The sequence below is a fragment of the Lycium ferocissimum genome, chromosome 11 (genome assembly GCF_029784015.1).
Source record: "Lycium ferocissimum isolate CSIRO_LF1 chromosome 11, AGI_CSIRO_Lferr_CH_V1, whole genome shotgun sequence".
Taxonomy (NCBI): Eukaryota; Viridiplantae; Streptophyta; class Magnoliopsida; order Solanales; family Solanaceae; genus Lycium; species Lycium ferocissimum.
This window is the reverse complement of record NC_081352.1, coordinates 44,689,227-44,761,315: the sequence shown is the minus strand read 5'-3', so window position 1 is coordinate 44,761,315 and position 72,089 is coordinate 44,689,227. Positions and strand designations below refer to the sequence as shown.

The 72,089-nt window shown below is 33.8% G+C and overlaps 4 protein-coding genes and 1 pseudogene across 5 annotated transcripts in view; 3 read left to right on the top strand and 2 right to left on the bottom strand.

Moving 5' to 3' along the window:
• Window positions 1-2,477, top strand: part of LOC132036691 (BTB/POZ domain-containing protein At3g22104) — a 3,674-nt gene extending 1,197 nt beyond the window's left edge. Inside the window, exons 1-3 of one of the 2 annotated variants that reach the window (XM_059427070.1) lie at window positions 132-217; window positions 406-1,521; window positions 1,908-2,477. In XM_059427070.1, coding sequence (XP_059283053.1) covers window positions 194-217; window positions 406-1,521; window positions 1,908-2,354 — 1,587 coding nt within the window. In that variant the 5' untranslated portion in view covers window positions 132-193 and the 3' untranslated portion in view covers window positions 2,355-2,477. Of the gene's footprint in view, window positions 1-131; window positions 218-405; window positions 1,522-1,907 lie in introns of those variants that run through there. The other variant, XM_059427069.1, reaches the window with a different exon arrangement.
• A 16,081-nt stretch (window positions 2,478-18,558) lies between these two features.
• On the top strand, window positions 18,559-20,462 carry LOC132036359 (xyloglucan endotransglucosylase protein 6). The gene is made up of 4 exons (XM_059426678.1): window positions 18,559-18,783; window positions 18,897-18,997; window positions 19,403-19,596; window positions 19,834-20,462. The coding sequence occupies exons 1-4, from the start codon at window positions 18,627-18,629 to the stop codon at window positions 20,267-20,269; spliced, it is 888 nt and encodes a 295-aa protein (XP_059282661.1). The 5' UTR covers window positions 18,559-18,626; the 3' UTR covers window positions 20,270-20,462.
• A 20,767-nt stretch (window positions 20,463-41,229) lies between these two features.
• On the top strand, window positions 41,230-42,672 carry LOC132037736 (fasciclin-like arabinogalactan protein 21). Its single transcript, XM_059428343.1, has one exon. It carries the CDS (start codon window positions 41,435-41,437, stop codon window positions 42,470-42,472), a length of 1,038 nt encoding a protein of 345 aa, XP_059284326.1. The 5' UTR covers window positions 41,230-41,434; the 3' UTR covers window positions 42,473-42,672.
• A 158-nt stretch (window positions 42,673-42,830) lies between these two features.
• On the bottom strand, window positions 42,831-47,726 carry LOC132036305 (disease resistance RPP13-like protein 4). Its single transcript, XM_059426613.1, has 3 exons — window positions 47,536-47,726; window positions 47,052-47,134; window positions 42,831-45,736 (listed from the first exon to the last, which is right to left on the bottom strand). Exon 3 carries the CDS (start codon window positions 45,727-45,729, stop codon window positions 43,078-43,080), a length of 2,652 nt encoding a protein of 883 aa, XP_059282596.1. The 5' UTR covers window positions 45,730-45,736; window positions 47,052-47,134; window positions 47,536-47,726; the 3' UTR covers window positions 42,831-43,077.
• Window positions 47,727-51,961: 4,235 nt separating this feature from the next.
• Window positions 51,962-56,557, bottom strand: LOC132038390 (disease resistance RPP13-like protein 4; annotated as a pseudogene).
• Between the last annotated feature and the right edge of the window lie 15,532 nt (window positions 56,558-72,089).

Below are 72,089 nucleotides of genomic sequence, written 5' to 3'. Positions count from 1 at the left end.
CAACTCATTACTGTGCTTTCCCTCTTTTGCTGGTACATCACACGCTTTTTCCTTCAACAATTTAATTCCGTATAACGACCTGTCATCATTCTTTTGGAACTTCTTTAGACTATTCAATTAAGTTTCTGTTTTGGTGGTTTTAATTTAATGCCCTTGCTAAGGTTCTTACATCCTAAATTATGAAAGTGATTGAATGATTAGTGGTTACCAAGCTAAGGTTATTAAATAACAAATGAGTGATAGGCCTATCATATGGTCCCTAAAGTAGCTGTTTCAGTTTTTATTATTTACCAGTAAAGATATAACATTCTTGTTAGATTTTATTTTCCTTGTTCCTTTAATTCTTATTTTGTTGAACATGCTAATTCTGTTATCTGATTGTGTTTTGTTATAAATTTTGTGCAGAAAGTTATCTGTTCCTATTCAGGAAGAATAAACAAATTGTTTGGCAAATCGAAACGAGGGACGAGATATCTAAAGGTGATATTTCATGACTTCCCTGGTGGAGCTGAGAGTTTTGAGCTCATTACAAGATTCTGTTACAACAAAGGGAAGATTCATGAGATAAATCCCATTAATGTTTCAACTCTATATTGTGCTGCCTCTTATATGGAAATGGAGAAATCTGTATCCGGGAACCAAAATCTATTCGAGCTAACCAAGAAATCACTCGAAGATATACGGTATTGGACTTGGTCAGAACTTCTTGATGCCCTAAAACTGTGTCAAAATTTGATGCCCGTGGCAAGCTCTTCGGGTTTAATTGATAAATACTTGGATTCTCTTATCGGGCGGGTTGCACCTTCGTGTGAAACGAGCCCTTGTCCGTCAACTTCTTCTGCTGACAGCTCTGGATTACGATTGTCTTGTGACTCAAAGAGTACAGAGAGCTTGAGAAATAGCGTATTTCGGGCAACATGGTGGTTTGAGGATCTTGCTGCTTTTGAGCCCTTCTTGATCGAAATTTTGGTAAAGCAAATGGTATCCAAAAACCTTGACCATGGGATTCTTAGTAAGTTCCTGTTCTATTACCAAAAATCAAGATTTGCAGCTGTCAAATCGATGGATGAGAAATGCAAGACCATGGAGACAGTTATTGAGATGCTTTATTTACTAGATTTAAGCTGCATTCCCTTCAAAACATTATTTGGATTGCTTCGAATTACTCTGAATTTAAAGATAAGCAAGTGCTCCAGGAACAAGTTAGAGAGCATGATTGGCTCCCAGTTGGATCAAGCGAATTTGGATAACCTGCTGCTCACGTCACCTGTTGGATCGAGCTATTTATATGACGTGAATTTAGTTCTTCGGTTATTGAAATCATTCATCAGCAAAGGGGCATGTTGTGTTCCGTTAACTCGATTAAGGAAAGTTGCTAGCTTGATGGACTTGTATATAGCAGAAGTAGCTCCCGATCCATGTCTAAAACCTTCCAAGTTCCTTGGCCTGGTCAAGTCGCTGCCCGAGTCTGCTAGGGACTCATATGATGCAATCTACCATGCTACTGTTATGTTTCTTGAGGTATGCCTTTCCCATTCTTCCTAAGAGGCCTTAAATTTTCTATGATCCTTAAAGAACAATAATTAAATTAGTGTAATTACTTGTTTCTTTGTATTTTGATGCTGATTTAAACTGATACAAACCTATAAATTCAGTACAAGTTCATGTTCAAGAATGAGGCATCATTTTTGGACCGCTCAAAAAAAAAAAAAAAAAAAAAATAGCCACAAAATGTATAGGTCTTGTATACAACAACAATATACATATAATCCACATGATCAGTATATTTGGTTAGTGAGCCATAACTAATTTTGGTCGATGGGCCAAAAAAAAAATCCCTATTATTTAGGCATTGTTCCGCAAATGAACTGGTTGGTCAAACGCTGATGATCGATGATAAATTGCAGGTCCATTCGGGGATATCTGAAGAGGAAAAGTTGAAAGTATGTAGTGGATTGAACTATGAGAAGTTGTCATCAGAGGCTTGTAGCCACCTTGCTCAGAACAAAAAATTCCCTTCAAAATCTGCTGGACAAGCTCTCATTTCTCAGCAAGTGAAGCTGAAGAGCCTGCTTCAAGAAACCAATCAATCCAGCCCTTACCTCGATTCGCCTTGTAGTTTCATGGAAACAGAAAATATGAGTACGGAAGATCAGCAGATTGTGCTATACGCGGGAAAGCTGGATCTTTCAACCGAGAATGAGAAGCTCAAAGAACATTTACAAGGTATGCAATGGAGAGTGCTAGAGTTGGAGAAAGTTTGCAGGAAAATGCAAAATCAGATGGCAAAGATGTTGAAATCAAGAGTATCAAGTCAAAACAATGCTAGATCTTTACCTAGACTATGTTCTTGAATCATTTTTGTTTGCTTTATTAATATTATTTACTTATTTTTTGAATGTGCATGTAAATAGAAAATGAAAAATTAGTGCTTTGTTTGAATAGCAAGGAGTACTACTACTACTTTTACCCCACCACTTACTTTTTTCTGGCTGCCAATAGTAGAATGATTGGGACTAATCAGTTGTTATGCAGAGTATAAAAATTTGGCTGTATATAAACAAAAACTGGAAAACTTAAAAAGCAGTGTGGTAGACCTGCAGAAACTGTTTGAGCATAGAGGTATAAAAAGGAATTAAGAACAAATGTAAAGCTGAGTTATTATTGTGGCAGTAATGAACTGATTATTCCCTGATATTTGTGCAAGAAGGGATGATAAGGTAAAGTCACTTTCCATATCATTCTCATGTTGAGACAATGGCATGATGCTAGTTGGAAAATTGTCTGCAAAACAAGTAGGAGAATCTCCTCCTATATAAAGATGAGAAGTTTCCATCAAACACCTGAATTGTCCATTGATATTCTTCTTCCCACATTGCAACCCCACTGTTTGGTAGAGGGCAGAGACAGGCAGCAAAAGGAATGTAAAAAGAGGGGTAAAAGAAAATAAAAATAAAAAGCATACTTTTCTGGACAAAGTGTGAAAATTGGCCGTGGATCTTTGTCTGATACTACAAGTGATCATGGTATCCCATGTAGACGCACTATCTCATAAATGTAAATTGATTTAGGTCGCCAGTAGAGTAAGTCCTATTGATCAACAGTAAATGAGTTCCCTTGATTAGCCGATTAATAATCGCTCAAATGGTGTCATTTGCCTTGCAAAGTCTAAGCATTTAACTCAAAACACAGGTTTATTTTACCTATGGCCACTGAACTTTATCTAATGTGAGAGTAAATTCATAAAATTAATTTTTTATTACATTAAAGTAACTGAATTTTATCCATTATAACATTAAAGTCGAACGTTTTTTGCCACAAAGTAACTAAAATTTTACCCCTTGTAACTGTAAAGTCCCTAAATTTATCCCAATGGCGAGTAAATTCTCCTTGATGGGAGTTATGTTGTTACAGCGGGAATAGTTTAGTGTTTACTGTTATAGTGGGTAAAATTTAGTTACTTTAATATAACTAATATCATTTTGTGGTTTTACTATATTGTAATGGATATAATTTAGTGACCACAAGTTAGAAACTATTAACAACTCACAGCTCTTTGTTAAGTTTATATACCGGATAAGAGATGTCCCCTCTATTTCAATTTATTTGTCTTACTTTCCTTTTTATTCCGTTTAAAAAAGGAATGTATGTTTCTTTTTGGAAACTCGTTAATTCCAACTTCACACGTGACATGTTTAATACCACAAGATCATTAAAGAACATTTTGGTACAAACTACATATCTTTAATTTAAAATCACAAAAATCTTCTTTACTTTCTTAAATTTTGTGCCAAGTCAAAATCGAACAAACAAATTGAAACAGAAGGAGTCAGAGGCGGATCTAGGATTTAAACTCGAGGGTTCAACCTTTTAAATTTTTTCGCATTGAACCATTATATCTTTAAAGTTATGGATTCATATCTACTATTTATTATAATTTTAGTAAAATTTTACACATAAATTTATACCCCGCATCGAAAGTTTGGGGTTCAATTGAACCCCAATTTATGGTGCCCCATCCGCCTCTGGAAGGAGTATTATATACAGTAAAAGTATATTAGTAACTCAACGCATGACCTTTTTTCCCTTTAACTCTTACCTAACTCAATTATTTTGCTTATTATAAATTTAGCCACACAAAAACTTAGAAGAATCTTACCTGCCAAGTGCCACGTAGTTATAATGAAGTCAACTTAGTAGTTGCCATGCAGATTAATTGAGGATTAATATTGTTAATAGTTGGCATAGGTGAAACCATATAAAATCTCTGTTAAACATCTTCTCTATGAAGTAGACTAGTCGAGTAACTTAAATTGGACATTTTATATTGTTAAAGTCTGAAATCCACTACATCGTTTATTAAATTTAATGTCTAGAGCTATGTGGAACGTAGCTTAACCAATAGAGTCGAATATTCTTACCGATAATTGTAATTTAATAACACATTATTCCCTACAGAACCGACCAACACTCCAACAAGGCTAGGCGTCAAAAAGTCGTTATTAAGAAGTAGCCAAACTGTCTTTAACCTGTTTTAAATTGACCTACCTTGGGAGATGAGCCTCACCTCTAATTTAATCTAAAAAGGAAACATTTGAGAGTTTGATACAAATAACATCAAATCAAAGATCAAATTAAATTAAATCTGATAGTTACTTGATCATTTTTGTATGGTTAAAAAAGAATGATTAAATTAAGCCCTGAGAAGAAATTGCTGAAACAAATTACTTTGATTTTCCTCCTTTGAACTCATCTTTGTTTGAATGTAAAAATTTGAGAAACAATATTTGGACAGAAATTTTTCACAACCTATATATATCAATGGTTGAATATAATATAAGAACCTTTCAATAGCTGCTTTTATACACAACGCTTGTAATCTCATTATAACCTTACGATTTCACAAGAAGCACGTAAAATTTTCTTTTGGTAATGGTTAACAGTGAGACTCTAAACCTCTTATTACTCTAATATAATGCCAAAGTGTGTGATAACTTATCTAAAAGCTTAACAAGTTAGAGATATCAACAAACTTTCAGTTACTTATATATGTCTTCACTTCATTACTAGTCCATTTAGAAAAGATGAAGGCATTTCTAAATTTGAAAATTTAACTTAAACTACTCATTTATTGTTAATCGAGAATTTTTAATTATCACACGAATGTTATGTCATATTCAAAATCACAAATTCAAAGTTCTTATTTTCTTTCTTAAACGCCATATTCGACCAAACTACACCAAATAAGCTGACACAAATCCAACATAATTTTCCCGAAGAAGAGGGCATAATGAAAGGTACATAACTGAAAAATAAAACTGGTGTTTTCCAATATTCCCGAGTGTTGCAACGTCGTACGTATTTCTTTGAGACCACAACTCCGTGTACGTTTTACCATAGATTAACTTAAATATTACGTTTTCTTGGACCACGTATTATTTTTCTTTAATTAAATATGTTAGCAGTATCAAAAGGATTTTTTTTTTTTTTTTTTTTTGAAAGAGAATTAAAACAAAGGAATTTGACATGGTGTGCTAAGTGTTAGACTTAATTGGCATATATTAGCCAAATTTTAATAAGTTGGCACAAAATGACCATTAAGATATATTACACTAATAATTTTATTTGATGGAATTTAAATGGCTATACATTTGTAATAGGCGATTAGATGTGGAAAGTTTTACTTTACTAGTAAGTGACCAAGTTTGCTTGCTGGGTTTGGTTAACAGACTCGGTTGGGCCGTGTATAGCCCAAGATGTGAAGTGTTCACTGGCAACTTCTTTGAAATTGCTCACACAAGTTCTTTCAAGACACCACAACAAAATTATTTGTTATGAGAGGCAAAAATTAACAATTACTTGATGTAGCTTCTTATAAGACCTATTTATTGATAATAACTACCCTTTTAGTTATTTATATTTAGTAACTAATTTATTTTTCTAATTTACCATTCATAGCTATATCAGTAACTATATACATACATGGTTAAACAAATCCCTTCATAATAGGCATGGACTATTATTAAAATTGGTTCCATAATTTTAGTTTCCCTTTCCTTCTTCAATCATGATTCTCCTTCTCTCTTCCCTTTCCTTCTTCAACCATGTTCCATTTCCTTCTTCCACTAAATCCTAAACCCTAACTTCTTCTCAATAACGGCTATCATTGTTAACTTCTTCTTTTCCACTAAACTCTAAACCCTTAATTATTTTTGTTTTTATTAATTAATATGTATGTAATTTGTGTATTTGAACCAGTGATGCATATGTTTGTATGTTTTTGTGTATTTGAACCAGTGATTAACTGTTTATTGAATACACATACACACATACATTCAATTTTGTATATGAATGTTTTATGCCTTTGGTGTATTTGAAACAGTGACATATTTTGTTGTATATAATTGTGTATTTGAAATAATGATCAACTGCCAATAAAATATGCAATCATTTAAATTCGTTTATGAATGTTTCTGTGTATTTGTGTATTTGAACAGTGATGCATATGTTTGCATGTTTTTGTGTATTTGAACCAATGAGTGACGTATTTTGTTTGTATGTATTTGTGTATTTGAAATAGTGATGAACTGCGAATCAAATACACAGTCATTTAAATTTGTTTATGAATGTTTGAATGTATTTGCGCATTTGGATTTTTCAATATAAACTTAAATACAATTGTTTTTAAGTGTTTTGAAGTTACAAATCATGTATTTTTCGAATTACCGGTTGAATGATCGTAGTATCTGTTTTTGTGTTTCCTTCTATTATTAATGTTTTTGAATTTTGAATTTAGTTACAAAAAAAAGGGAAGAGAGAAGGAAAATCATGTTTGGAGAAAGAAGGAAGCTAAAATTATGGAACAAAATTTGCCTTATCAAAAGAAGGGAAGAGAGAAAGATATTATTTTGTGTATTAATAAACACCACCGTTTATGCCTAAATTTAAGAGATCTGGTTATTATTTACAGATTAGTTATGTATTTGAAGACCTTCAAATACACGCGTCCAAATACATAAACTAATGAAATGGTAGCTACATATTGTAATATTGAAAATTTACCAAAATTAAAGACCAGCACAAATAGGGGCCTAGGGGAATGAGTGCCAATGACCCAACTTCTTTCAAAATCTATTGTGGGCCGAAGTTACATTCTACAAGTTGAAGGCCCGTATCAGCTTTGTTCAACATTTATTGTGGGTCAAGATTAGGCTCATTGTCAATTTTAGCGTGCGTGTAGCCCTGTCACTCTAGCTGTTGATCATGGTAAAAAAAAAAAAAAAAACTACGGAACAGTTTGCTTTGACATCATTATTTAACCCGTACGTGCTTTTTAATATTATTTTTTTTGGGTATATATACCACTTGACATACGCAGTGTCTGAAGTTAGACTTGACAAGTGTCTAAAGTTTCATATAAGCTCAGTCATTTTTTCTTGAAGTTTAGCTGGTTGGACTCCAGCCATTTTTGCCTGAATTTAACCATATTCTGTCAAAGTTCTTGCACTTATAGTTGAAATTCAAGCAAAAATGGCTGAACTTTAGTCACATATACCTCAACTTCTTCTATATGAAACTTTAAACATAATATTTGAAGTTAGACTTTTATTAAGACTAACTTCAGACAGTATATCTGAAATTGTCCAGAAGTGGTACACATGCAAAGAAAATACAAAGAGCGGATACAAATTAAATTGCGGCGTCAAAAATCAGGTATGCGTGCATTTTGCCCTTGATCATGTTTGACACTCTAGTCGTCCCCTGGTAACGCTGGCCTCTTTTGACTGAGCTGCTTTCTAATTTGGCCCAAACAGGGGATTGGGTCAAGACTTATCAGGCCCTTTACATGCCCAATACTCCCCATCTCCAATGCATCTCTTTCTAATTAAAATTTGTACATTTAAATTCACATCTCGATATATGGTGACTATACCATTCTTTGCGAAATGGTATATGCTCGAATGAATAAAATAAAGCGCATTCGAAATATTGGAGAACCATAACCACTAACCAGATGACAATTCGAATTTATTAGCATCTACATTTGGTAGTTAAAATTAGTTCCTTTTCTTTTGATTGAGCCTTTACCGTTTCACTTGTGATTTACGATGGAAAAATATTCATTTTTTTGTGCGGATTGCCCTTCAAAGGCATTGGTTTTAATTTTTGCCAGTAAAATTGTTGGTTTTTATTTTTTCTCCTTCGCCTAATACTATGAGGTTTGAGGTTTGAACTAAAATTTCGGTAAAAAAAAAAAATATATCGAAAAATGAGTTTCCATGACAAAATTAGACCTATTCGGGCAAAAGTTAAGCCTTAAGGCAGAGTTTTACAAAATTTCAATTGAGCAAAAAAAAAATTCTTAATGCGAAGCTCTACCTTAAATTAGTGTTTTGCCTTATGCCTAAAGGCAAAACTCTGCCATAAGTAGAGTTTGCGGTCAAACTCTACGATCGGTAAAGTTTGACTCAAATTTTGCTCATCGTAGAGTTTGTTGCAAACTCTACTTAAGGCAGAGTTTGAAACTCTGCATGAAGGTAGCAAAACTCTGTCTTGCGAATCCAAATTTTACCTTGCGAATTTATTTTAATTTTTGACTGAGCGAAAATTCAAACCCAGAATCAAGGAGTTTTTAGCAAAGGACAAAAATTAAAGACCACCTCGAATAAGGACAATCATGCAAATTGCCCAAAAATAATTATCTTTAACATGTATATCGTCAGCTGAATACTTGGATTTATATTGTGAAAATGGATTAGATGATTTTATACTGCTAAAATTATATTGTACGTATGATTGTTATAAGAAAGTTAGGGATGTTGTGACATTCACGTCTATGCTAAAAATAAAGTACTCTCACTTTTCCCCCTTAGATGATAAGTATTTTTTTTCTAAAAACTTACTATCATATTTAGAAACTTTTTAATTGCAACATTTCTTTTTATCCTTAGTGATACTCTATTTGATAAAATAAATAATAGTCTAACTCTACCCAAAGCTAGCTCAAGAAGTGAGATTTGACAAGATCATACATACAGATCAGATGATCCTTAACTCGGCAATGTGGGAACTCAACACTATTATGCGGATTGATAAGCCATGTTACCTTGTGTTTTTGTGTTTTGATGACTTGACAAACCCATTCGCGGAACCAGTTATGATGATAGAAAGACCAGGTCTCCTGAAATGTCATACAATCAACTCTACAAATTTGTAAAGATTCTTTGCCGTTTGTTAGCGACAAACGGAGCATGACAGCGAGTTGCTTTATGGGTTGTCACCTTCACTCTTCCTCTACATATTTAAATATCATGCTAAAGTGAAGTTTTGATTCTTGCAAAATCCATAAATTGTTCAGATCCAGAAGTGCAAGTGTCCACACATCAAGGTGTGCTCAAGAACAAAGCTTCAACAAATCAAAGGACCTGTTCTTTTACAACTGAAGCTGTGTTAAGTCCTAGAAGTGTTAAGTTTCTGTTCGTTTGTTCTTAAACTTGTAAACCAACTCTTTTCAAAAGGAAGCTGTTGTAGGTACTTTGAATTTTCAGTAGTTTTGTGTAAGTAGTTTACCTTCATTCTATTGAGTGGTACCCTTGGCTAGAGTTAGTCAATTTGTATTAATGTGTTTAGCTTGAGGTAGTCAAACGGTGTTGAACTCTCGAAAATTTGCTTGCGGAAGTGAATCTTCACGGCATTTGAGTGGTACACTAGGCTAGGGGCAGTCTAGGTGTATTAGTGGCTTAGCTAAAGATAGTCAAGAGTTCCTCGCAGTAGGGGTATTGTAAGGGTGGATGGGTTATGTGAGTTAATTCCTAGATTGCAAGAGTTGTAATCTGAAGTTGTTTCATGTAGTGAAGTTGAAATCCTACGAGGTAGGTCGTGGTTTTAATCCCTTGACCAAGGAGTTTTCCACGATAAAGTCTTGCATTATTTACTTTTTGCACTGCCTCAGAGAACTGGTAGACAACCAAGTCTCTCCATATCTTTGTTTGGTGGACGCATTGTTTTTAACACGGATGATGTTGCGTGTCTAAGAGATGCTCATTTGAAGCTGGAATAACGAATTGCCCACCTTATTACTCTGAAGAATATGGACTTTGTTGTTTTGCACGCCTACATAAAGAGACTGAGAAAGTGCCAACACTTAATCAAACGAAATCACTCTGAAGAATAGCGACTTGTTGTTTTACACGGCTTCATAAAGAGACTGCAAAAGTACCGATGCTTAATTGAATGGAAGAGCAATTAACTATATGCTTAACTCATGTGACACGAGTTAATATTTTACTAGGGGGGAAGTTGAAAGAAAAGAATAGAACATGTGCTATGCTCTCGCCCTATTCCCATCCGTGATGTTGAAACGGAGAAAAAATGTAATTCCACCACAAATTTTAATGATATTTCAAAATGTTATTTAATTCTTTGAATCAAGGGTTTTTCGGAAACAACCTCTCTGTTTCCACAAAGATAAGAATAAGGTTGGCCTACATCCTACCCTTCTCATATATCACTTTTAAGATCACAGTTGTCGTTGTTGCTGCTGCTGTTCTTGTTATTGTTTGTTACGTGGTTGTTGTTATATTTCGCCAATATATCAAAATCTTTGTTAAAGGAACAACAGTATTTCTGTGAAGATATTTTTAGGAGGAAAATTGGCAGGAGAATAAAGCATTGGATGGATTGGTGGTGGCACGCATAGCATTCAACAGCCTCACGTGTAATGTGTGGATATTTGGTTTTCCCTGACAATGCCGACGCCGCCCAATCAGTCCATGCCGTCTTTCTTATCACGTGCCTCTCATACATTTGGGACTTTTTATGTCATATCGATCACTAATTCGAGAGCCAATATTTCAAGTTCCAAAACTTTGATACACTATAAAATTGAGTTCAAGTACTCTCTCGTCTCAAATTATTTATCGTGGTTATTAAAAATAATTATATACTTAATGAATATATAAATATATACGGTTAGGTTCGGGATTTTTTCGGTTATTTTTTATGAAAATAAAATCTAACCTATTATTCAGGACGGTTATATCTATACATTGAAGACCTACGGGTTTCTTTGAATAAACCTATTGATAGGTTCAGTCGGTTATAGTCGATTTTCGAAAAACCATTGACGCCCCTAAGTAGTAGCATGCGGATTACTTTTGGAATATTGACCAAGAACAAAATACATATTTAATAATTGCAAAAGTTTAGTTCAGAATAATAAGCCAAACATAACTGCTATTCTTCCTAAAGATTTTACGAAATGCACTTCTAAGGAGCCGTTTGGACATGATTTCATCTCATCTATCTCATGAGATGAAATCATGTTTGACATGCAATTTGGATTTCTTAAGTTGCAGTTTTTTTTTTTATAAACATAAAATCCCACAAGTTGTGAAAACCATCAAAATTTTCTCAATTCTTATACAATCTTACCAAATAAGAAAATCATAGTTCATAATAAAATTAATACGCCACTAGAGGACCTTTCTAAAAAATACAACATCAATTGATCAAACTTTAGTTCAATAAAAAGGAAAATTTAACATAAATAGTAATGTAACTACTTTTTAATATAGTCCTCCCACATGGTACGAACAATATATCTACCAACTTATGGTTGGCATGATTGGTACATATATCTACCAACTTATGGGTCTTATTTTACAAAATATAAACGTATGGGTCAAATTTTACATTTATATTTTTTGAAATCATGATTTCAAATCCCAAATCATGTCTTTTTGGATGATTTGGGATTGTCCAAACGCCTACTAAAAAGGTACTTTTTAAGTACACAGATTTTGAAAGCTTGACCAAACATGTATATCTTAAGTATATTACTCCCTCCGTCCCATAATAAGTGTCACTTTAGCCAAAAACACGCATATTAAGAAATCAATAATACAATATGAGGTTTACCAAATTACCCCTATATAATAAAAATAAATCAATTTTACCTTTTGATAAGAGTATGCATAAGAAGTAAACCTTTTGACATTAGGAATCCAACAATACCAATTTACTATGTGACTTTTTCAATCATCATTTAGATATTACTTTATTGTCTAAGGGTAGAATTGAAAAAAACTAGTCAATTTATGTCTTAATTGGTTTCCTAAGGTAACACTTATTATGGAACAAAATAATTTGACTAAGGTGACACTTATTGTCACCACGGAGGGAGTATAACCTTCTGCATGACTATAAAGTTCCGTTTGTTTCAGAATGATGGTGATATTACAATGAAATTACAATTTCAATTGAAAAATAAAAATGAAGAAATAAAAATATCTTCGGCTGAGGCGCGGATATCTCGCTCTCTTTAAGGAGATTCAAGCCCATTGCAGCAAATCTCGGATCGTGATCTTTCGACTTGTCCCCTCCAGGATACAACGGCCCGATCACGTCGTATAACTCAACAAACTGCTGGACAAGATGTTGAGTCCAAAGCTCACTTAAAAGAACACCTTCCTTCAACTAGAAAAAACTCTCTCTTTTTAACTCACTTTTCATACACTATATTTTTCTCTATATCCACAAAGTAAGGATGACAAACTATTTATAGTTGAAAAATTCATCCTTGAATTAATTTGATATGAATAGGGTAGTAAAGTAGGTAGATAATGGAAGAATAATTATTTAGAGGTTACAAGAAGAATGTGCATGAATATTGAGTTAATGGAGAATAATGACTAGAAGGTTACAAATGAACTTGTGTCCACATTCATCCATTTACTCAAATGAGTAACTAGAGGAATAATGCTCCATACGTGGATGGTCAATGCAGCATAGTGGACAAAGAAGCAAATGACACTTTAATAATATTAAAATGCTCTAAATGTCCTTCACAGAAAATTAACATTTTTACTATGGCTAAATAAATCTTCTTACCTATAATGTTGAATATGTTTGAAATATATTACCAATAATATGTGATTTATAACTAAAACATGATTATTAAATTCAAGGACTTTAAGAGCCAGATTTTCAGGTTCTCACAAAAACTAGTGAGATGTTTATCATCAAGATAATTTATCTTTTTGAAATCGGATGAGTAATGCCAATTAAATTTACTATTATAAAAGTATTTTGAATTTTAATTTCCTTCTCCAAATTAAGAAAGAAACTTTCATATGAAACACTTACTTCTTTAATAGGTTCACAAATTATGAAGTTAAATTAATTGGATCACTAAATTTTCAGTAACGAATAAATATTAAAATAAAAAGTACCGGTAATGGGATGTCACGGACTCATGGTACTCCATTATTAACCCAAAATATACATACATCAAGAAAATTGAACAACTGGAGGGAGGGGTCCAATGATGGGATGGCATAGAATTATTACTACAATAACATTGTACAATTTACAGATATGTAGGCTGAAAGGTGCAAAATATCTGGTAAGTGAGAGTGGTTGGTCCTATACAAGTTACTTCTTGGGTTGTGTTTTTACTCTGTTTTGCACATATCGATAAGACATGTTTGACATTAACATGCGTGCCTTCTCTCTCACATTTCTCACGTCACTTGCCTTCCTCTCTACTCTTTTACCCATTCCACTTCTTGCTTCTCCCAACCCAATCCAATCCAAGTTCCAATCCATCACTTTGGCAATAAAAATTGATTCATCCGTCTCGAATTGTTGTGATTTTTAAAAATATTTATTTTAAATTATTTATCGTTTAGAAGTTTAAAATAAAATTTAACCATTTTTGTCTCAATTCACCCGTAGAAGTTACAGAATTGTTATTGAAGACTAGAAATCCTTAATTATTGAAGGGTAATATAGTTAAAAACTCCTCCTAATTATTGTTTCTTAATGATCGTGTAAAAGAGAATTATGACTGATTGAAGGAGAGAGTATTCACTTTTTTTTCGCAATAACTTTTCAATTTATTTCAAAATCAGTATATGCCTATGAAAATTCCAAATCCAACCTGAAGTTATATTTCAAATTTGGAAAATGACTTATACTTTGTTTTTTCAACGCACTTTTCACTTTTGAAGTTATATTTAAGTACATTCAAGCATGAACATTATTTCAAATATTCTTTATAAAAAGTATAACTAAACACAATTTCATCTTCGACTCCAATAAATTTCAAATAAAGTGAAATATATGATCAAACGCCTACTACGACTCTTAAAGTTTGTGCATCATAACCTTAAGGAATCGTTTGATTGTTGGTTGAAGTTATATAGGGTTTAGTTATTCATGCATTACTAAGTTATGTATTAGTTATTTTATCTTTATCATGCATAAAATGTGTATAAAATGACTCATAACTTTACATGTTCTAGTTATGCGGGATTATAAACTGGTAACCATAACTTTATATCGTATTTGGTGTGCTTAATTTTACTAAAATGCTATCAACCATGGTACTAGTTATTTCTATTTTAATACTTGAATAAATTCACTTCCTAACCAGCAATCAAACGACCTCTAATTAAAGGTTAAACTTATAGAGCTTAAAATATGAATTCCCATGTGTTTATAAGTTATTTACATCGTTCTTGTAAGTTACTTGACTTTATAAACTCCATCTATTTCATTTTATGTAACACTATTTTGTTTTTGTTTCTATTTTAAAATATTTTTTACATTTGCAAATAATTAAATATTAAATTTCTTACTTTATAATTAATGACATATATTTTATATGTAGACGTACAAATGTTATGACTCGTTTAAAATAATAAGTTCGTAAATATTTTTTAATCTTTATGTTCCAAACAGATTCACATAAAATGAAATAAACAGGAGAGTATGTAGAATTCTTTAACACCAACCATATTTTGTTCTGATCTTTCTCTATTTTTTTTTAGCATAAAATTAGATCAATTTCTGATTTTTTCTGAAGTACAATTTTAATTATGTAGAAATAATATAGAAGTAGCTATAAATGACAATAATTCATAGGTAAAGCAATTTGGTAAACTTCTCAACTCCACTTCAAATAACTCATAAATATAAAAACTCGAAATATTCAGTCCAATTATTTTCCGCTAGAAAATGACGAAGGCTTCATGCTGTCCTTAGGGTAAAGCGTTTGAATGGTAATTAGGTTACACTGAAAAAGTAGTGTACCTTTTACAATGAAAACAAGTTAAGCCTTTGCAATAAATCAGAAACCCATACACAAGACTGTCTTAAAGAATAGTGAGTAGTGTGGCATTTTGCCAGCAACTTTGAAGTTGACGTATCCTTTGAAGCTACTTACTATAAGTCATGCAGAGGATTAGTTATGTTTAAGAATTGAATGGGGTCTATAAATTATTATTGATTTAAAGAGCTAATTTGAAGATATTGTTGATCCAACATGTTCAAATGCCACTTTTTTTCCCTTGCCGTCGCATTCGTTTATAGCTTTACGTTGTATACTAAATACAATAAGCCCGATTTAATTAGCAGATCGTTCTCTTGCAAGTGCTAGAAGAGCAACACGGCTTTGGAATGTGAAGAAGTTATTGCTGCCCAGCTTTGTAATTTCGAACCGGACCAACTTTGGACCGCAAAAAACCGGAGCATGGGGGACATTAGACTCGTTTATTAAAGCAAACATTTTCATTTGTTAAAAAAAAAAAAAAATGTCGTTTAACCTAGCATTTGAATGAGAGAACTCAATCCCATAAATTTTGAGTCTTCTTGTTTGGATAAAAACTTATTTGCATCAAATATTTATTTAAACCAATAGATGCGCAATTTGGTTATATAAGGCGACTCAATCTTTGATTGAGAGTTCGAGGCATGTCAAAAAAGAAAAAAAGAAAAGAAAAAGAACTGATGATCAATGTGAGTTTTGGATATTTTCCTTCTCCAAACACATGGCTTCATTCATCACAATAGTATGTTCTTCTTCCGGTCAACTTGTTTGTCCATTTTCTCTTTATATCACTTGATGCCAATAAGTTAAATGAAAAAAGCAGTTATATCAACTCAGTGCTCCTCTAGCCGAGAGAAATGAATTTTTGGTCTTTTATAATTTTATGACCTTTTTATAATTTTTTTTTATTTTTTATATATAAGAAATTTAAAAAAAATACATAAGAAATTTGAAAAAGACATTTTCTTCTATTACAATGGTAAGAGGTCAAAAGATCTAATTTTCTCACTCCTTTATCCAAAACCCAAAAACAAAAAAAGGATTAAAATCATTCTCTTGTTTCAATGAATAGACTAGTTCAATTATGAAGATTTGACATGTCACCGATCAAACAGTAGAATCGTTCTTTTACTACTTTCATTCAGTGAACAAAGCAATTCAATTATGAAAAATTCAATTTTACCAAAAAAGTAGAAAATTAATTGATTGTAGCATGTGCAAGGTAATTTTCTCTAATATTACATTCTTTGGGGGGTTTAATTGAAAATTAATACTATTACTGATAGTACTACTTATTGGAAGACAACTGTTTGTCAGCAAATTGAAGTAAATAATACATTCAAAAAGAGGATATTATGGGATCTGTCTGAAGCAGATCTCACCTGCTACATTCCACTTTATATTTTTGTAATTGTAATACTCTGAATAACCTCTATATTTAATTTGTAAATCCTAGTAGAAAACATTTTAGTAATGTCTGTTTTAATACTCCTAATACTCTACTTGGATCCAGTTGCAGAATATTTCTTTGCTTTGTAATATGGCACACATGTTGAGGATCTAAAATAAAGTGTGCCCTAAAAGAATGGTAACTTCAAAATCAAATAGGTAGCTTTAAATAAGCAAAAGCATAGTATAAAGAAAAGATGTTACAGTATGATGAGTGCGCCCGGCAAAAGTTGCAGCTGGCATTGCCATCATATATCACTATAGTAATTCCAAAAACAAATGCAAAGAATAAAAGTGACAAACACCCCCCAAGGCCCCCACATTCCTCACAGCTAGTTTCTTCACTTTCATCACTCATCAGGTATCATTTGATATTGAAATGTGTAGTAATTAATTAATTAATTCGAATTTAGAAAGTAAAATAATTTTGTAATGACATTAAGTATTCGGTGAATGATTTTTTCACATGACTACAATCAATTTTACAATTTATTTCCCACTCAAATGCATTTTGCTTAACTACTTTTAACATATTTGAGATTTAAGATGTACTGTAACTTAATGGCTGCAATTGTGTTTTCAGTTCCACCACATTTTCCCTTCCACTCATTGTTATTCATAGGCCAACCTAAAAAATAAAATTTATCCGTCCCCCATGATTTACTAAAAGGAAAGAAATAAAATTTCTAACACGTTTTGACTTCCCCTTATATCTAGGATTGCTATTAGTAGCATTTTTTTTTCTTCAGTAACCTAGTTCATACTGTTAACAATGACTATCTATTTGGAGGAAGTTACCAGTTAGTATAATACTAGTATGAGCAGATGTAGAGGGTAAATTAGGCGATCATTCGAAAGCGGTAACTTTAGCTCGAATTATGCATATGAATTTTTAAAAAAATAAATTGAACCTATAAACCAAATGAATTGAATAGAATCTTGAACTCAAACCGATAAAGTTTAAATTTTATTTTTTCCTCTTAGTAGGCATTTGGTCATGCGATTTGAAACCATAAGATGAAATCAGCGTTTGGACATGCATTTCATCTCATGGTTTCAGAATTTTTAAGTATAAAACTTGACCCATAAGTTTATATTTTGTAAAAAATGACCCATAAGTTGTAGATATTTTTAACAATTACTCCCACCAACCATTTAATAACCTTTATTTATGTCTACCATGTGAGAGGATTATATTAAAGAGTAGTTACATTATTATTCATGATAAATTTTCTTTTATTGAACTAAAGTTTGATCAATTGATGTTTTATTTTTTAGAAATGCGCTTAGTAGCGTATTAATTTTGTTATAATCATGACACCGTTTTGGTTAGATTATCTTATAAGGAATGAGAATATTTTGATCGTTTTAATCTATGGATTTTTATGTTTATAAGAAAAAATACAACTTAAAAAATTCAAATTGTATATCCAAACATGATTTCAAATCATGTCCAAACGGCTCCTTAGTCGTAAATATAAGGATAATTATGAAGAAAAAAAATCGTGCTAAATTTCCTAATCATAATTTATGCGAAATAGTAACTTGACGCAGTTGTTTACTGTCCTTTCTTGCTTGTACAAATTAAAGGAGGAAGTGGCCTTTTTTCACTACACGCGAACCGAATACTTAGCTTTTGGAAAGGAAAAAGAATTTCCCTCTTTTTTAAACTACTGCTACTGACAATGACAACTGTACACTACAATGACCAGCTGTAATATTCCACGTTTCCATTTCTCATTGGTCAACATTAGTACCCATCCTTTTCTCAACAGTGACTACACCTATTGTACTGCTCCCCACTATGGGACCAACTTTAATCCAGCTAAGCTAATTAGTGCCAACGGCTATAATATTTTGAGTTTTTATATCTGACACATTGAGTATTGGGTCCAACGTGGACAGTGATGTGTACATAAATGCTTGTTGACGTGGCACTATGGCTTCTTGGGTAAGACTGACTCATTTGGCTATAAATTACACTCCATTTCCTTTGGTCCTCTTCACAATTCTTCTAAAAACATATAATCTGTTCTCTCTTTTCTCTAAAATAATTCTTGAAAAAATGGTGTCTTTCAGTTGGGTTTTCTTGGCTATTTCTGTAATGATGGTGGGTTTGGTTAGTTCTGCAAGATTTGAGGAACTATATCAACCTAGTTGGGCGATGGACCATTTGACAACTGAAGGAGAAATTCTCAGGATGAAACTGGACAATCAATCTGGTACTTTGAGATATTCTTTTTGTTCATGTTGTGTTATTGTGCATTCAAGAATACTATAATGTGATGTGTATCATTAGTTAAGTTTTACTTACCTGATTTTATGTAATTTTCAGGTACTGGGTTTCAATCAAAGAGCAAGTATTTGTTTGGGAAAGTTACTGTTCAGATTAAGCTTGTAGAGGGTGACTCTGCTGGAACTGTCACTGCTTTCTATGTAAGATATTAATTAACAATATCATTTATTAACGGATAAAAGTTAAAAAGGCTTTAACTTTTGTTGATATGACTTGAGCATTTTATTGAATCCACTACTGGTGAAATTTCTAGTGGCTTACAATATTAGTAGTTGGACATTATATCAGATTCAGTACATGCATTCTGTTATTGTTTAAAGTCCAATGAACATGTTAAAATGCAATAATAAATCAAGCATTTAATTATTATCAAGCATTTAGTCATGTCAAATATAGTTGACCCACTCTTCCCAATTAAGTTTTCTATTGGTTAAAATAGTGGTAGCATGACTTTATTGACTACTTGAACCTTTTTAATCTGTTCTTGGTGATATTAATATTCTTGACACTGATATGCTTTGGACTATTTTACGTGTGATATGCAGATGTCATCAGAAGGACCAACCCACAATGAGTTTGATTATGAGTTTCTAGGTAACACAACTGGTGAACCATACACAGTACAAACCAATGTCTACGTGAATGGTGTTGGTAATAGGGAACAAAGATTGAACCTATGGTTCGACCCATCCAAAGAATTCCACTCATATTCCATCATGTGGAACCAGCGCCAAGTTGTGTAAGTCTCCTTATTATTCCAATTAATTTATCACATTACTAAAGTATCTCTAATTACAAGCAAATAAAATAGGCCTAACATACTGATTTTCAAGAATTGAAATGCTAAACAAAAGTACTTAAACAAGAGTTAGATTCCCTTTTCTTGACATGCCCAAAATGGATCCCACTTGCATTTTTTCAGAATGTCTTTTCTTGATAACTTAAAATAATATAAACTATTTTAATTGTTATGCAGATTCTTGGTAGATGACACACCAGTTCGTGTGCACTCGAATTTGGAGCACAAGGGGATCCCATTTCCCAAGGACCAACCAATGGGTGTATACAGTTCAATATGGAATGCAGATGATTGGGCTACACAAGGCGGGTTAGTCAAGACTGACTGGTCCAAAGCACCCTTTGTAGCATCCTACAAGGGATTTGAGATTGACGGTTGTGAGTGCCCGGAAACTGCTGCACTTGCTGAGAATACTCGGCGTTGCAGCAGTAGTGGTGCTAAGAAGTATTGGTGGGACGAACCCGTTATGTCCGAGCTAAGCCTGCACCAAAGCCACCAGTTGGTTTGGGTCAAGGCACATCATATGGTTTATGATTATTGTACTGATACTGCTAGGTTCCCTGTTGCCCCTGTTGAGTGCCAGCACCACCAGCACAAGACTACTAAGAACTAGCTGGTCACATTTGTGTGCTGATTGGGAATTTTGGGGTTCAGTCTTGTATTGTGTAAAAAGATGGAACAAAAGAAAATGGCATGAACTCCATGTTGCATGATTTTGGTCACCTCTCCTTGTTGTATGTAAAAATCTCATTATCTCTTTGTTTAATGTTTATGGTTTATTAATGGAGTATTTTTCATTTGAATTCTATGCCTGGCCTCAGTATTATTTATTACTATTATTACTGTTCATTAAGGATAAATCAAATTACTAACTAATATGTTTTTCTCTATTTTATATGAAGGCTTATTAAACAGCAACAATAATAATAATAAATAACTATGCCTTAGTTCCAATCAAGTTGGAGTTTGGCGATACGACTCCCCAGTTCTAAGTAGTATGATGGTGATTAACAGTTTTTCAACTAGTAAATATCATCATGTATTTTTTTCGTTATGTCTCCCAATCTTCAGGGGTGAGCCAAAGGCAAAGATATGTTTGCATGATCTCAATAACTTTTGTTTAAAATGTATTGTTAAATTTTTTAAATATCCATAAGTATTTTGATTTTTAAATAAGTTATTAGTGTAGTAGTAATCGAAGTAGAAATTCATATCCGGTTGCCTAAATCTTCTGTGCCTTTTTAATACTTTTCACTTATCATACTTTGACGCTTATGGACTGGTGGTATCTGTATTTATTAGCAAAATTTCAATACTGTCGACGGTACGGAACCAATCAAAAATCAAATTTATGTGGTCAAATTAAGATTAGGTTTATCAGCCAATGTTGTTATTTCCATGTGATAGTTGTGCATAATTTTGTTTTATTTTTATGATTTCTATAATTCCTAGTGGATCCCACTCTATACTCACGGGCTGCATCAAGGCCCACGGGTAGTACAAGAAAAAGATAAGAGGCATAAAGAATCTAGGTCCAAGATGAGTCAGCAGAACTTGAGCTGGCCTCAGATTCTTTGTTTATAGGATAAAGTTTGTCTACTAGGGGGTCACTTCAGTTCTTGAATCAATGATATTGAATTGTAGGTTGTGAATTGCATACTTTTAGATGATTTTATTTTAACTCTGCGAATGTGCCTGGCCTTTTCGTCCATTGGTGGTGGACCCTTCTTGTTTCTCCTTTTTTTATCAAAAAAAGACTATTATATGTTGTATATTTAAATATAATAGTTTCTAATCATGTGCGTTGCCCGTGTATCCCATGTTAATTGGTATCTCACGTCGATCACTAATCTTGAGGTTGATTTCATAATCGCACCATGTTATTTCTTCTTGAGACACTGACTATGTATTCTAATCTTCTATTAATCCTCTTGCAACCATTTATATTTATACATATTTTTTTGGTTTCCAACCAGTTGTGTGGTACTCATATTGTAATTCGATTAAATTCGATTATTCGCGCCGGGAAGTTCCACAATAGAGGTAAAGTGTTCTCTAACTAAGGCGACTCCATACTCAATGAGACTCAAAGTGCTATATTTATACTTGTGTGCACATATAAGATTAAACTTTCATTCTTTTGTTTGTTAATAATCTTTGCAACCACCAGTAATATGGTCTTTATTTTAGTGAAAAATCAAATTTCTTTCATTTAAGCTAATGCACGACTTTCATTATTTGGTTACTTCAGTAATTAGTTCTTTTTTTTTTTTTTTTTATATAATTTTAATGCAGACTAAGGACAAATGAGGTAAAGGGACAAAATAAAATAAAAAGAAGAAGAGAAGACCATAAATAATCTTTTCTTGTGGAACCTCTGTTATTAAGAGATCATTTCTGGCTTTTGAAACATATTATTTTATGCTGATAATATTATTAGGAATAATTTTTACGAACTTGGTTTAGGGGTAGGATAGTGCGACAACATTTGCAAACTTTGAAAAAAAAAAAAAAACAATAACGATTATACATAAAAAGTAAAAGATCAACTTTATTTAAATCATGACTATAATACGTAATTTAAACCCTTCCACTTACAACTTAGCTTTTCAGGGGCAGAAATTTGTTTTCCTTCACATGTCATAGGAGCACGAGCAGATATACTTACAATTTGGATGTTGGGAGCTTTAAGTAAGAATGAATCACTGGCTTTAAGTCCTAATAGCAGCATTTTCAGACAACATACTATCTGTCAACATAATTTTAAAATAAACTACCATTATAAATCAACAGTTGCATTAGAATTCATTCAAGAATTTGAAATGTCAGTTCTGATAAAGCCAAACGTAAACAACAAAAATAGGAATAAAACAATTTTTTAGAATATTAAAATGATCATGGTTGCTAATTAAGTAACTAAAAGGCCAATTTTGTAAAAAGATCTGTCAAGATGAAGTTGAGCAACGTACACATCAATAGATATTTTTAGAAAAAAGGTGAATCTGTGCCAGGAAGAAGAAAAGTGATCTGAGACTTTTGTTGTGCTCATTATATAGTGCAATAAAGATGCGTCGAGGCTACATAAATTGCCATTACTGGTGGATGCTCAAAGGACAAAACAAATGGAGTTGAAATGTCAAAAGGCCACAATGTAAATGATAATTAAGAATATTTACACAACTGTAACAACTTGTTATGATCTATTGGAAAATGAAACAGTCGTCCCATTTAACTTATCCAGTTCAGTGCTGCAGAACCGGTTCATTGTTAATGTAATTAAAAAAATGTAATGTAAATAAAATATGACTATTTAATTAATTTTTTTGTTTAATTAGATATTTAATTAGATTTTGATTTAGTGTAGGAGCAAAATGGTAAACTAACTTTGAAGGTGAAAGCTTCCCACTTTTAGTATAATATAATAATATGATACACTTAATAGTAATGGCATTATAGTTGTGCGATAGATAATTACAATCATCCTTAGTAGTGTTATCAATGTGTATTCGATAATTAACTTAAACAGGATCTGAAAATAAATGAAAAAACGAATAATTCGAGCCCACTGAATTCAGTGTGTGTCCTGCGAATTTAATCTCCTCACTGTACCCGAGGTCATATTACTTCCTCCTAGGATAGAACATATATACCTGTTGATGGCGTAACGGTACCTCAAACCCCACCAACTTCGACGAACACAAATTCGGCAACAAATCACCCAAAGACTCGATATTTAGTTTGTAAGAAAGTATGCAGAAGTTCGAAAATTCAATAATTCCTCTGAATCTCTAGATAATGAAAGGGTGAGATGGAGAGTCATAATCCAAAAGGTGTCTTTTGGATGCACTTCAAAAGGTATATTTTCTCATTTCCCATTTACACCTTAAAATCCCAACAAGTAATACATGTAAAAGAAGTTTCTAATCTGTCTGCTTCTAAGTTCTAAGTACCTATCTATACAGATAATTGTTGACAGTAAAAGACAAGTAGTATAATTTTTTGGTGAAAGTTATTCGACTAATCACTCTTGAACTTTTGTGACACTGCCACTATTTGTGCTCCCAGCTCAATATGAGAATGTCAACAAGTCTGGAGTAGTGTCATTTATGAGTGTGGCTGGTGCTCGAAGTCTTGACCTTTGTATTGCTCAAACTTCTCTCAGTTGTATAAAGTAATAGTTATAAAAGTTAGTTCGATGAAGAAAGTACCAAATCAACATTTAAAATTTTAATTCCTATTAATATCCTCTATGTTTTACATGTTATACACTTATATACAAGCACTGCTAGATAGAATGTCACAAAATGATGGTAGAATTTGTTTTAAAGGCAGCTCGAAATTCGAATCAATTGCTCTATCGCACCCAAGGTTTGTGAAATTGGTATAAAATCTAGAAATGCAAACATGTAGTTCTTCTACACCTGATGTTCTTTAACTATGTTGCTCATACCAATTCCAGAATCAACTTATCACAAGTGATTATCCTTCAATCTGGATCAAAATATCTTTTCTAAACCGATATAAGGCCCACTATTATCATACAGTATTAATCATAATAAAAAGTGGTCGAAGTTGTAGAAATCATGAAGGTATCAGTAGTGGAAAAACAATTATTATTGGAGCATTAGTTCGAGTAAGTTATCAGAGTGCTAAATCAAATGAATGATACATTTAATATAGCTGTTGCACGTCACATCGATTGGTCATTCATATTGAATAGGAATAGTAATTAGCTCTGAATTATTGTACCACAAGACGTCTTTTAACAAATAGTAGTAAACAAACAAGGAAAAAAGAAAAAAGAAATCAAATCACTTGTTAATTTACTTTTTCGTTTTTTAGTGGTAAGTGCGACAGGTTGGTAATGTAAATGGTAATAGTTTTTCTGTTTTTGTCTCATGACTTAATAATACAATGCAATTACAAAGTCTATTAGGCTCTAACTAGATACCCTAAAGAATATCTTTATCCACAAATAGACTACAAAGTCTCATAGTTCTTGACCTAAATTTCAAACTCAATCTATTTAGTATTCCCAATATAATTATGACATTACCACCTACTTTACGAGTATTGATATCCACCAATACCATGCACTATGTATAAGTTTGATACAACTGTGCTCATAATCTTCCTAGCCATTAGCTCAATTAATCATTTTTTATATAAAGAACAGCATCTTATCATTTTTCCGCTAACTTAATCTTTATATATCAAAGTATATAAAGGACCATCATCTCAATTAATCATTATCTACAGTATCTTTCATTTTTCTTGTACCTTAAAGCACAATAACTCTATTAAAATAGTGAAAAGGATTAAATAGAAACAGCTGGAGCCAGTGAAATATTTATTACCCCTTTCAATCAAAGAGTGGGGCTAATTTGAAATGAAATGAGTGCTTGATGGAGGGTACTTTTGGATCCACTCCATTGAATTGAAGTTAATTCTATCTCTACAAAAATATCATCCTTTAGGGAATGGGACAATCCAATGCTTTTGAATTTGTGCTTGGCTGACACCAATTATTGAGTTACCCTAAAGCTTCATTGTGGACCCAAATTTTTATACATGCTGACAAAGAGGTCTAGATGTAGGGGATGACCAATTCACCAAAGGAGAAGCCAAAACTGTTTTCACTAAAGGACTTCTCATTTGGACCACATCAAATGACCAAATATCATGGTTCATTCAAAAAGGAAATTGAAAATGGCTGATGTGAGTTCAATTTCAGAACAAAACAATAGAAATGGGGACCCAGTGAATTATTTTAGTAGTTTGATTTATGGAGCAAATTGAAAGTGAAAGAAAAACTGTACATGCCAAAATTATCAGGCTAGACATAACATTTTACCTACCATCTTCTTTAGATAATCAACATGATAGCGTAACATTTATTTGAAGTTGTCTTAAATGACTTACTTCTTGAAAACCAAATATTTTTGTGATACCAATGGATAGAATTTCAACTCCGTATATTTGTTAATTTTTACTACAAGAAGTTAGCCATAGCAATTAACAAGTCTAGAAATGTAAATTGCCCTCGCTGCAAGAAATGTCATTGAGTTCAAGATCAGGAAATCTGGGCGTAAAGAAAGAGATTAGCCAAAAAGGAATTATTACACACTATAGCTACTGGAAAATCCAATAAGCATAAAATAGTTTTATTGTTCTCTCATCCTATTTGGTGAATTTTTACACAGTGCAGCTACAGAAAAATCTAATAAACATAAGAGAGCCCTAATGTTCTCTCCTCCACCAAAAGGAACGAGGAAATGCATGCCTAGTATGAGCTATGTTGTGTAACAAAAAAGAAAACACATTGTCCTTCCTTTGGGTAAATAATTTATCATTCAGCTAAGTGCATCATTTAGTTTATTTGGAGCACAAGGGCCAACATTTAATATTAGATCAATTTTAAAATATAAAAACACATTGTCCTTCTTCCTTTGGGTAAATAATTTATCATTCAGCTAAGTGCATCATTTAGTTTATTTGGAGCACAAGGGCCAACATTTAATATTAGATCAATTTTAAAATATATGTACATAATACACCTAATTTTGCGGAAAGACCATGAGTTCACGTGCATCAGAATTTGTCCATTAAATCCGCATCCGAATATATCACGACATTAGGCCAAAAACAATTTTTGTTTTTATCAACTTCTGCAGTTGGCTATAGTTTACGAATTTTTTATGTTAAATTTTAAAACATGGCCAATGAGAGAAAGTTGAGCTATTTTCTTCCATTTAGTGGTCAGATTGAACTTATATGCCAATTTCTCAATAGTTTTTGGAATGAGTTTATAGGCCAGGCGGCTGTAAGGCCCATGTTCTTTCAGTCCTAGAATGGGCTTCTCATTGGCCCATGTTCTTTCAGTCATCAACTTTGAATGGGCGAGGGCAATTTGCACTATTGTCCTTATGCCGGGTAGTCTTTAATTTTTTGTCCCTCAAATTGCTGGTCTTTAAATTTTGTTCTTCGCCTAAAATATCTAGAAGTTCTGGGTTCTAACTCCGGCTCAGTAAAAAAAAAAAAAAAAAAAAAAAATCTGTCTTGCAAACTTGTGCCTTAAGCAAATACTGCCTTAAGGTAGAAGTTTCACGAAGCCTTACCCTGCAAATTTTTTTTTTTTTTGACTGAGAGAGTTCGAACCTAGAATCTTGGGGTATTTTCGGCTACTTTTTTAAACGAAGGAAAAAAAATTAAAGACCAACAATTTGAGAGCCAAAAATTAAAGACCAGCGCCTTTGAAGATCAATCCGTGCAAAAAAATGAATGGGTGATCACGGTGAACAAACTATTCTGAATCATTTTCCTCTCGACAAAGAAACAATTTTTTTTGCGCGGATTGTCCTTCATTTGGGGTGGTCTTTAATTTTTGTCCTTCAAATTGGTGGTCTTTAAGTTTTGCCCTTCGCCTAATACCCCGAGGTTGTGGGTTCGAACCCCAGCTCAGTAAAAAAAAAATAAAAAAATTGCAAGGTAGAGAATTTGAGACTTAAGGGCAAAAGTTAAATACCGCCAATTTGAGAGACAAAAATTAAATAACCACCCCCAGTGAAGGACAATACTGCAAATTGTCCAAGAAACAAAACAACAAAGAAAACTGGGTTATAAATGGTTTGGGCCTCTTTTTTCGAATAAATTGCACGGTTTGTACGTCAAACTTCAAATGGACTAATCTTGAATTTTGTCCTTCAAATGTACTGGTCTTAAATTTTTGTTCTTCAAAATCGAACTTATGCCTAACGGGGCCTAAGTTCTTTAAGGGCACGCAACATAATTTGTGAGATATTGTGATGCAAAAATATAAATTATACCCCGCGAAAAAGTTATTTGCTATGAGGGGAAAAATTAAAGACCAACACAAAATAGGAACAAAAGTGCAAATGACCCTCTTTTTTTCCCTGTTATGGCAAATATATTGGGAAAAGGACACTGTGTGTCCACTCAACCAAATTAATCCCACATTTAATCACTGTTTGGGCTTAAACCCACCAGGAGTTCGGTCTACCCAGATTAATGCAAAAAAATGGCCGACTGTACCCCAAACCCTGTGCTTAAAAAAAAAAAAAAAGGACTTTTTGTGGCGACTTACGCCGCCACTAAAGGGTCAAGCATAAAGATATATACATATGTTAGAATTATATACACTTTATATACAAGAAAGATACGCTTTTATATACATATCTTGAATTAATCATACATTTATTATACAAAAATTTACGTTAGTTATACATTTATTATGCACATACTATACAATAATGATATATATATATATATATATATATATATATATATATATATTTTTTACATATACAATAGTGATACATATTATATACCACAATGATACGGTTTCTGTGATACATTTTTTATACGTGTGATACACTTTCTATACAAGATCGATACAGTTTATATACACATGCTGGAATTATATATACACTTTCTATACAAAAAATGATACATATTATATACAAAAATGATACAATTTTCTATTCATACGGGGCGGTTGACCGTGCCGATACACATTGTAACACAAATGATACATATTATATACAAAACTGATACATACCTTAGTGATTCATATTTTATACAGTTTCTATACATTACAGATAAGTACTGATACATATTTTATACACAAATGACACATATTATATATAAAATCTCCTCAAACATTTTTGTGTTTGGGTTTTTATTTGAAAATTGTCTTATTTAAGTTTTGGCTAATGGATGAATTTATTTAATTGCTACATTTTGGGTTTGGGAAAACTTAGGCTAGAGGATGGGATTATTTATGGCCGAGCGGCCATATATGTCCTTTCCCCAAATATATTTGGGGTTTTATTCAAAATCAAATTCAAATTAAAAGACAACCACCCCCTTTGCACAACACAAACGGGCATGGTCAAAATAAGAATAAAGCGAATGGACTATTAGTGGTAGTTCTACCCAAAACATGGAAAGTTGGAAACTCCTTCACCCCGGCTCGTTTGGTACAAGGATATGGATAAATAATCACAGGATTATATTTGTGATGAATTTATACCACGTTTGGTTAGGATAAAATGCTGGTATAATTAATCCCCGGATTATAGTGTTATTTTATCCCTGTGGGAGGGTGGAATAACTAATCCTGGATAACTAATCCCGGTATAACTTGTTTCCAACCAAACGACCCTTTAGTGATTAATTGTGAAAATAGGGAGACAGTGAAATTAATAAGTACTCCCTCCGGATAAAAAAAAGAGTCCACTTAGCCACACCCTTAAGAAACTACTCACTCCAGGAAAATAATATGTAAATTGACTAAACTACCCCTAATTAAATAGGCATTGGGATTTGATCACATAACACCTAATAGGGGAAAATTTGAAAAGATAAGGTTAATTGTTTCTTGATTTAATAAGTGAATACTTTTTTTTATTCAAAAAAAAAAAGTTAAGTGGACACTTTTTTTGATCCGGAGGGAGTAATAGTTAAGTTACTGCCAAGATTTCTTGTTCGAGTAAGGGATAAGGCACCATTACCCCCCTGAACTATACCCGAATTTGCTACGACACACCTTACCTTTTTCTGGGCCCTATTACCCCCTAAACTTATTTAAAACGGAATAATTAAAACGCCGATGCGGCAAAGAGAGTGTGTTTCACTCTCTTTGGTGAGAAACATAAAAAGGGGAAAACTTAATTTTTTTTCCTTAAAAATCGCATTTTCTTAAAAATTTGAAAATAAATCTAGTCTTCCACATTTAGTTTTAAAAAACGGGTTTTCCACATGTTAAGAAAATAATTAATTTTTTCAAAATTTTATAAAAATTCAGCTTTTTTTTCACATTTTGGCAAGAAAACACTTTTCCGGATTTTATTTGAAAAAATAAAAGTGTCCTAAGAAAATGAAATCATGAAAAAATCAAGATTTTTTAAGAAATTTTAAAAAAATAATCAAGTTTTCCATATTTTTAACAAATCCATTTTTCCATATTTAAAAAAAAAATCATTTTTCGGCTTTTTTTTTTCTTTTTCAAAAACAAGTTTTAAAAAAAAACAAATTTTCAATTTTTTTTTTTAAAAAAGGGTTTTAAAAATCCTTTTTTTAAAAGAAAATTCAGTTTTTTAATCCATGTTTTTAGTTTTTTTTTTAAATGGGTTTAAAAAAAATTAAATTTTCAAATTAAAAAAAAAGACGGGTTTTAAAACTCATTTTTTTTAATGAAAATTCAGTTTTTTATTTTTATTTTAAAAAAACACACGTAGTTCGAAAAAATTAAAAGAATAAAAAAACAAATAAATACGCATGTGTAGTGAGATCTGTATGTCACTCTCCCATATGAGAGCGGACAAATCACAGTGTGTAATTATTCGTTTTTAAATAAGTTTAGGGGGTAATAGTGATCCTCTTGAAAAAGGTAATGTGTCAGAAGAATTCGGGTATATCAGCAAGAATCTCCTAATCCTTATCCCTTCGAGTAAAGTATGTAGTTGCAAAAATCAATACAGTTACTTATGTTGGTGGCCCTCTTGGTTGTTGTCCATCCAATTTTTATATATCTTTGGGCCATAATTTAGCTACAAAAAAGAATCTAATTCATAGGAGTATTATTTTGTTGCCATGTGGCCTCTTTTATTTTTATTTCTACTGTGTACATATGTGTGTGCTTGTATAGCTGTATTGGTGGACCTATGGTGCAAGCTGATGCATGCATAGGAATCTATTATATAGTTTGGTTTAAGCTAATTTTATGAGTAAAATGATGAGAACAATTCTGTAATTGACTTACTCTTAATTGAAGATGATAGCTGAGTAAGAAATAATCTCCGTCGCCAAATGTCTGTTCCAATAACTGAAAATGGTTGCAAAATGATCCCATGAGAAATGGTTTTCTTTTAGAAAGATCTACGTTATATATTGTTGAGAGTACTTGAGCTCAAACAAGATGTACAAGCTGAGTTAGCACAGTCTAAATTAATAAGCACATATATTTCCAAAGTTTATGCTAATTTACATAAAGGGATAAGGCACCGTTACCCCCCTGAACTATACCCGAATTTGCTACGACACACCTTACCTTTCCCAGGGTCCTATTACCCCCCTAAACTTATTTAAAACGGAATAATTACCCCCTAAACGCTGACGCCCACTCTCATATGGGAGAGTGACATACACTCTCCTTGCCACATGTGTATTTATTTGTTTTCTTCTTTTTTTTTTAAATTTTTTCAGCTTACGTGTCAATTTTTTTTAAAATAAAAATAAAAAACTGAATTTTCATTAAAAAAAATGAGTTTTAAAACCCGTCTTTTTTTTTTAATTTGAAAATTTGATTTTTTTAAACCCATTTTTTTTAAAAAAAAAAAAAACTAAAAACATGGATTAAAAAACTGAATTTTCTTTTAAAAAAAGGATTTTTAAAACCCTTTAAAAAAAAAAAATTGAAAATTTGTTTTTTTTTTTTTAAAACCCGTTTTTGAAAAAGAAAAAAAAACTGAAAAATGATTTTTTTTTTTTAAATATGGAAAAATGGATTTGTTAAAAATATGGAAAACTTGATTATTTTTTTAAAATGTCTTAAAAAATCTTGTTTTTCATGATTTCATTTTTTTAGGACACTTTTATTTTTCAAATAAAATCCGGAAAAGTGTTTTTCTTGCCAAAATGTGAAAAAAACTGAATTTTTATAAAATTTTGAAAAAAATAATTATTTTCTTAACATGTGGAAAACCCGTTTTTTAAAACTAAATGTGGAAGACTAGATTTATTTTCAAATTTTTAAGAAAATGCAGATTTTTAAGAAAAAAAAATTAAGTTTTCCCCTTTTTATGTTTCTCATTTTCTCAAAGAGAGAAACACACTCTCTTTGCCACATCAAGCATTTAGGGGGTAATTATTCCGTTTTAAATAAGTTTAGGGGGGTAATAGGGCCTAGGGAAGGGTAAGGTGTGTCGTAGCAAATTCGGGTATAGTTCAGGGGGGTAATGGTGCCTTATCCCTTACATAAATACAACTGGAAGTTGTAGTCAATTAAAAATGCAGTTACCTCTTATTGCTTATTTTGTCTAATTAATTACTCCAACTTGAGTCGATCTTATTTATAGCTTTGACTTTGTGCGATTTTGTTCAATTCTTTGAATGCTTTCTAGACATTTTACTAGCTCAAGCTAATCAGATCTGATATTTATAAATTTTGGGTTTAGACCACTTATTCTAATGAACCGTCGTCCCTATATGTTCTTCCTTGACACCATGATTTATTGTGATATGATTCTTTAGCTGAATAAATTAATTTCTTATCCAAATATTTATGAGTTTGTATTCTGTTTTTTCAAGGACTTGTTTCATGTATATGCTTTATAGGACCATTTTAGTTAAACTCACATATTATGGACCCCAATATACTACAGAAAATAACTACCTATCACAAGGTCTACAAGTTAGATAAGTAGCTGGGGAGAGTACCAAATAAAAGAGGAAACAAATGTCTAACCGTTGTATCCCAGCTGTGGTGCCAGCTAATTGACAGATTACTGCACTTTAATTTCAAAATACTGGTTCTTAAGAACCTTGAATTTTCATAACAGTTTGCTAAATGAATCCTAGGCAGACGCTAATTCAATATTTAGAATCAGCAATTTCGTAATTTGATTTCTATATTATATAGAATATATTTCAAAAAAAATTCTTGCATATATACATATAGTTTGAGTTGAAAGCACTAGGTTTAGTTAAACTCACCAATCCGACCCTATATCCGCCTCTGGTTATATATAAGTTAACTAGAAAATGAAAGTTTGAGCTAAGCTAATAGTAGATCAAGTGTTATTGTCCAATAATGCACAGGTAGAGTGTTCCACTAGCCACCCTAAAAATAGATGAGAATTTGTTTCCAATACTGGAGAGAGATATAAGATTAGAAGCGTAAGAGATTGGTGCATCACAAATTAAATTAGAAGGGATTCCCCACATTTGTTAGGCGTAATCCATACCACATGCACAAGAAGCCAATCCCATTAATTATCTTTGGGTTGCATAACTTGTATTATTGGTTGTTAATAATATTGTCTTGTCTCCTTGAGCCTAGCCATGCTGCTTTCCGATTGCAGCAATCTTACCTACTTCTTTTTCATATTTCTGGTGACAACTTTAAGGGGCGGTCTATATATTTGGCCTTCTATTTATTTTTTGATTTGATCCACAAAAGTCCTGTATCATTAAGTTCATCGATCGGATATTCACCCCTCCATCTAACAATTGTCGAGCTTGACTCTGACATCGTCAACGTAAACAAATAAATGATCTAAATTTATTCCTAAACTATCAAATTTGTTTATATGTATCCTATGTTATAATTTGAAGCATGCCCTTAAATAATTAAAAAGATCCAAATATATTCTCCAACAATTGACAAAATGTCTAAACTACAATCCTATGTGGCTTCCAGTATCATATCAACCAAATCACATCAATACATATATTTAAAAAGAAAGATAACAGCAGAAGTTCCTATGGTCAAAAGGTAGAAGGATTACATATATTAAGCAAATAGCAAACGTTGGGAGTACATTTGGACATTTTTCTTATTTAAAAAAGAAATAATAAAACTTCGCTAACTCGAACTCGTCGATTTTTTTCGGTGTACACCTAAACTATGCGTTGGCTTAATTACCCCCCGAACTTGGAATGATAGGCTCGACCTCTTAGACGCCAAAGTAACCCATTGGCCGTGTGACACACGCTTGGGCCACATGGATTTTTTTGTCCATGTAGCATTTTTTAAGGATAAAATATATATTTTTTACCTTTTAAGTTCACCAATTATTTGGATCATCTTTTTTTTTAAATCGTAAAAAAAAAAAGAACTTGAAACAATAATATTTTGACCATACTTTTTTTTTTATTTGGCTAAAGATAATGATATTCTAATCAAGTTATTTTTATATATTTGGCGAGGAAAAAGAAGAAATACAGCTAAAGCAAATAATCATTGTATCTAAAAAGAAATAAATAAAATATCAACCAAATATTTTAAGAATTTGACCCGAAAAAAATAATGTAGAGTTGAAATAAATAGTAATTGCGTGAAAAGGAAAATACACAATTTTTTTTTTGTAGAAAATACACCGTCTAAACTTCATTACTTTTGCTAAACCTTCTTTTTATTTGGCTAAAATAAATAGAGTTTCAACTAAGTTATTTAGATTTGGAGCCAAAAAAAGGAAAAAAAAAAACACATAGTTGAAACAAATAATCATTATATCTAAAAAGAAAAAAATACAATTGGGATAAAATATGCAATGAATATTAAGAAAAACCAAAAAGAAACACAATTGGAAAAAATAAATCATTATATTGATTATATGGCAATTAATAGTTGAAAAAAACTCCAATTTGGAAGCCGATTTTTCAATTTTGATCCTTCCACGCGCCTAAAAGAGAGTGTGTTCACGCTTTTTGCCACACGTTCTAGTGTGGTCGAGACTATCATATTACCAAGTTAGGGGGGGTAATTAAGCCAACGCATTGAAAGCAGACACTAAATAAAAATCGACAGCTTGTGTCCCAGCCTATTCCTTTTATTTAAAATTTGTCCAAAAAGCATTAGGAGCGGTAACAATATTTTTGTTTCAATAGCAACTGGTTGAATCACAAAAATGAAGAACGAGAACAAAATCACTAAGATGATGTAGCACTTTATTATGTGAAAAGTTTTTTTTCTTTTTTAATTTCGTTGAGTCCCGCGTTATTGTGTATCAATCAATAAGATAAAACCAGCCAACCGTGAAGTTGCTAATTTAATGAACTCTTCCTACTAACATTTGCTCATGAATTACCAAAATTTCCACACTGATTGACTAAAGGGAAATTAAACAAGTTCTTTATCAAAGCTGGACACAACAAAAGGAGTCCTTTCTGCCCAACAAGGTTTATATAAAGTGAAATAGCTTAAAGAGTTTTAGTTTAGTCGCTGATAGTTGTAAATTAAGGTCATATGATATTAGATTAAACCGAGATCAAATGGAACGATCTTGATAGCAAAAATTCATATAATCAACTCTTAACTTAATTGAGATTAAAATAATATAGCAGTAGTTGTTATTGCAGGCTCATGCAGTAGTTGTTATTGGTCACGGGAAATTCCGAATTCGGTTCGGTTGACTCTTATGGCAAAAGCAGAGACAAATCTAGAAAAGTGAGCGGCATGAAATTAAGTCCAGTTCAGTTTCCGTTGGTTCTTTTTTCTTTTTCTAATGGTATTCGGTATCCTAAATTGAAACTCGATTATATTCGAATTTGAGCCAGAAAGTCCACATTGAAGCTCTCCCTAACAAATATAACTCCGAACACAAAAGAACTCGAACCTGAAATTTTTGTTTAAAGGTGAAAGGGAGTTATGACTCTACACTAACCTTTTCGGGTGATTACATTTTATTCATTCTTCCAGCTGTTGTTTCTCTGTTTCCATTTGATGTCACTCTCCTTACCCACTCCATAAATTTACGTGTAAAATTAAAGATTCACATTTCCACATTACTATGACCAATAAAGCTGTTTGAACTACTTTCTCCAAACCTAGTTGGCATAACTGGTCCCATCTAAAGCACCAGCTGGACCCCTTTCCCAACCTGTCTTCTCATCCTTTAAAGGCTGAAACTTCTCTCAACCTTAAATTAAATTTTATTCTTTATTTTTTATTTAGTTTCCACACGCACTTTCACAACTTCTCTCCTCTATTTATACACCAACCAACCACTGAAACCCAAATTCAGTAGCTCACACAGATACTTCTAGACTTTCTAAGCAGTGACCACAAAATATTCTCATAGTTTAAATTTGCACAAAGCTCATTCAAGATTCTTTTTGCACCTTTTGCAAAGATTTCCACTTCCAAATAATGGGTCGATTCAGATTTTTGTTCTCTTACTTTTTGCTACTAGGGGTCTTGTATTTTCAAGAAGTGGCAGAGGGATCTACAACAAGAAGTATTTCACTAGCATATCCAAGAAAACTGATGGTCCATAGAGCTTTGTTGTCAACAACAAGTACTGAGAGTAACATAGCAGATCCACCAGGTGAAAATGAAGTTGAAAAAGGACCTTCCATTGGAGAATTAGCACCAGAGAGTATTGAAAGAGAGCATCATCATTCAGATAAGTCAGTTGCTGGTGGAGGGGTTATTATTGGTGGTCTTGTTACTGCCATTTTTGCTGCTGTTTATTGCTACATTCGTGTCACTAGAAAGAGAGATGGAGAATATTAAAGCACCGGTAAAATTAAATTATAGAATAGGAGTATTATTTTAGTCAGACAAAATTTGTGAATAGTTTAGCTTAGGGGTTGCTTATAAGTATCATATTAATTTGTTGGTTCTTGATATAGGAAATAGATAGGAAATTTTTGTGTGAGAAACTTCGGATGCTGAACATGGGAAATTAATTACATACAATTAAGGATGTTTGGAGCTAAATTTGTCCCTCTGTGTATGAAGTAGAGCTGAATAGTTTTAACTACTATACTTGACTGCATATAATGTATTCCCGTGGAATGCGCCTTAATTCAAGAGAAGTTGTTAATGGACTGTCCAATGTTATTTTGAAGGAAAATTCTTCTCCTTTTATTTTCTCGTTAAATTTATTATGGGCAAAGGTGCAAATATACCTTTTAACTTTGCGAATTTATGTTATTTTTTAAAAAAAACTCCCGTCAGCAAAAAGAGTATATTTGCACAATTTTGTAACGACAGGGGTATATTTGCACTATTTTATAACTGTAGGGGTATATTTGCATTATTTTATAACGGCAGAGGTATATATACACTACTTTTATAACGAGGGGTATTCATGTTTTAAATCGCAAAATTGAGAGATATACATATTTGCATTATTTTATAATGACAGAGGTATATATATACTACTTTTATAACGAGGGATATTCATGTTTTCAATTGCAAAATTGAGAGGTATATTTACACCTTTGTCCTTTATTATTTTTTCTCATCGGAGCTATCAGCTATATTCTCGAAGACTGCCAGGAACCAAATTTAAGAAAATGGAAGCCTTTTGTTTGTAGTTTCGTACTTTAAGATTCAGGTAATCACTGCAAGAGGAGAAAATAACACACGAAAGGCTCATTCCCTTTCCTTGGCAATACGTTCTATTTTTCATAAAATAAGTTGTCGGGAAATGAGGAAAAAGACTTTTCCTTATTTTCCAAAAAATGGCATATGCAGTTGCAAAACACAATGTTGGACTTTAGTGATTCAGTTCCTACTTGAGGAGTTGCATGCAATTGCAAAACACAACGTTGGACTTTAGTGATTCAGTTCATACTTGAGGAGCTGCATGTAATTTCGTCAGAAATGTTAGAAGTTACTCCAATTTCAATTTATGTAGTTTCGTTTGACTAGATATTAAGTTTAAGAAAGAAAGACTTTATAGCCTAAAACAAAGTTTAGACATTTGTATAGTTATAAACATCTCATCACGGGTAGAAGTTAGAACAAGAACTTCTAAAATAAATTATTACTCTCTCTGTCTCAATTTAGTGGCATACTTTTCCTTTTTAGTCTGTTTAAAAAAATAATGTTATCTTTCTATAATTAGAAACAATATAACATTAAAAATCTCCTTTTATCCTTAATGAAATGATTTATAGTTACATAAATATCTAAGGTTTATTTTGAATTACAAATTTTTATTTTTTAAATTTTATGTCAAGTCAAACGATATCACATAAATTGAGACGGAGGTAATAAAACTTTGGTAGGTTGAGACGTATTTAAACTACAAGTAAGGGCCGACCTAGTGAAGGGATAAAAAAATAAAAGAAAAAGAAAACAGAAGAGGAAATGAAAAGAATGGAGCCATGTGCGCGTATGACCTTTATATTAATTGCTGCCACTGCAGATGAAGAAATAAAATATTTTGCAAGCCCAACGATTTTCCAATTTGATGAAGCACCGACCTTGGTCAGAAAATCTCACCAAAACATTTATTTTGTAACGTTACAACATCAATCTTCACGTCTTAGTTCGCTAGGCTATTATGAGGTCATACTAATTGATACCAGTGTTTTAAAAGACAGTTTTAGAACTCGCTTCAGGGTGGGACACTGGCAAAATATTCCGGTGCTCACGTGCGAGGGTTAGTGCAGATTGTACACCCTAAACACGCCTAATGCCAAATGCTCGGGCCTCACCTAATAGTTCTTACACAAATTATATGTTAAATTCTTTAGTTAAAATCATTGACCCTCATAATTCTTTAACAAAATGAATGATACTTAATAGTTTTTCATCCATAGAAATAAGAAGATTGGGTGTAGCTCAAATAACAAGTCGTAGTATTACATATTTACTATTTGAGACTTTCGTGAGGGTGAATATCACTTGATATTTCTTTTAAAAATACATAGCCGAATTGTATATTTTCACTCGTCATTGGTATTTTGTCACGTGTATCAAAATTGTCATATTTTATTATTTCGCTATTTGAAAATAACTTTATTTTTATTCATGAAGGAGTTATGTTTTAATTATAATACTGATAAATTTTATTGATTATTTGCTTACAAGGAGATAAAATGAATAGTATGATAGTAATATTGTTTTAAGAAATTGTGATTTTTTCATTGTTTGAAAGTTAAGATATTAGAGTTGATTTGCATTTCATAATACCTTTTATTTCATTGTATTGTTTATACTTGTAAAATTATGTTATATATAAGTACAATTGTAAGTGGCGTATAGTAGATTACTTTGATTAGCTTTTGTGGGGATCAAGCGCGCGCGCAAGCAAACACACACACACACACACACACACACATATATATTACTATTATATATAAGGACAAACTTAGGGACTTTTGTAGTCCTCACGAGAATTTTCAATTTTTTTTAAAACTTTTTAATTAATACTTTTGGGTCCTAATCTTATTTATTTAAGTCAATTTTTTTTTGTTTTTTTTTGTTTTTTGTTTTTAAGGTCTACTTTTCAAAAGTTATCGAACCTTCTACCTCATTTTTCATGTTCTTTGGTTTTCTGTTTGGTGCTCGATATCCGCATTTGAGCCCAATTAATTCAGATAATTCGCACTGTATCGCGCCCATTCGGGGGAAGCGCTCCCTCTAAAGATTTTTTCCATATCCATGTTCGAACTCCTAATTCCTAATTAAGGGAGGAATGCTCCATTGCACAAGTTAAATTATGTATTTGTCTTAAAAGTTCATTAACTATGTATAGATTATTTATTTAGAACTAAATAACTTTAAAATTAGGATACATAACTTATAAATGTCAAATTAGCCGCATTTGATTTGAAATAAATAATTTCATCAAAATGGAAGTTAAAATATTAAAGGAGTGGACTGAAAGTTTTGCTTTCATATATTGAAAATATATTTATATGAAATTTAATTATTACTAACGTAATTACCCACTTGTGGGACTACAATGGATATATGGTTGTTGTTGTTGTTGTACACTTGTACTAACACAAATTATATTTCTTTAATTAAAATATCTACTTTTATATCTTGAGTTTGGGCTTGGGTTTAGCGCGGGCCTCACATAACAAGTGTGTATATATATATATATATATGTGTGTGTGTGTGTGTGTGTGTGTGTGTGTGTGTGTGTGTAATATTATTGTAATTTTACCTATTTAAAAAGTCTTTCTTTATTTCTTAAACTTTGTGTCTAGTCAAACACCTTCATATAAAATTGGATGGAGGAAGTACTTCTTTTTCAAAGCATTTGATTAAGGGTAAGTTAGTAAAAAAACTTAATTTCTAGGTGAGTTGTTTTCTTAAGGAGTGTTCCCTAGCTCAAAACACCACTGTTATTTTCTCTTTTCTTTTTGGCAATTAAAGATTTTATTAACTACCAAGTGCTGCAATACAAAGTAGGAATTAGAAGCTTATATGATCACTCAACTTTGGGTAATCGGCTACTACAGTCCCTCAACTTTGTTTTATCTTTCAAAAGTGGCCTCTATAGTCACTCAACTTTGTTTTGTCTTCCAAAAGTCACTCAGCTATGGGTAAGTGGCCTTTATAGTCATTCAACTTTGAGTAAGTGACCTTTATAGTCACTCAACTTTGGGTAATTGGCCTTCATAGTCATTTTAGTCGAAATATAATTTCTGATACATATTTAATGACATGGCAGTTATTATTTGATTTTAAAAAATATCTTAAAAAATAAAAATTATTTATTAAATTTATATATTTAGGATTCAATTCATCATATTTAGTGCATATAATACTAAACTTTAGGCTATTATTCATCATTAATACATAAAAAGAATTAACTTAAACAATATATCTCAAGTAATATTGCAAGACATAAATAAGAAAAAAAAAGTTATTCTAATAATATAAAATTCTATCAAATTAAGATTTAAGGTCTTCAGTTTGCTGAAAATAACGAGGCTAATGTGTTACAATTTGAGAATTTTTTGAGCAAAGTGGCTGCTGGAGAATTCTCCGGTGAAGATTCGGCTAGTAATAGTGAAGATGAGATTGAGGCTGAAGGAGGGGATAATGTTGTCGAGATAGAATTTTATATTGGTAGAATAGCTTTTTTAATTATTTATGCCTTGCAATAATACTTGAGATATATTGTCTAAGTTCATTATTTTTATGCATTTAATGATAAATAATATCCTAAACTTTAGTATTATATGCACTAATTATGATGAATTGAATCATAAATAAATAAATTTAATAATTGATATTTTTTTAAAAATAAATTATAACTGCCACATCATTAAATATGTACAGGAAATTATATTTTCAACTAAAATGATTTATGGAAAGCTAATTATCCAAAGTTTGAGTATTTATAGAGGCACTTACCCAAAGTTGAGTTAATTGATCTTTGGAAGATAAAACAAGTTGAGGATTTATGGTGGCTAATTATCCAAAGTTAACTCATCATATAAGCTTCTAATTCTACGAAGTAGACGGTGAAGCCATACCAGGCTTGTCTCTTCTTAATGTCATCCAAACAAACCTTTCACAACTAAGCATCTTAGAACCTATCAAAATCATAAAGTACATATAAATTAAAGGCTAAAAACACCACTTATTATATAATAGAGAGAGTAAAAGCTAATCGAAAAGTCTGTGAAGGAATTAATGAATGAACGGAACAATAAAGACACTCAAAAGTTGATATCAATTGATGATAAAAAAAGGTTGATATCAATTGTTTTCTTTCGTATTTGCAGAATCACAAGAAGATTAATCATAATGATACTCCCTCCGAAACCGAACAATATCGGATTAATTTGGTATGATAATGGTATAGTCCTTTTAAAAATTGAAAATCGAAATTATCGTACTGAAATTTCTAATGCCGTATCATGCCCGTCCCTAGCTCTGTCACTACTTGTATGATCATAGGTATTTGAAAATAAATAACTTTTAACATTTGAAATATTAGTCAAATCTTAAAAAATATTTAAGTAAAATATTACTACATTTTTTGCTCGTTCTTAATGACATAAGTCAACTACACAGAGGTCTGGGAAAATTCCTCGAGTCTTTTCAGCTTAGAGGGTGGAGAGTGCAGATGTTCCTTTCTCTTTTTCTTTATCTGTGAAATGAAATAACCAAACAAACTGCGAATTCAGTATATTTCACTTAACAGACCACCCAATACAAGGCATTACTCAATATTTTTTCTCTGGCTGAAGCAACTTTTCTTTCTCATCTTCACAAAACACAAGAATCACATTGCATACACAAAAACAAGAAGAGAATTAATTGTAAGTAACTATGGCTAGTTCTGGTTGTCATGCAGTTTTCTTCGTAATCCTCTCCATAATCCTAGCATACACAGCAATCACCACAAGCATGCACTCTAAATCAACCAAGAACTACTCAAATTCATCTCAACAACTCATCAAACATTCCCTCACAATGAACGCTTCTAAAGCTCTACGTAATCAAGGTTTCAACATCTTAGCTACTCTCCTTCAAATCTCTCCTGAAATTTTCCTTTCAACTCCTCAATCAACCATTTTCGCCATTCAAGATTCCGCTATTTCTAAACTCTCTGTTCCTTCTTGGGCAATGAAACAGCTTTTACAATACCATACTTCACCTTCAAGAATCCCATTTCAAGAATTGTTGACAATGTCCCAAGGTAGTTGCTTGATGTCCCTTTTATCTCAGAAAAAAATAGCCATCACCAAAGTTGATGAAAAAAAGAGGTTTATTATGATCAACAATGTATCTGTTTCTCATCCTGATTTGTTTCTTGAAAAAAGTCTTTCAATTCATGGAGTTACTGGGAATTTTTCTGTGTTAGATTTTCATGGAATGGATGAACATATGGACGTTATTCAATCACCAATATGTGAAGAAACATCAAACACAAAGGACTTGGTTGATTGGACTAGGATTATTAAGTTGCTAAGCTCAAAGGAATATGTTTCGTTTGCAATTGAATTGCATTCTGTTCTTGATGGGATTCTTCGAGATTCTGCAAATTTGAGTGATGTAACAATCTTTGCTCCTCCAAATTTGGGGTTTTTATCATCCCCTTCACCATTTCTTGAAAGAATTGTAAGGCTTCATATAATGCCAAAGAGGTACACTTTTATGGAATTGGCTTTCTTGCCTGATATATCATCCATCAAGACACTGGCTCCAGGCCTAAATGTTACCATTTCTAAGAGAAATTTTTCGCGCATTTTGACAATTGATGGCGTCGAGATCACAGCACCGGATACTTTTGTATCGAAGAGGTTCGTCATCCATGGAATGTCTCGGCCTTTTGAGTTGGAGGAGCTATCCATTTCATTCAGATAATTAGCTTTCTTATTTTGTGCCACTAAAGCATTAGTATTTCTGTTAGATGTATATTTTACTTGACCACGTTGTGCTGTATTCATTTCAAACTAGATTTAAGATACTAGTACTAGATATGCAAGTTATACTAGTAGTGCTTCTTATGTTTAGATTTGTAGCTCCAAAATTGTTATTTGGATGTAACATCTTAGCAGAGTTGATAACCATAATGTCACATAGTATTTGTTATCTTCTGACTTGCTAGTTCTATCATACTTGATTTCAATGCCCAATTGCTAATTTTCATTTGATTTTTTCGCTTGACGAACTTCCAATAGATCGTAATGCCGCAATACTTTCTGTAAAAAAGTCTGCAGCCTAAGAAAAAGGAAACATAAGCTCCACCATTCACAGTAACAATAAATCAGCAAACCATACAAAATTATCACCTGTTCGTTACATGAAAATTGTATATGAATAAAAACTCACAAAACAAGCATACAGAATAGAAAATAAGTGAACACTGTGGTAACAGCATAATGTGGTACCAGTTTTCCACGAGGAGAAAAAAAAAATGGAAGAGCGCATTATTGTGTACTGAAACTGAAGATTGGAATCCTATAATTTCAGTGCGTGTTGTCAATTTCTCCTTCATTGTTTCCTTCATGGGACGAAATCACATCCTGTTCTTCATTGTCTTCCTCCTCTTCCTCTGGCTTTGTCCAATATCCTAAACCCTCAACGTTACATGGGAACTTTGTCAGCGAATTGCAGTGGCTGACTTCTAAGTATTTGAGTGCTGGCATTTCACTTTGGAATGTTTCCCATGTTTCCCCCAGCCTTGGCAAGAATTTCAAGCACAGTCCTTCAACATTCCACTTACCTACATTACCTCCCCAGAAATTTTCACTCATGCGGTTAAGCACTCTTGAATCTTCGATACAAAGGTACTGCAGTTGAGGAAGTGAAATGGGGTTTATCCATGCTGGTGTGGTTTCTCCGAGGAAGTGCCTTAGGTATAATTCTTCAACACGCGTTGGTGGTGACAAGTTATCCAGCTTCCTTATAATGTCCTTGTTTTCACAGTCTCCAGCATTGATTGATAGCACCCTTAGTAGTTTAAGGTGTTCCAATGCAGCCAATTCCTTGTCCTCTATCATGCTTTCCTCCGTTATGTCTAATTGCAGTACTCGTAGTTGAGACAGTGCCACGATCTCACTCAGGTGACAAGCTTCTGTTGTTGCTGGGCTTGGTATCTTGAACCCGTACAGCTCTTCAATATTAGAAAGCCTAGAGAGACCTTGTGGTAAGCATGAAAAAGATGGACAACTTCCAACATCAAGAATTGCCAATCTTGGAAGTGTCGTGATTGATGTTGGTAGCTTTTTCAGTTCCTGGCATTCTCTAAGAACCAGTATTTGGAGACCCCATAACTTCCTAACAGAATCTGGAATTTCGTCCAACTTATCAACACCTCGAAGATTTAAATAAGCTAGTCGCTTTAGTGATGTGATCCAGCTCCATAGATCGACTAAACAGATGTTTTCTAGCTTGACACATGACAGGTCCAAGACCCTGAGAGTCTTGATTTCAGCCAGAGCGATTTTCCTGTTGAAGCCGATGATATTTGTCGTAGTGAGAAGAAGTGCTGTAAGCTTTGAATTCCCAGCCAAGGATTGAAAAGTTGTTTCTCTGGTGACCCCCAAGTGCCTAGAGTTAACTGTGGCTATGTGCCTGCCTCTTTTAAAGCTACAAAATGACTCTTCTTCTGCAACCAGGATTACCATGTCCCGAACCATGTCATGCATTTTGCAACTGTAAACTCTACGATCAAAGTTTCTTCTTTGGGTAGCTTCAACCAAGCACCTACTCACCAGTTCAGACAAGTAACTAAAAGCTACATCTGTTGCAGTTTCTGTGCCATTGCTACGGACTAATCCTTCCCCTACCCACCAACGAACCAATTGTTCCGCCTCAATTTCATGGTCATCTGGATAGATTGAGAAGCACAATATGCACTGCTTTAGATGAGCTGGAAGCTCATCATAACTTAGTTGCAAAGATGCCATTACGGATATATTGCTTTCACTATCCAATACCAATTTCTCTCGAAAGTTTTCACATATCCGCGTCCACTCCCCGAGTGATTGTGGTTTTGATGATAACATCCCACCTGTGGTCTTGATGGCTAGAGGAAGACCATGACATTTGCGCACGATCTCTCTCCCAACATCTTCCAATTGAGCATTACACTTCCCTTTAGTTGACAAAAATGCAAACTTGCAGAACAATGACCAACTCTCTTCATCATCAAGCAATCTTGGTCGATGAATTCTTGTTTCTATGGCTCCCATTCTCTTAACAACATCCTCATTTCTTGATGTGATTATAATACAACTATTGTGCTCGATAAACTTGGGTAATCCCCTTGAGATCCTATCCCACCATCCATCATCAATGCTCCATACATCATCCATGACAATCAAGTATGACTTATGTGAAAGTGCTTCAAGAATTCTGTTAAGCATCTCTCCTTTGTCAGTTCCACTATCATCTACATTTAGCTGTCTCAAAATTCCCTTCATGATTGCCAGCTCATCATAAGTTTGAGATACAGAAACCCAAACTTTCTTTTGAAATCTCACATTCACTTGTCTGTCGTGGTAAACCTTTTGCGCGATTGTGGTTTTACCCAAACCGCCCATACCAACAATGCCAACATGATGTAACGACTCGCTGTGAGAGAGGATCCATTCTTTGATTTTTCTTGTATCTTCTGATAATCCCACAATTTCAGATTGGTCAAAAATGTGTGAAGTCCATCGTGTCCGTCTGCTGCTGCTATCCTCGCTTCTAGATTGTTCAGTTATTGGACCAACAAAAGTCCTCAGCCTCTGATGCATTTTCACTATCTCCTTGTTGAGTTCTGTCAGTTTCTTTCCAGTGTTGTATCTGAAAGAAATCTCCCTTGGAGATGGAAACAAGCAAGAAGAATTCCCTTTTATCTTTAGATAATCTTCGCGAATTTGGCAATCCGTGATCACGTTATCTGCTTCATAAGTTAGTTCTTGAAGATCAGATAAGGTTGATTTGATAGACTTATTGTTTCCTTTCAGCCTGTTTGCTTCAGCGAGATAACAACGCATGAGATTCAGCTCTTTCTTCATCTCTTCAAACTGACTTTCAAATTGCATAGCATATTGAGCATGCATATTCACTTGTTTTGCCAAGTCGTTCACAATGAGCTGAGTTACAGCACTTATGATTGGGTCGCCCATCTCTCAGCTGCAAATTTATCAAAATTGAAAACTTAATGAGCCCTCATAGACATTAAATGGAGCAGAAAATAAGAAATCTGCTATCAGTTGCAATGATCTTTAAATATTTTCGGATTAGAGAGATTCAATATGGTTGTCTTGTTATGAGTCCCAAATTGCGTGAGCCTTACATGTAAATTGTCCTCTATTTACGACTCAAAATTTCCTTACTGAGCTAGGATTACATGAAACTGGTATTTGGAAATCCACAGAAATTTTATTGTTAACTGACTGAAGACAGAAGGAAAAAATTTCTGGTAAAAATGTTTCTAAGTGATATCATCATGACTCTCCAAGTCATGTGCGATAGAAATACCTAACTGTTTAGAATGAGTAGTGGGTTTGAACTAAGTCTTGGCTAATTAGACGTTGAAAATCATAATGTAACGATGCTTTTCAAATCCTACTATCTGTTATATCCTTACTGCAATAATTATTGCTAAGAAGACTATCTTGTGGCATATTCACGGATCTCTGGATTCTTATGTAGCTGACCAATTTGATATCTGGTAATCAAAACATAATATAGCTCTCCAGATTCGTTTACTAGCCCAGTGAACTGAATTCTTCCAGATTCGTTTACTAGCTATAAGTAGCTTTTAAGCATCAACTACTGAAAAACACTTTTTCTAGTGTTGGATTTTGGAATTGTCAAACTCTAAGAAGGTACTAAAGTCTTTGCATATGAGTTCTGTGAAAAATGAATATCTAAAAAAGCTAATCTGAAGCTCAATTAGTAAGTAATATGAAATGATATGGCTAAACTTTCCATTGCAATGATACATGATATGTTACCTAGACATTTGCAACCATGAACTGATGTTTAAAGCCGATTCCAGATTTCACTTACAAATAATTTAGAAGAAATTATTTTGTGATAGACACTTGGGTGACACATAGAAGGTCTTTTGTATTAAAGAAGTAGCAGGAATGACACTGGAACTACACATGAACTTATCACTGTGTAAGTACATAAACTTGTTCGAGAATCAAGAGCTAGTAAGAAATTACAAATAATTGGTTCAGAAACTAATCAGTTTGTTCCAAAGATCTATGTTCTTTCAGATTCTTTAAAAATATTGCTGGACATGTGTCGGGTCCTCTAAAAGTAGTGCATATTTGGAGGGTCCAACACGGGAGTGGCCCTCTAAAAGTAGTGCATATTTGGAGGGTTCAACACGGGAGTGACAACATTTTTTAAGAGTCCGAGCAACATAGCCAAAGATGCTATTATGAATGTTTAATTTATTGTAACTTTTAAGAAGAGTCTCAAGATTTCTTACCTCACTGTTAGCTGATAGTCTGATAACAATTTTGCTCAGAGGACTCAGAAATCCAACAGTGTCTCCGCAAAACTCTTCAAGACCTAATCAACAAGTCATTAACTTAAATAAAAATGAAATGGAAAGGAACAGGGACATATGAAGAATGTAAACCTTCAGGGGAACTGTGTAGATGACAATAATAAATAAATAAATAAAAAAAATACTATGACACGTTTTACATCTACATTTGGCAATTACCTGAAGTGGACTGGATGACTAGTCGTGACCAAGAAAATATTGTTTAAAAGCTAGGAAATTAGTCTAAACTGAGGTTCCCCTAAACATATCTTTTGCAAAATAATAATCTTTTCTAGTTAGTAAAATGATTTAATTACCAAAAAATATGAAGCATGACATGTTATGGAGAAGAAACATTAAAACTCTGAAACATTGCAAGAGCCTGAGAGAAGCATAGAATAAGAATGGATAAAGGAATATTTACCTTAAACTAGTGATTACAAGTCTAGAATTCAGAAGAAAAAGAAAGGTTTGTGCTCCTTCAAATTTGGGAAGTGCCTATTTATTAGAAAGGGCGAAAACTACAGATAAGAGCAAGACCCCCTTTCTCTTCACTGGATCAAATATTAAGTACAACTTAAGAGATTCCATTTTGTTTGTGCCCACATTACAAATGTTATTTTAGCTATATGATTTTTTCCATAAGAGATTAGTACAAAAATAACATATTCATTTTCTTATATTCAAATTGTAAATGATCAATAAGAAATTGTTTCCTCTATTTAGTGTTGAAGCAACGGTAAAGTTATCTCTGCGTGACATCTAGGTCACGGGTTCGAGCCGTGCATGTGGCCAATCCTTCGCACTAGGGTAGAAACTCGCATCACACCTTAGAGTATGACCTTCTTCGACCTCGCTAACGCTACTTTTGTGCATCAGACTTTTCCTTTTTTAGTGTTGAGACATCTAGAAATTTCTCCATATGGTTAAACTTTTTTCTTATTAGCATTTAACTTTTTATGAGCTCTAAGCGTAATTACTCAGTGTAAAGTCATGGGTTTGAGCCGTAGAATCAACTATTAATAATTGAGTCAAATTAGACTACCTACATCACACCCCCCTAAAGATCGGCCCTTTCCCAAAACTTGCATAAATGCGGAATGCTTTATACATCGAACTCTTTTTTTTTTTTTTTGAAGTCAAATTACTTAGAGTAATGACTAGTGATTGAGATTTAGTGGGCAAATTAAAAGAATAAGCATTTGATTGTCTTACGATAGATGTTGTTGGCTAAAAGCACCTAAAAAAGATACTCTTAACATGATGTGATATTGTCATTTGGGCCTAAGCCCCATACAGTTTTCTCCAAAAGGCCTCACATCATTAAGAGATATCCAACTCCTTATAAGTGCCTTTTTTTCTTTCCGGCGACCAATGTGGTACTTTGTTCGCACATCAACAATCTCCCCCCCGAACTAAGTTCCACGTGGCTCGTTATCATACCACGGTCGCATTCAACATGTTTGTGTGCCACCCATACCGTCGAGTATTTACGATTCGAAGCCCCCCGCGTCGTGAATGCGTCTTTAAAGCTACGAGGTAAAGGTCGTAAACCGCCCGTAGACGGCAAAGGCACTAAGCCAGGGCCCCACGCCACACTCCGCCATCTTCATACTCGTCCCACCGAAATCATTTTCTCGATACCGCTTGTTGAGGTACGCCCAAAGACATCTTAATACGATGTGATATTATCCGCTTTCGGCCAGCCCGCACGGTTTTTCCCAAAAGTATCAAGCATCATTAAGAAAAGATTCAACTCCTTATGTACTCTTTTTCTTACCCGACTAACGCGTACTTTGTTCGCACACCCAACAATTTCCCCCTCGAACTAAGTTCCACGTGGCTCATTATCAAAAGTCTAGTTATGGCCCAGGATACCAGAATAGAGGCCCATGGAAAATTTCAGTTTATTGTAATTGGTTGTGTTCTTCAATCAATCTTGCAAAAAGTAACTTTAGATCATAGGGTTCCTTTTGATGTTTTCCATTAAATTGAAGGTTAATTAGGGGCATCTGATCCTCATGATTTGTTCTGCTATTGATCACTCGACTAATCTCCACTTTCAGATCAAGTCCCCATCAATGTGTTCTAGTTCCAATTTGGTAAAATGAGTATCAAATAGTCGGGTGATTACTAACGGGCTAATTCGGTAAAGTTTTATGCTCCATAATACTATCCTTTGTCAGACAGTAATTATAAAAAAATAAAGAGTTAATTTTTTGCGAATTTCACCTCAACTATTCGTTGTTCCCGTTTCCTACCTGAATTAACACCATCTATGTATTAAAACACACCTCAATTATCAGTTGTTCCTTTTCCTATTGCTTGAGACCATCATCTCAAAAAAAGACTTTTTAATTTGGTTATGCGATTCATATGTCCATTTCTGGTCAACAAATAGCAAACTTCCTATTAGCCTTTTGACTTTGGAAAGAGCTTGCAAACGCAAAACGCAACATGCAACAAAATATCTATCAAAATATACGTTCATGTTTTCAGTAATATGAGAAGTCAATTCCTCCTCCTCTTTCTCCTTCTTCAACTATCTTTGCTTCTCCAACACAATTCACGGTACTAATCTCGTCTTAAGAAATGAATAAAAAAATAGAATATTTATCACTGATCTTGGGACTATTTTTCTTGCTAAGGTGACACTTATTTTGGGTGAAGGGAATAAAATTGTGCAGCTGAATTATTGGCAACTGACCACTTCATAATTCATAACATGGCCTTACGGAAATGATACGTAGTAAAGTTGACACTAGTGGTTGTTAATAAAAGTATAAAGGCGGGATTCTTTTAATTGTGCAGCTGAATTATTGGCAATTGACCACTTCATAATTCATAACATGGCCTTACGGAAATGATACGTAGTAAAGTTGACACTAGTGGTTGTTAATAAAAGTATAAAGGCGGGATTCTTTTTATTTTTAATTTTTATGAGCGCTGCAAGCATAGTTCAAAACGAAAAGGTGAAATGTAACGCTGGAAAGTTGTTTCTTCAAAAGTGTAAAATATTGTGTTGGATATATTTATAAAGAAAGACCAAGACCAACACCCTAATATTGGGGTCCTCTTCTTGAAGTCTAGTAATGGGAGACTAGCTATGTAGTTTTCATTGTGGAAAAGTTGAGGATTTTTGGAGACATATGCTTGTGATATTCTAAATTATTGGAGAAAAAAGTAGAAGTGTGCACAAATGCTTTCCTTAAAATTAAAAGCTGATTGAATCAACATAAAGTTGCTCTTGTAGAAAAACTTTCCAATAAAGGTGGAGTTAATTAGACAAAAAGCTGGAGATAAATATGAAACACGTTGATCGTTGGGCCATAGACTCGGGTGGAGCTGAAGGCTTCACAACTTTCACCGGAAAATTATAATGTATATATAAAATAAATGTTAAATTTTCTTGGCATATTCTTCTGTTTTCTTTTTCATATTTTGAACTCCATCACTGCATGAACAGTTTCCCAACTTCAAATATTACCTTTTTAAAACAATTCAACCAAATCATGTCCAAACACCTTAATTTAAAGTTTAAGTGGTCTAACAAAGGTTTCCTGAAATAAGGAGCCATTATTTAGTGAGTTATACATCTACACAGAATAATCACCTCTACAAATATAAACTAAACTTTTAGGCAGGGGTGTAAATGGTTTTCAAAAAAACCGACTGAATCGTACCGTACCTAACCGATTTTTAGGTTTCTTTTAATAAGACCGACGGTTTTTACAAAAAAATACAACCTTACCGAACAATTAGGTTGGTTTTTATTATATAAAATAAAACCGAAAAAATAATAAACTGTACCAAATAAATTTATGTGTAATATTAGATTTTAATATAATAAAATATTAAATTTTTGTCTTGGGTTCGGGATAATGAAAATGACCACAAGTCGGCAGCATAATTAACACCTAAAGTTCCAACTCTAAAACCTATTATACTACTCCTATTGAAATTAAATTAGTTCTAGCATCTCGACTAGTAACTAGCTTGTCAGCTACAAAGTATTCCAACGATCTTGGATAGAAAGATACAAAGTATTAGATATCTTTCCTGTCATATGATTTTAAATTTTCTCTTATTGGATACTTAATCTTAGTAGACTCAGTTCTTGAGACCCATCTTGATTGATTTTTGCCTCCTCGTGCGATATAAATTATACTTTTTGTCTTTACTTAACATTGTTTTACACTACCGTAAAATAAATGGAATATCTTGACCACATTTTGCTCTTTTCATTTCAAACTAGATTTAGGATACTTTAGTCAGTAGATATGCAAGTTATAGATGAGAAAGAGTACTAAAATAACTTCTGAACTAAAATAACTTCTGATGTTTACTTTTGTAGCTCCAAAATTGTTACTGGATGTAATATCCAAGCAGAGTTGAGAAGCACCATTTTACATATTTGCTACGTACTTTCTAACTTGCTAGTTCTATCATACTTATATTAGTACCCAATACCCAATTTCCATTTGATTTTTGCTTAACGAACTTCCAATAGATATTAAGGGCACAATACTTTCCGTAACAAAGTCTGCACGCCTAGAAAGAGGAAACTGATGACTCGAATCCGATAAGCTCCATTATTCAAAGTCATATAAATTAGCAATCAGCAAACAATACAAATTTACCACCAGTCCGTTACATGAAAACTCTATTAGAATAAGATTCAACAAACATGTCATTGATATTATGTAAAGCAAGCATACAGAATAGCAAATACATCACTGTGCTAATACATAATGTTGTACCAGTTTTCCAAACAAAAAAGGGAAAGAAAAAAAAAAAGAAGAAAATTGCATGATTGTGTACTGAAACTGAAGATTGAGAATCACATAATTTTACTGCATGTCATCAAATTCTCCTTCCCTGCTTTCTTCATGGCACGAAATCACGTCTTGTTCGACTTCGTCTTCCTGCTCTTCCTCTGGCTTTGTCCAATATCCTAAACCCTCAACGTTACATGGGAACCTTTTCAGCGAATTGCAGTGGCTGACTTCTAAGTATTTGAGTGCTGGCATTTCACTTTGGAATGTTTCCCCCAGCCTAGGCAAGAATTTCAAGCACAGTCCTTCAACATTCCAGTTACCGTCATTACCTCCCCAGAAAATTTCACTCATGCGGTTAAGCACTCTTGAATCTTCGATACAAAGGTACTGCAGTTGAGGAAGTGAAATGGGGTTTATCCATGCTGGTGCTGTTTCTCCGAGGAAGTGCCTTAGGTATAATTCTTCAACGCGCATTGGTGGTGACAAGTTATCCAGCTTCCTTATGATGTCCTTGTTTTCACGGTCTCCAGCATTGATTGATAGCACCCTTAGTAGTTTAAGTTGTTCCAATACAGCCAATTCCTTGTCCTCTATCATGCTTTCCTCCGTTATGTCTAATTGCAGTACCCGTATTTGAGCCAGTACCACGATCTCACTCAGCCGACAAGCTTCTGTTGTTGCTGGACTTGGTATCTTGAAGCCGTACAGCTCTTCAATATTAGAAAGCCTAGAGAGACCTTGTGGTAAGCATGAAAAAGATGGACAACTTCCAACATCAAGAATTGCCAATCTTGGAAGTGTCGTGATTGATGTTGGTAGCTTTTTCAGTTCCTGGCATTCTCTAAGAACCAGTATTTGGAGACCCCATCACTTCCTAACAGAATCTGGAATTTCGTCCTAACTTATCAACTTCTCGAAGATTTAAATAAGCTAGTCGCTTTAGTGATGTGATGTCACGACCCGCGCCGAGAGAGTGACGAATGCCGAAGCCATTCGAAAGAGGCACCATATCATACTACTATCGTCTTGACACAATACACACATATTTCTTTAAAACATGTACACATATCCCCATATACAAGCCCTCACGGCAGCAAAAGAATAATAAGCAAAATATACATCAAGAGTCACAAAACCTCCGTTACCCACATACAAGTATCTACGAGCCTCTACTGAATCTCTAAAGTCATGAAGATGGGACAGGACCCCATCACATCCAAATATATACACAAAAGAATACATCAGAGACGGCACCTCCGGTCTATGGAAGTGCTTTGTGCGACGGATCATTTCTAGGAAGTCGGGGTAGTCTCTAGCCTGCACATTGAAGCATGAGCACGGCATCCAAAAAAGAAAGGATGTCGGCGACGAACAATGTCTTGAGTATGTAAGACATACATCATAAAAATGGAAGAACAAGAAGATAAAATAAAGATGAGAAGCTACGGTGCATAACTGCACTCTTAAAGCGGAGCCATGCGTACATACGCGTAAATATCATATCATATATTTCGCGAACGTGCGACCCGATCCATATATCAATATATTGCCGTGGAACGTACGACCCGATCCATCATCCATATGGCCGCGTCGGGGTGATATCATAATATGCAGCTAGGTGATCAGGTGGCTATGCGTCTATAGCGCCTCTCTCCCCCCATGTATATACATATACATATACATATATATATATATATATATATATATATATATATAAATATATAATATACGTAGCATGCATGAGAGCCCAAATGAAGATACGCTCTCTCGGAGTGACGTAAGGTCGTAACCCCCCGAGTACATTATGGCATCATCATCATCATTGGTCGTGTCCGGGGTTATCCATGACATAACTGAGGCCATATGTTATATAGCTCAGACTTGGGCTGAAGCCATATGCTTTATAAGCTCGGGACCATATATGTTATATACTTTAACTCGGGACACACCGAGGCCATATGCTTTATAGCCTACTCAGTCACATCATGAAATCATTGAGAATGTTAAGTTTGAAAATCTTTCGAATTGGAGTCATTGTAAGATTCTTCAGGAACTTTAAACCTTTGGCATCTCCAGGAATAGAAATATGGGGAATGACATATATGGGGTTACATATGGGGGTCATGCCTTTGAAGGGAAAAAGGATAGCCTCACATACCTTTGTGTCTCCTTAACGACGTCGACTAAAAGCTCTCCTTCCAACTTACGAGTCTACATATAAAAGGATTCGTACAAAAGTTAGATTGCTGAGGGCATACTTACGTTTAAACTAAAGTGGATAAGGCTAACGAAAATTGGGCAGCATTTCGTTTGTTTCGACAACTTTTCCTCATGTAACAAAACAACTCCCAAACAATACAACGACATCCATAATATCGTAATAGGCAAATTCCCTCAAGTTAAACATTATTCAATCTCCAAACTCATTTCCGGAATCCTCCATAATCATAGCTATAATGCAACTTCACGTATATCGTTCGCATAATACTTCCTCGACATCATTAACACCATTTATACTAAAATTATACTTATATCATACCATGAATCACAATTCAACTACCCCTTCCAGCCAACATACTACTATTTGTATACTTAAGTTCATATCCAATACTTGTTTCTAATTCAAGTTCTTCAACTACTCAACACTCTTAGTAACATGAAATAATTGTAATACTCACCTTTGGTTATGTAGAGATGGTCTTTGAATGAGAATACTTCACTTGAGAAAAACTCCACTTGCCTTCCAAGGAGATTTTCAACTTCTACTAATCTTTAGGAAGCATTCACACCCTTGATTCTACTAACTTTTGGTGTTTGATTCTTTAATTTCCCTACTTGGATATGTGTTAAGGTGGTATGGAGAAAATTCTAGAGATTTAGAGAGTGTTGGAGAAATGGGAAGTGAGAAAAAGAAGGGAAAACCGTGCCTATATAAAAATAGAATTCGGACCCGACCCGAAATATACGGTTCAATATACGGTCCGTACAATTTATACGGTCCGTATATTGGACCGTATGTTCCTTCCAAAATCTCCAGGAAAATCACCCTTTACTGGAGGGGTTCTACAGCCGGATCTACGGGCCGTATAAAATATACGGTCCGTATATACGGTAGTATAATCCCCAGTTTTTTCGATTTCGTTCTCGTCGCTTCGTTTGATCTCGAATCTTTATGGAACCTTCTTGGTACTTGTGCAACACTTCCTTAACGATCTAATGGACATCATGACTCATTCTTGGGACCTTACTAGATATTCGTTAGTTCAACACCCGTGAAATCCTTCCAAAGCCTAGCTTATACTTAGCTTCCCTTGGTGAACTTAATTCCGCCAAGTCGCATAACTTAGAAATATCATCACATATACATTAAGACTACCAATCACCCTCTCATAGTCGTGAAGGCCTCGTGTCCGTCTTAGCTGACGTCAGTCTATTTACGACGCAACGTCACAAAATTACCGAGGTGTAACATGTGATCCAGTTCCATAGATCGACTACACAGATGTTTTCTAGCTTGACATGTGACAGGTCCAAGACCCTGAGAGTCTTGATTTCAACCAGAGCGATTTTCCTGTTGAAGCCGATGATATTTGTCGTAGTGAGAAGAAGTGTAAGCTTTGAATTCCCAGCCAAGGATTGAAAAGTTGTTTCTGCGGTGACCCAAGTGCCTAGTGGTTAACCGTGGCTATGTGCTTGCCTTTTTTAAAGCTACAAAATGGCTCTTCTTCGCAACCAGTGATTACCATGTCCCGAACCATGTCATGCATTTTGCAATCGTAAACTCTACTATCAAAGTTTCTTCTTTGGCTTTCAACCAAGCACCTACTCACTAGTTCAGATACAAGTAACTAAAAGCTACATCTCTGATGCGGTTTACGTGCCATTGCCACGGACTAATCCTTCCTCTTCCCCTACCCACAACGAACCAATTGCTCCGCCTCAATTCGTGGTCATCCGGATAGATTGAGAAGCACAATATACCCTTTAGATGAGCCGGAAGCTCATCATAACTTAGTTACAAAGATGCCATTATAGATATATTGCTTTCACTATCCAATACCAATTTCTCTCGAAATTTTTCACATATCCGCGTCCACTTCCCGAGTGAATGCGGTTTTGATGATAACATCCCACCTGTGGTCTTGATAGCTAGAGGAAGACCATGACATTTGTGCACGATCTCTCTCCCAACATCTTCCAATTGAGCATTACACTTCCCTTTAGTTGACAAAAATGCAAACTTACAGAACAATGACCAACTCTCTTCATCATCAAGCAATCTTGGTCGATGAATTCTTGTTTCTGTGTAGTGGCTCCCATTCTCTTAACAACATCCTCATTTCTTGATGTGATTATAATACAACTATTGTGCTCGATAAACTTGGGTAATCCCCTTGAGATCCTATCCCACCATCTATCATCAATGCTCCATACATCATCCATGACAATCAAGTATGACTTATGTGAAAGTGCTTCAAGAATTCTGTTAAGCATCTCTCCTTTGTCAGTTCCACTATCATCTTCATGTAGCTATCTCAAAATTCCCTTCATGGTTTCCAGCTCATCATAAGTTTGAGATACAGAAACCCAAACTTTCTTTGAAATCTCACGTTCACTTTTTCGGGTCATGGCAAATTGCGCGATTGTGGTTTTACCCAAACCGTCCATACCAACAATGCCAGCATGATGTAACGACTCGCTGTGAGAAAGGATCCATTCTTTGTTTTTTCTTGTATCTTCTGATAACCGCACAATTTCAGATTGGTCAAAAATGTGTGAGGTCCATCGCGTCCGTCTGCTGCTGCTATCCTCGCTTCTAGATTGTTCAGTTATTGGACCAACAAAAGTCCTCGACCTCGATGCATTTTCACTATCTCCTTGTTGAGTTAATGTCACGTTCTTTCAAAGTGTTGTATCTGAAAGATATCTCCCTTGGAGATGGACACAAGCAATATGAATTCCCTTTTGCCTTGAGATAATCTTCGCCAATTTAGAAATCTGTGATCACATTATCTGCTTCATAAATTAGTTCTTGAAGATTAGATAAGGTTGACTTGACTGACTTATTCTTTCCTTTCTGCTTGTTTACTTCAGTGAGATATGAACGCATGAGGTTCAGCTCGTTCCCCATCTCCTGAAAGTGGCTCTTAAATTGCATAGCATATTGAGCATGCATATTCACTTATTTTGCCAGGTCGTTCACAATAAGCTGAGTTACAGCACATGTGATTGGGTCGCCCATCTCTCAGCTGCAAATTTATCAAAGTTGAAAATGTAATGAACCCTCATAGCCGTTAAACGAAGCAGAAAATAAGAGTTCTTGATAACTATCGGTTCTGGTTACACAACATGGTTCGAGTACATGTCAAGCTTAAGGCCTTGGAGTGCTTTAAGAGATCAAGAATCAAGCTTAAAAAAATAACTAGTTTTATAATTAAGTCCTAATGTCCATTTATGTAATAAGCTAAGTGGTACTATAAATGGTGACACTTGGGATTATTTTGGGAACATAGTTTTGGATGATTGCCTTTTTGTGAGTGATTAGGGTTTTCATGTATCTCTTTAGGAACCTTCCTTGGATTCATCAATGAATGAATTCTTGTATGAGTTCTTTCTTCTTTTTCTTGAATTATTCTATAATTAAAAGTTAATTTAATTTTTAGAATTATCCTTTTTTTATTCTAATTGCTTGTTATATTTCTTTCTGCCAATCTTATTCTTAATTTCTTCCTTCTGCATATTCGATTGTTATATTTTGGTATCAAAGCTTGGTTAGTGTTTGTTTTTTTACATACACTGTCTAGCTTTTTTAATTCAGAAAATCAATTCAAAAAACGAAGTCATTGTGTCATTGTTTTTTTTTGAATTCCCTGTGTCATCTCTTGTTCCTGAAACTTTGTGAAGTGATTCAGAATCTGCGTTTGAAGTTTGGTTATCGAGTGAAATTCATTTGGGTTTCATTGTTTGAGCTTAAAATTGGAGCTCACGAACGGATCCAACATTTTTTTTTTGGGGCTCTTTGAATTTCATTTTGGGTTCATTTGTTGAACATAGCTGCTGGTTGTTGAAGGAGTTCAGCGAAGGCTTATAAAAAAGAATTTGATTTTTTTTTTAAATCTGAAAAATTGTTGGATATTGATTGCTAAGCTAAAGTTTGAAGAACCCAAATTGAAAATGAAAGAAAAAATGGTTCAAATCATGTTAGTCATTGCTAGAGTTTGAAGCTTGAAGAAGAAACTTGAAAATGAATTTTGTTGATTTTGTTTTTGTTTGAAGAAATTGGTGGTTGGGATTTGTTCACAGAGTTGTGGGGAAGTTGTATCTCAAATTTGAGCTCATTTGATTGAGAGTTGTAGGAGATTGAATCAAATTTTTTAAGCTTCTTCTTAGAGAAGAAGATGAATTTGAAATTTTCAGATTTGCAGAAACAATCTGTCACAATTTCAAATTGGGAAAAGGGTCAAATTTACCCTCCAACTATGGTCTATAGTTTAGATTAACCATTCGTTAGAGTTTTGGTTCATATTTACCGCTCTCGTTAAGTAACTTGTTACATTTGCCCTTATCGCTGACAGATTGCTGACTAGAAGTCCTTATCTATCCACATAGATGCCACATGTATATATCAATTTTCTTTTATTTTATAACATAAACAATTGAATTTCGCCATTTAATTTTCTTTTTCTGCAAAAAAATAAAATAAAAATACAATATCTCCATCAAACCACCACTCTCATTAACCGGCGGCGGTGGACGGTGGCGGAGAAGAAGAAGGGGAAGTGGGGGTTTGATGGAGAAGAAAATTAGGTATTGTATTTTTTTTTTATAGAAACAGAAAATTACATGGCAAAATTCAATTAGTATGATATAAAATAAAAGAAAATTTATATATACACATGACTTCTGTGTGGATAGATAAGGACTCCAAGTCAGCAATCCGTTAGTTATAAGGGCAAATGTAACAAGTTTCTTAACGGGAGGGGTAAATATGAACCAAAAATATAACGAAGGGTAAATATAAACTACAGACTATAGTTGGAGGGTATATTTGACCCTTTTCCATTTCAAAATTGACCACTTTTGTCTAATAACCAATTTTTGCCCAATTTCAAATATAACCCCTATTTCAGTTTGTTTTTCCTTGTTTATTTTAGCTAGTTTACTTAAGTATTTAGTTCATACTTAGTAATAAATTAGTTTCTTTTGTGCTTCTATTTTATCTCGTGCTATTTTTTTGTGCTTTTTTTTTTCTTTAATTTCGTTGCAAATAGGCTTGTTCCTAATTTGTCAGTTTGATTATCCTTCTTTCATTTAAACATAAACTCCATTCCGAACCGATACTTGGAACATACTTGGTGTTATTTGAGGTGTTGGTTCTCAAAGAGATATTTGGGAATCCCTTGAGTGGAAAAAGGCATAGAGTAGTGAGAACATTTGAGTGTCGTTTAAAGGCCATCGACCTTGAGCGTATACACGAGAGGAAAGAAAATTGAGTGCCATTGTAACATTCCGTAAATACGGATTAGGTGTGGAGGTGTTAAATGAGTATTAATGTGACATTTTATACATGTGAAGTACTATCGGGATGATTATGGGTGGAAATAGTTGTTTTGGAATCAAGACGGATAGTGAGGTGTTTAAGATTCGATAGAATTGACTGAGTTTTCGATACGTCTGTATTCTAGCTCGATTTTGTGAAAATCCGTTGGGAATTTGAGAAAACCTAAAACATGAAAGTTCTATCCCTTTGAAATATCTTTCCAATGATATATTATGGAGCCCAAACGGAGCTCTGCACTGGGAGTTATGCCCATTTTTCCGAACTCTGCCAGAATGGCCTAGTGCCCCACGAGGCGCGCTAGGCCAAATTTCCAGGAAAATTCAAAATTTTGACACCGTCAAAAAATACACCCTGCGTGATGCGGGCCATTGCGCACCATGCATCGCGCCAGGCCATTTTATGCCTGAAGCTATTTTTTTCGAATTTTATAAAAGCCTAATTTCGTAAAACTTTTCCCACTTCGTTCTAAACCTTCTTTTTGGAGAGAAAACACCCTAGGGCTTCCACAAAGCATCCAAGGTGAGTTCCTACTCAAACCCCATTGATTATTACATCATTCTAACAAAGATTAACGCTAAAATCCTCATCTATTTCATAGATTATCAATTGAATCTTCATCTTGGACAAAAGAACCCTAGAATCCGAATTCGAGAGACTTGAAAGTCTAAAGGTAAGATTATTACATCATTCTAACAAAGATTACTTCATCTATTGATTTTAACCTTGTATAGAGTGATAATAGACTATAAGTTCTTGTATCGGTGATAATAGACTATAAGTTCATGAGTTTTGAATTGATGACTTCTTGGGAGATAAGTTAATGGGTTTGATAAAGAGAATCATATGAATGATTGTAGGGTTTTGGATTGTTGACTTATGATTGTTATAATCATATGGGTGATGAATAATGGTGTTAATGCTATCTAATTGAGATTGTAGAATCACCTAGAAGTAATAAAATGAGAATTGGGTGAAGAAAACACCATTCATGAAGGTTGTGGAGCTTTATGCTTACCAAGTATTTGGTAAAATGCCTAGATGGCAAAAACATGAGTGTTGTTGCTAGTGTTGATTCCATTGACATATATTTATATAGATTAAAGTTGAAAGGAAGCGACAAACGTTGTATTACGCTCAAAAGCAGGAAGTTAAGGTATGTGAGGCTAACTCTCTACGTTTGGGAATGTTAATGACTCTCCCTATGCCACGTTCTTTTACAACGTTACAAATTGCCTCAGAAATATAGTTAAGCTTAGTTCCTTGAATAGTTGTAGAACTTCTATTCTCTAGTTTCGTAATTCATTCATGATTTTCATTCCAAACATTGTGAGCTCAGTGCGTAATCAAGATAGACTTGTGTTTGATACACATGAGTCTCAGTCTAGAATACTCAGCATGTTTTTAAACAGTTAAAGCTTTAGGTTTCATAATTAGTTCACAAATACATGTCTCAATGAGTCATTGCTCAGTATGTCAGTGTTGTACCTTTCAGCATAATTCTCAGTTCTTTTATGTAACTTGTTAAATGTTGAACACATGTGTTTTGGGCCTAAGGCCACAAATTATGTATACATACTTGGGCCTGAGGCCACAGACTTGTGCACTTATATGGGCCTGAGGCCACGCGTTATATGGGGTCGAGGTCATATGTTTTATGGGCCCAAGGCCACATGTTATAAACAGGTGATTCCACATTCAGAACAGGAAGTACCCATAACTTTATTTCTTTGTTCATTTCAATTTTCAGTTTTAGTTTCAACACTTATTACATGTTTATTGATTTGGGTTGCCCTTTCCCCGAGCACCCCACTTACAGTTCTTTCTTTCAGTTATTTTACATACCATTGCAATTCAAATGTACTGATGTCCTTTTTGCCCGAAGCCTGCATCGTAACAATTTACAGGACGACGAATCTGCTCGCTAGAATTTCCAGTATCAGCTTATTGGTGAACCCCAGTCTTTCGGAGAATCATCATTACTTTACGGTCTTTCAATATTTATAGACAGTCAGGTACGCCGAGGGCTTGTCCTGGCAACAAACAGTGTTCTCGATTTACTTCATTAGAGGCTTCACAGATTTGAATGACAGTTAGACAAAGTCGTAGGCTTTTCATGTCAAGCCATGTTGGCTACAGTTTATGCTTCATACTTATGTTAGTGTTTCCATATTTTGATTTATGTCATTCAGGCTTTTCAGTGTTGGTTTATTTTTCGTATTCAATATGTTATGATACCACATGCTGATTCAGTCAGCCAGTTGGTTCGCTCGGTCACATGGTGGGTCAGAGTTTAACTGAGTTTAGGCAAATCTCGGGTAGGCAAGGCAAATCTTAGTATTGAGTCTAGGAAAATCCCATATGATGGGGCAAACCTCAGCGAGGATACTGAGTCCATAAGAGGGGGTGTACGTGATGCCCTAGCTTAGGAGGAAAGTCCCACATTGGTAAAACACAAGAGAGATGTTGAGTATATAAGTAAGCAGGCCTTACACTCTAGTGACGTGTTTTAAAGCAATGCGGGCCTAGGCCCAAAACGGATAATATCACTAGTGGACTGGACTGTTACAAATGGTAACAGATCCACTCTTGTGTCACCCTTGGCGATGATAGGTCAGAATTCAACTGAGTTTAGGAACATCCCGGGTAGGTGCGGCAAACCTTAGTGTTGAGTCTAGGAAAATCATATACGGTGGGAAAAATCTCAGCGAGGACGCTGAGTCCATAAGAGGCGGTGTATGTGATGCCCCAGCTTAGGAGAAAAGTCTTACATAGGCAAAGCACATGAGAGATGTTGGGTATATAAATAAGCAAGTCTTACACCCTAGTGACACGTTTTAAAGTCGGGAGGACCTAGGCCCAAAGCGAAAAATATCACTAGTGGACTGGACGGGACTGTTACAACCATCATTTTGAGTGATACACTTGAGGGAGTGCATTGTTGAGATCATTTCATTACTAACTCTTTGTTTGTGTTTGAAATATTGTCTATTGCTTCGGATAGTCCTTGTGACAATGATTTTGAAGATTATGGCTATGATGAAGATGGGGAATATTATGATAATGACTATGGAACAAATGAAGATTGTGGTACATACAATGAAGGGGAAGGTTACTATGGTGAAGATGTTGGAGAACATGAATATTATGGAGCTTATGAAAAAGAATGTGAGCATGAAAAGTCCTATGCCTCTAGTCAAGAACATAAGATTGATGATGCTACAAGGTATAATTCTTTTACATACTTTGCTTGTAAGGAATATGATCATAGAGTATAGTGAAAATGAGTATGATGGTTAGAGGATAATTCTAAGGAGTATTCATTTTCTAGTGGCTATGGTAGTGTCGGTGAAAGGTATTCAAGTTCATCTACCCCTTGTATTTTCAATCCTAAACATGATAGTAGTAGTGGAGGATGTTACCTTTCTTTTGTTGGAAGAAGTGGTAATAGACATGTGAGAAGAAGAGAGTTCACAACTCCTACTTGTGCTAAAGTGTCTAATGTTTTTCATTCTAATACAAGTTTGTCTTATGTTAAGTATGAACACGATTGGTATGACCCACATTGGTATGCTAACCTTAGTGTCATGGTTAAAGGTGATCATTTTGTTAAGAATCATGAGTATGATGAAAGATGTATAGATAAACTTGTGGAAGCAAAAAACACTTGTTTCATGCTAAGTATAGAATTATGCAGGGCCGGATCTAGGGCCCAACGAGGTTGTTCACCCGAACATCCTCGGCAAAAAATTACATTATATGTATAAGGTATTTTTTATATTATATGTACATATATAGCTTTTGAATACCCTGAAGACAAGAGCAGAGGTTAGTTCAGTGGTTTAGGGGGTTCAAAATTCACCTTGAGGTTCCAAGTTCAAGTCAAGGCGCTACATTTTTATTTTTCGAAACCACCCCCCCCCCCCCGCAGTGAAAATCTTAGATTTGCCACTGGAATTATGGATAATGTTTGTGCCATGGTCATAAATGAAAAGAGTTGTATAAGTGTTGCAAGTTTGAACATAATTGAACAATTTAAGTTGAAGACTTGGAATGATCCTCAACCATACACTTTGCCATGGTTGAATGAAAAATGTGCTTTAGAGCTTACAAAGCGTGTATTGATAAAGTTTCAAATTGGGCGTTTTCAAATTAAAGTAGTATGTGATGTCATCCCAACTAGAGCTTGTTAATTACTAATTGCTAAGAATTGGACGTATGCAAGAGAAATGACCGATGATAGCAAGACTAACAAGTGTCAAGCCGTTCTTGAACAACAAAGGTATGCTTTGAGACCTTTAACACATGTAAAGGTGAAAAAAGGTTATTTGGGGATGTTGGCAATGACAAGAAAAGCAAGAATTAGTGCACAAGACACAAAAGCTAAATATCAAGTTGAGTTTGGAGATTCTCCAAGTAAAAAGTACAAGGTCATAGTTAAAAGTCACCCCAATCCTTCTAAGGTAATTCTTGGGCCTTGTCCAACTTTAATGAAACTTGAGAGAGAAAAGATTGAGAGGAGTAAGAAAGTGACAAGTGGCATCTCAAGAGTGGAAAAAGGAGAGCTTGAGTTGAGAGTTGAGAGTTGTGAGTGGGTTGCCAAAAGAAAGGAGAGAAATCGTTAGAAAAGAGAGACATGAAGTTGAAGTGAGTGAAAACCAAGAGAGTTTGAGTGAGGTTACTTCTTAATCTTACTCTTACTTTAATGCTAGTCCGTCTTCTAGTTGTGTAATTTCTTTTGTAGGTACTCTTGGAGGTGAAGATGTAATGAAGCCAATCTTGGGAGACTTTCCACACATGAAGGAATCTCAAAAGACCAAATCTACTACTTCAAGAGAACAAGTGAGATTAAATGATGAAAACAAAGGTAAAGAAGAATTAATTAAAGCTATACAAGATAAAATCACTAATCCTCTTACTTTCTTTCCTTCAAGTTCGCTTGATGGAAATTCTAATTGGATTATAAGTCATTCTTCTTATGAGTCATGTGATTCTTTGCTTTGTATAAGAGTCAAGATAATTGTTGTGCCCTAATTGAATTTTCTTGTGCATATCATATTGATGACTCTTTTGAGTATAATGTATTTGCAACTAGTGTTGAGTAGTTGCTGATTTGAGAGAAATGAGAATGATGCGTATGACTCACAATCTATCTTTGATATTTATGAGAATGAATTGTTATATACTAATAATTTTATATTCGATAGCACTTTTGATATTGGTGGTAGTTTGTGTCAAAATGGAACCAGCGAGAACATTGAGCTACTAAATGGGGGAGGGGATTACAACGTGAGAATTCGAACCCTCACCAACAAGGTGAAAGTTCAGGTAGCCAACCAACTGAGCTACTAAATCCCTACATTCTGAAGCTTTTAGTATATGAATAGATACATTTTATAGAACGTATTCCCAATAATCCAACACTTAAGTGATGTATCACATATCATGTATCATTCTATATTCCCAGCAGAATGATACATGATACGTCACTTAAGCAATTGCATCTATGAACAGATGTTTAAAGTTGAATTCCAGATTTTACTTTTTGTTATAGACACTTAGGTGAAACATTAGAAGGTTTCTGGATCAAAGATTTAGCAATACTAACAGAAGAACTATACATGCTGGTTCCAGTGCTATTGGACTGAACATGTATGGGAAGCAAGGGAATATAATTGGTTGAGAAAACTAAATCGATTTATCACAAAGATGCTCTATTAATATAATTTATGAAGAAAATAGTCTGTTGGTGAGATAGCATAAAATGGGAAATCAGCACTACAAGAAACTAAAAAAAAGAACAAGTCTCAAGATTTCTTACCTCACTGTCAACTGATGCCTGATAGCTGTTTTACTCAGAGGACTAAGAAGTTCAGCAGTGTCTCCGCAAAACTCTTCAAGACCTAATCAACACATTAACTTAAAAAAAAATGAAATGGAACTGGTTATATGGCAAATTTAAGAATAATAAAAAAAAAGATACTATGACACGTTTTACATCTACTGTTAGAAATGAAGTGGATTAGATGACTCATGTAACCAAGAAAAAATCGTTTAACAGCTGGTAATTAGTTTAAAGTGAGATCTCCCTTGACAAATCTTTTACAAAACAATAATCTTTTCAAGTTAGTAAAAAGATTTAATTATAAAGAAAATATGAAGCATGACATGTTATGGAGAAGAAACATTAAAACTCTGAAACATTGCAAGGACCTGAGAGAAGCACAGAATAAGAATGGATAAAGGAATATTTACCTTAAACTAGAGATTACAAGTCTAGAATTCAGAAGAAAAAGAAAGGTTTGTGCTCCTTCAAATTTGGGAAGTGCCTATTTATTAGAAAGGGAGAAAACTACAGATAAGAGCAAGACCCTTTTCGTAAATTTGAAACCTTTTTGTCACCCATTCATTGTCCCACTTTTATTGATTCAAATTTGGAAAGTGCCTATTTAATAGGAGATTTGGTTTTATTTGTGTTTCATCACAAATGTTATTTTAGTTATATGACTTTTTCTAGGAGATTAGTAAATAAAACGCATAAGAACTTTATAGGGTCATTTTCTTCTATTTGAATTGTAAGTGATCCTCTGTGAGCCGAGGGTCTATATGAGATTAGTAAATAAAACGCATGAGATTTTTAGCGTCATTTTCTTCTATTCAAATTGTAAGTGGTCCTTTGTGAGCCGAGAGTCTATCGAAAATAACATCTCTACCCCACAAAGGTAGGGGCAAAATCTGAGTACATACTACATCCGACCCTCCCTGAACCCACTTGTGTGCACTGAGTATGTTGTTGTAAATCGTATATGGTCATAGGAAATGTCCTCTGGTCAGTGTTGACACAACTAAAAAACTGTCTTATTCATTTTATTTTTTAGTAGCTCTAAGTCAGAAGTACTTAGTGTGGGTCACGGGTTCGGACAATGGAATCAACAACTTGTAAATTTGCACTAGGGTAGGCGGTTTGCATTACACCCTTTGAGTGCGGTCCTTTTGTGGATCTTACGTGAATGCGGAATGGTTTGTGCACCGGGCTCCCTTTTTTAAAGTCAGAATTATTATGACTAATAATTGAGATTTAGTGGGCAAATTAACAGAATAAGCATTTGCTTGCGTTACGATAGATGTTTCATGCACCTACTCTTTAATCAATCTTGCAAAAAGTAAATTTAAAAAGGAGTCTCTCTTATTGTCTTCCGTTAAATTGAAGGTTAGGGGAATCTGATCCTCATGAATTTTTCTGCTATTGTAATAAGGGCCCATCAATGTATTGTAATTCCAGTTTCCTTCATAATATATGTGTAAACAAATAATTTTTTGGCTGGTATAATTAAGCCATATTGGGTAAACATATAACACCAATTTGGTTGTGCGATGAATATTTCCATTTCAGGGAAACTTAGCCTTTTGACTTTGGAAAGAACTTGTAAAGCAAAACACAACCTGCAACAAAAATAACTATCAGAATTTAAGTGCAACTCATCACTTGTAACATCATTAAAATTTGATTAGAGTTGCTGTCTGATAGTTGTAACTTCACACTGTATCAAGCAGTACATGTTTTCAATTATATAAGAAATCCATCCTCCTCCTTTCTTCTATCTTCGACAATTCACGGTGCTATCTTATCTTAAAAAGTGAATAAAATCATAATCTTTATTAGACAAAATCCCTTGTAATTGTGTAGCAGAATGGCAACTGATCAATTCATAATTCATGGTATTGCAAACAATTGCGGAGCCAGGAATTTAAAAAACAATACTCTTATGTCAAAGGAATTCAACAATTTATATGTACCTAATTTTTTTTACATTATTTACATAGTATAATTTTTCAACAAATAGATTCAAGTATCGCACACCTCTCTTTCGTCCCTAATTGCAATCAAGTCAGCAGAATATGGCAGTGGGCCTCGGCCTTACAGAAATGAGTACTGTATAATAAAGTTGACACGAGTGATAAAAGTATAAATGCAGGATTTTTTGTTTTTTATTTGAGCAGTGCAAGCATAGTACAAAATGAAAAGGTAAAATGTATATCGCTGGAAAGTAGTTTCTTTAAAAATGTAAAAGATTGTTTTGGATATATTTATAAAGAAAGACCAAGACTATAATACTGGGGTCCTCTTTCTCGAAGTCTAGTAATGGAAGACTAGCTATGTAGTTTTCATTGTGGAAAATATGGAGGATTCCTGGGGGACAGATGCCTATGATAATTCTACATTATTGGAGAAAAAGAAGAGTGTCACAAATGCTTTCCTAAAAAAAGCTGATTGAATCAACATAAAGTTGCTCTTGTGGAAAACTTTCCAATAAAGATGGAGTTAATTAGACAAAAAGCTGGAGAGAAATATGAAACAAGTTGATCGTTGGGCCAGAGACTTGGGTGGAGCTGGGGCGTCACAGCTTTCGTCGGAAATTATAATGTACATACAAGATCAATTTAAATATATAATAAATGTCAATTTTTTTTTTACTTATTCGTGTGTTTACATCTTTATATTTTAAATTTTTTAATGAAAATCCTGGCTCTACCACTGCATAGACTATTTCCAACTCCAAATATTATCTTTTTGAAAAAAATTCAACCAAATCATGTTCAAGCACCCTAGTTTAGAGTTTTAGTGATCTAACAAATGGTTCCTGAAATAAGAAGTCATGAATTAGTGACTTATACATCTACATAGAATGGTACGGGGGTATAAGAATAGTACTGACTAGGGTAAATTAAAATAGAAATAGTATTATTATGTCATGGTTTACTATGTATACGAATAGTACTGAATAGAGTGTATAACAACTACATGTATTATAGCTTGTTTGGCCAAGCTTCTAAAATCAGCTTATTTTGAAAGTGTTTTTATTCAAAAGTACTTTTCAAAAAAATACTTTTGGTGAAAAGCAGTTTGTGTTTGACTAATTAACTTAAAAACACTTTTGAGCAACAATAAAAAAACCTCGTTCAACCAAGCTTTTAAAAAGTGATTCTAAGTGTATTTTGCTCAAAAGTGAAAGAAAAAGTTATTTTTTTAGTTTATGAAAACTCCGTGGGTGCTACTTTTTTCATATATTGCCCGTAAAGACTTATTTTCTCCCAAAAAAGCTTGGCCAAACACCTCACTTTTTTTTTTTTTTTTTAAATAAGCACTTATTGGGAAAATTAAGTACTTTTGGGAAAAAATAAGCTTGGCCAAACAGACTATTAGTTATACATAGGTTAAAAACACTACCCAAAAAAAAAAAAAAAAAAAAAAAAGGACAACCAGGATGCACTATGATAATTCTACATGCGCGCGGGAAAAAGAAGGAGCCGGATCACAAATGCTTTGTAAAAAGATTGAATCAACATAAAGTTACCTTATATTTTTAAAATGGAGTCATTTCCAGCTGGAGAGAATGACAAGTTGATCACATGGCAACAACTTTAGCAGTTATCCAACACTCCCCTTCTTAAAAATACTACAGGAATTAGATAATACCTAAACTGATACCATTATTATTTTCTCTAATACCTCCTATCAAATTGTACAGCTATAGAGCACTAAGGAGTCGTTTGGACATGGTTTGAAACTATGTTTGGACATGCAATTTGGATTTCTTAAGTTGTATTTTTTCTTATAGACATAAAGACCCCACAAGTTGTGAAAACTATCAAAATATTTTCAATTCTTATACAATCTTACCAAATGAACAAGGCATAGTTCATAATAAAATTAATCCGCTACTAGAAGGCCTTTCTAAAAAATACAACATCAGTTGATCAAACTTTAGTTCAATAAAAAAGAAAATTTAACATGAATTGTTATATAACTACTCTTTAATATAATCCTCCCAAAAGATAGACATAAATAAAGGTTGGTAAATGCAGGGGCAGATCTAGCCTATTAATTGAGGGTTCAATTGAACCCCTAACTTTCGATACGGAACATAAATTTATGTGTAAGTAAATATTAAAATTGTAATATATAGTAAATATGAACCCATAACTTTTAGAACATAAAGGGTTCAATACTAAAAATCTTAAGATTGAACTCACAAAATTTAAATCATAGGATCCGCTCTCCGGGTAAATGATTGATGAGAGTAATTGTTAAAAATATCTACCAACTTATGAGTCTTTTTTTTACAAAATATAAATTTATGGGTCAAGTTTTATATTTAAAAAACTTGAAACCATAGTTTGAAATCCCAAATTATGCCTTTTTGGATGATTTGGGTTTTCAAACCATGGTTTAAAATTATGAGATGAAATGCATGTGCAAACGCTGATTTCATCTCATGATTTCATATCATGATTTCAAATCGCATGTCCAAATGCCTATTAACACTAGTGAAGAAATGCGAATATTCTATGTCCTTTTCCTTTTTAGTTTTATTTTATTTTGTTTTTCTAAACTCCATTTTAGGTTGACTATATCTGACCAGTTCAGCTCTATAATGATGTATGTTTGTATAGTCACAGAAATATATCACATGTAAGATTACAACCAATTCCCTCCAAAAGTACACTCATTCGCAGTTTCTTTACTGCATCTGAATTTTGAAGCCATAATCAGTCTGTATTATTATGGTATTTCAGTAAACCGTTTCTTCCATTGCTCTATACCGTTAATAGAAAGGTATGCCCTGAGTGCTCTTACTAATTATGCTATTTTGAGATTCTTACATATCATACTCTTACCCAGTAACTTGCTCTTTTTTGTCACACCTCTACTGGGAGTATGACGGGCTGATCGGGAACCACCTCGACTTATCCGTTACTTTGAACATTATAAATCATAACTCAAAGAACACGCACGCGTAAAAAGGCCCAATATAGGAATATCCGATCATTCAGCACATATGTTCGTATGCGGACCGACAAGGTCGCCACATCATAACATATATCATAAAGCCGACAAGGCTAACAGTAAGGTATCAAGAGCTCAAAACAAGGCCGACAAGGCCAAACAACAATATGAACCGGTGGAGCTATAAAACATCTAATCGTACACACACGTCTACGAGCCTCCACATAGAATACAAATGATCATAAGGACAATACCAAATCTCAATACTCCAAAGTAAGTTGGAGTGCTCCTAAGAATCCGCCGACAGAACACCTATGGGTCGATCCGTCTTTCCCGCGGGCATGAGCACGATGCGTCCACAAGAAGGGACGTCGGTACAAATAATGTACCGAGTATGTTTATGAATAACAACATAATATAGATATGAAAGGTAACATGGAATAAAAGAGATAATTGTACGTACTGAATGCCTCATAAGGCGGATGTCATGCATGCTTAGCCTTAAAAAAAATATTTTTTTATACATTTACATAGTACCATGCCCGACCATTAAGGCTCGGTGTCATATAAATAGTATCATGCCCGGCCATTAAGGCTCGGTGTCATATATATAGTATCATGCCTGGTTATTAAGGCTCGGTGTTATTATCATTGCCCGCAAATGGCAATATCATAACATGCCCAATATGGTGTGCACATCTACGTGTCATGCCCGGCCGACTACATAGCGCGACGCGGTGTGAGAAAATACATACATATATATAAAGCATGCATGAGAGCCAAATAAAAGCTATAAATACATCGGAGTGATTAAGTTCGGTAACCTCCGATTATATTATGGAATAATCATCATCATTTATCCCACCTTGAAGGAATAATTATTATAAGGTGAGATCAATAACAATGAATAAAATCGAGAAAGTCATGAAATAAGCTCAATAATCTCGTAATAGCATTAAAATCATAAACTTTGAAATTTCTAGAATTTAGATCTTCATTATCATGTTCATCATAGAAAACATCTCATCTTAGGTATCATAAGAAGTTTTTTAAGAATCATGAACTTCTAACTTTTATAAGTAAGAGAGTTATGGAAACATATATAGAATCATAAAATAGGAATCATCTTTTGAGCAAAATCATAAGATGAGATCAATATCAACAAACATAATCAAAATCTTGAAATGTCCAAAATCTCATAATGACATTAAAACCATAACTTTGGAATTTAAATAAATGGGATCATCATAATCTCATCATGGTCCTTAAAGAAAACATTCGTCTTTATCATCATAAGGATTTTGAGAATCATGAGCACTAGTGTTTTAAATAAGGTATTATGAAAGTTGTGTATGCATTAATTCCCACAAATGAATCATGCCTTTAAAAGAAAGAGGAATAGCCTTAACATACTTGGTCAACCTCAACACATCCACACTTATTCGCAATCGAATTCGTGAGTCTACATTTAAGAGGATTCACACTATCATTAGACTCATCATAGTATACTTATACTAAACTTTCAAGTCAAACTACTCTATATTATTATGTAAAAAATCGACAAAGATCTCCCCCGTTTATATGCCTAGCCCGAAACCCCAATTCAAAGAACCAACAACAACAACATCAATACCAACATTAACAACATCACTTTCAACACCAACATATGCCATAAAATTACCACACGCCGTTTTCCAACTTCTATAACTAACCAACTTACTATACAATTATTTAACGACTTTATCTCCATAAATAAGCCTTAAATAATACCAAAAGAGAAAGATTCATACCTTTTTTTTCTTGTTAAGACAGCAATATCCTCAATATCCACGCTAAAATCCACCGCAAAATAA

What these genes read in the sequence shown, in the direction of transcription:
- LOC132036359 (XM_059426678.1), top strand. Translation starts at nt 18,627, where the DNA reads ATGGTGTCTTTCAGTTGGGTTTTCTTGGCTATTTCTGTAATGATGGTG. An exon ending in GAAACTGGACAATCAATCTG is followed by an intron (nt 18,784 to 18,896) that starts GTACTTTGAGAT and finishes TGTAATTTTCAG; the next exon opens with GTACTGGGTTTCAATCAAAG. An exon ending in TGGAACCAGCGCCAAGTTGT is followed by an intron (nt 19,597 to 19,833) that starts GTAAGTCTCCTT and finishes ATTGTTATGCAG; the next exon opens with ATTCTTGGTAGATGACACAC.
- LOC132037736 (XM_059428343.1), top strand. Translation starts at nt 41,435, where the DNA reads ATGGCTAGTTCTGGTTGTCATGCAGTTTTCTTCGTAATCCTCTCCATA.
- LOC132036305 (XM_059426613.1), bottom strand. Translation starts at nt 45,729, where the DNA reads ATGGGCGACCCAATCATAAGTGCTGTAACTCAGCTCATTGTGAACGAC.